The following is a 72,089-nucleotide window of genomic DNA, read 5'->3' as shown; positions in this document are numbered from 1 at the left end:
CTCGGAGGAGCAAATTCGCCGCACCCTGAGTAACTGTCCGACCGGGACGGCCCTAATGGTGGCTGGGTAGTGAGCAGAAGTAGCATGCAGTAAGGAGTTAACAGCGGTTGTTTTTTTAATAGTTTATAAAATCTTGGGGTGAAACAATCAGGACCTGTGCTTTTGCCCATCTTAAGTCCCTTAATCACTTCCAGGATCTCCTCTCTAAATTCATCTTCCAATTCTTGGGACTAGGAGTCAGTTAGGGGTGGGGGAGCAAAGGAGAGCAAGCACTCTATAATATTTTTATTTTCTATAGATATATTTTCTCCCTTTAAATGATAAAGAGACGCATAATATGATCTAAATTCTTGCATGATATCCGAATGGGCTTGAACCAACCCTTTAATCTGGGAATTAATGGATCTGATATGTGAGGAGAAGACTCTGGGTGAAGTGCCCGATACAGCCACTTTCCACATTTATTACCATATTCAAAATATCATTTGTGAATGTTGTCCCTAATGCTTAAGGTTTTACGGTCTAATATATGGAGAATTTGTTTCTGGGTATTAGATATCTCAGCCTTTGTATCATCAGAGGGTTTGGATTTGTTTAGATTCCCCAATGAAGCTAAGGAAGGATGAAAGGAGTTTTTTCAAGGTCTCTGCCTTTTCGTTTTTGATTCTAGAACCATTGGCTATGCTAATACCTCTTAGCATGCATTCCAAGGTTTCCCATTTTATGGTAGGACTAGTACTATCATTTTTGTGGGTTTCTACAAATGTGGTTATGGTTTCTTCAATAGCTTTGGAACAAAGATGGTCATGTGATAAGTGATCATTAAGTCTCCATGATAAATTTTTAGTAGGTTGTAATATTAGATCCAAGGATCCCAGGACTTGGGCGTGATTAGACCACAAAAAAAGATCCAATGGAACAGGTAGGAGAGGCATCTAAGAGGGATTGCAATATGAATATATATTCTATACGGCTATATGTGTTGTGTATGGAGGAGTGATGGCTGTAGTCTTTTTGGCCTGGGTGGAGTACACGCCATAAATCTACCAGGTGAAGAAGAGGAATCAATTGAAGGGTCCATAGGGATGTTGAGATTCCCGCGCAAAATGATACAGAACCCTGCAGTGAACCAATCCAGAGTCTGCAGTGTCTTCATACCAAATAAGCCCTGATCAGAGTAAGGAAAGTAAGTGTTAGTAATGACAAAGATCTTACTGGCTATAGAGATCTTTAAAAATATGTATCTGCCTTCTATGTCAATCTTTGAGTCTATAACTTGGGTATGTAGAGATTTATGAAAGGGAATAGAGACTCCTTCAGTTTTATTGGATGGGTTAGTGGAATACTGTGTAATATTTGTTGTTGTATTTTAGGGGTTGAAGATTTAAAATGTGTTTCTTGATTCATGGCTATGGCGATTATCTTTTTATGTAAATTATATAAAATCTGGTTTCGTTTTGTGGGACTGTTAAATCCTCTGACAATGAAGGAGACAAAGCTCAATTTAGCCATTCAATTGTATTATTATATGGGAGGGGGGGGAGACACAGACAAATAACAAAGTGCAGGGAAGACTAACAATTGTGTATGAATCAGTAGGACAAACCTCCAAATACAGTTCTAAATTACCCTGTCCTATCTGGACAGTGTGAGTCCTGTTAGATAAGTCCAAATACCTAAGTGGGAAAAAGGAAGCCATGACAGGAAGAGACATCCTTTTGTGACATGTGTTACTCTTTAAATCATAGTGTGTGCAAAACTGTAAAGCGCTTCGGAATATGTTATCGCGATATAAAAATAAAGATTATTATTATTATTATTATTATTAAATCATGGAATCATTATACCTGACAGCCAGGAATGTAGAGGAAGGATGATAAGAGAAGATAAGGTACAGGAGAGGAAGATAAAGGAGAAGGAGGGGAGAGAAGAGAGAGAGCGGATGAATGTGTCACGCTCACGCCCTGACTGGTGGGCGTGAGCACAGGGGGTTTGTGGCCCCACTGTACCACAAACCAGACTACCCTGGAAGGGGCATGACTATGACAGCTGCCTGGGTTTTCACTGGAGCCTCTGATGGTGAGGTCAGGCTTGTGCAGCAGGCAGCTGCCAGGTGCTACTCCAGGGTGGTGTCTGGCTGTGGCTGCTGATCCCACTTGGGAGACAGGAACACCAGGATTGGTGCGGGCATCAGGCAGGACTGGCAGAAGAGCACAGCTGAAACTCAGACGAGTAGGCTGGCACGGCTGAGACACAAGGTTGGCAGAGACACGGCAGGGAACACAGGGCTGGCAGAGACAAGGCAGAGAAGACAGGGCTGGCAGAGACAAGGCAGAGAACACAGGGCTGGCAGAGACACGGCAGGAACACTGGACTGATAGGAACGGCAGGAACACTGGACTGATAGGAACGGCAGGAACACTGGACTGATAGGAACGGCAGGAACACTGGACTGATAGGAATGGCAGGAAGACTGGACTGATAGGAACGGCAGGAACACTGGACTGATAGGAACGGCAGGAACACTGGACTGATAGGAACGGCAGGAACACTGAACAAGCAGGCACGGCAGGAACACTGGACTGATAGGAACGGCAGGAACACTGGACTGATAGGAACGGCAGGAACACTGGACTGATAGGAACGGCAGGAACACTGGACTGATAGGAACGGCAGGAACACTGAACTGGCAGGCACAGCAGGAACACTGGACTGGTTGATGTGGTATATGAAGGAACTGTTCACACTGGAGGTGCAGGTACAGATATGTAGTTTGGAGAAACAGGTAGGGACCTGTTCACACTGGAGGTGCAGGTAGAGATATATAGTTTGGAGGAACAGGTAGGGACCTGTTCACACTGGAGGGGCATGAACAGATATGAAATATGAAGGAACAGGTAGGGACCTGTTCACACAGGAGGTGCAGGAAAGGAAACAAGCAGAAAGGAATGAGGTATGAAGAAACAGGTTGGGACCTGTTCACACAGGAGATGCAGGTACGGAAACAAGCCAGAAAGAAAGGAGCATGAAGGAACAGGTAGGGACCTGTTCACACAGGAAGAGGAGTGCAAGACTGCAGATAGGAGTGGAAAAGCAGCAAGAGATAGCGTAGCAACAAAAGCTGAGCAGAGCTACAAAGAATGTGGAGAGAAGCTGCAGCAAGAGATACTGCAGAAGCTAAGCAGAGTGGAACCGCAAGGATTGCAGAGAGGAACTGCAGCAAGAGGTTTCTGCAGCAACGGGAGCGGAGCAGAGTAGAACGGAGCAGAACCGCAGGAGTGCGGAGCAGCGGTAAAGCCACCAAGATACAGAGCAGGCAGAGCCGCAAGAGTGCGGAGTGTAAGCAGACTGAGAACACAAGGAAAGATACAGCAGGGAAGGAAGCCACAGACAAGGAGACCGAGATAAGACTAAGTACAGACAAGGCAATGGAACAAGACACAAGGACAAAGACACAGGGACAAAGACACAGGGACCAGGATATACTGCCTCCTGGAGGACGGACAACAAGATCAAGGCAAGGCAAGGAGAAAGGGAGGGAGTAACTCAGAGCAGGACCTGGCAAACTCAGCAGCTAAACACAAACTGAGCTAACACATTGCACAGGCCCAGTCCACAGGGTGGAGCTGCACTATATACAGGAGGCCTCTTGGTAATTGGTCAGGAACTGATTAGACAGATGCACCTGATTCCTATAAGAACCAGAGAGTTCAGGCGCCGCCCCCCTATACACACAGCCAGGAAGCATGCAGAGGGCAGAGACACAGAACATGGAGCTGGCATGAAACAGAAACCACATCATGGCCTGGAGCAGTGGGTAAGATTGTGTGAGAAATGAGAGGCCATGCCGTGATGCCAGCAGAGTTGTTACAGAAGGGGCATGGGGAGAAAGCAAATTCTATAAACAAGGAAATTCAGTTCGAGTTATAGTAGTGAATTGTTCCCCAACTCCGGTCCTCAGGAGCCACCAACAGGTCATGTTTTCAAGATTTCCTTAGTATAGCCCAGGTGATAATTGCATCACCTTCACAGACAATAATTTCATCATCTGTGAAATACTAAGGAAATCCTGAAAACATGACCTGTTGGTGGCTCCTGAGGACCGGAGTTGGAGAACACTGTAGTAGTGAAACAGAAACTATGGAACCCACAATATGGCAGTAAAATTACACTGCAATAAAGCATATAGGCAAGAGGAAAAACTTGCAATAAAAGTTCAAAGGCGGCTCAGTGACATCCCTGTTCATCCTGTGGGGAACATCAGATTCTCCGGTCGTTCCTTACAGCGAGACATGTGGTGTTAGCCTGGGGATGAAGCTGTTTCCTATTCATCCCGTGGGACCAAGGGAGGAAGCAAAGTTAATGCTGGCCAGTCCGGAATGGAAATCTGCGGCAAATTAAGTGTTACCAAAAATTTTGGGAGATCCTCCAGATTCTTGAATACTGCAGACTGTCCATCTTTCCTGGCCAATAGTTGAAATGTGAAACTCTAGCGGTATATGATCCCTTGTTCCCTGAGAGCTTGGGTGAGAGGGCGCAATGCTCTGCGGAGCTGGAGAGTGCAAAGTGCAAGATCTGGGAGAATCTGAACATCACAATCCATAAACTTAATATTTTGTTTGGCTCTTACAGCTTGTAGAATGGTCTCCTTTATTCTGAAAAAAATGCATTCTGCAGACAATGTCTCTTGGTCTTAAGACTGAGGATAATTGAGAACCTAAACCCTATGGACTCTGTCCAGCTCAATATGATGATCAGAATCTCTTCCCAATAGTTCGTAAAAGAGGGTACTCACAGTTTTCTCCAGATCTTGAGGTGAGATATCCTCGGATAAGCCATGTATGTGAAGGTTGTTCCTCCTATGACAGTTTTCTATGTCCTCAAGATGGGTTAGCATGTCTGAGATTTGTGAAGTATGTTCAGATATAACAAGGTGTTCATTGAGTCTCTGGTGTATAGAGAGTGCCCGTTTCCAAAGCTTCCACACTATTGCCAATATGAGTAACGTCCTGTTTCACTTTGTCATTGGCGCAAGCTTGTTTCTCTTCTACTCTACTGAACATCCCATGTGTGGGAATAGAATGAATATGTCCCATCCAATCCCATTGCTCTCCTTCTCTTCAAGGTAGATCTAGGTAGATCAAGGTAGGAATGTGTCAGAGCTGTGACCCTTGGCTCATGGACAGCTGCCCTCTGCCGTGAATGTTTACCTTGCTTACAGGATTCTGCAATGCTTGTAGGCGCCATATTTTCCTGTGTCACCTGCCCAGAGGGAACTAATCTGGGACACAGATATCAGGAAATACCAGAGTCTGATGGTGCAGAACTTGGGGCTGGAGCTATGGAAGGTCTCTTCTTACCCATAGACACAATGAGGCTGCTTTAGAGACTGTAAGGCTGTCAGGAAGTAGTTAAATCACCGGGTCATTCAGGAGCTCTGTGGATGTGGTCTTATCCTGCCATCAGCAAGCCATGGCCCCCAGGGCATCCTGATTTTATGAAGTTCCTCCTTTACATAATAGTTGAGTAAATAGCCTATTTTATCATAAGCGAGTTTACATATCTTTCCTTATCACATTCTGTTTCCATCCTTTCCAAATGGAATATGGCCTTCCCTTGGACTATTACCGTATCTCTTTCCAATTTGCAATAATTTCAGATAACCAACTTTCTAACAAACTTCTTTTGGCTATTAAACAGATTGTATGGAATATTGGGGTTAGTTTTCCCTTTTTGTTTTGTTGTACACCTTTCCTCACTCCTCCAGTAATGAAAAAGAAATGGTAAAAGATATAGAGGAACACTCTTAACCCCTTTACGCCCCAAGGTGATTTGCACGTTAATGACAGGCCACTTTTTCCAATTCTGACCAGTGTCACTTTATGGAGAATTTTTTTTGTGACATTGTACTTCATGATAGTGGTAAAACTTCTTTGACATAACTTGTGTTTAAAGGGAACCTGTCACCCCCCCAGGCGTTTTTAACTAAAAGAGCCACCTTGTGCAGCAGTAATGCTGCATTCTGACAAGGTGGCTCTTTTAGTTCTGGGTGCTGTAACTGCCGAAATAATCAGTTTTGTAATTTGTCCTAAATACCTTTTCTTCAGTCAAGGAGGCAGGCCTTTCCCCCCTGCTGCAAACGCCGCACAGCCGTCACTCAAATCTTCTTGGCGCCGGGCGCCACCTCCTCGCCGCTGTTTTGAAATGAGCCGGCGCCTGCGCTTTTTTGTCATGCCTTGGGCAGGAGCAGTGAGCACTGCCCGTCTGTCCTCATATGCAGTCTCACTGACTGCGCCTGTGCGGACGCCCTGCCTGTGAATCCCAGCCCCGTAGTATGAATAAATCAGAAGACACTGCGGGGCTGAGATTCACAGGCAGGGCGTCCGCACAGGCGCGGTCAGCTGGACTGCATATGAGGACAGACGGGCAGCGCTCACTGCGCCTGCCCAAGGCAGGAGAAAAGAGCGCAGGCGCCGGCTCATTTCAAAACAGCGGTGAGGAGGCGGCGCCAAGAAGATTTGAGTAACGCCTGTGTGGCGTCTGCAGCAAGGGGGAAAGGCCTGCCTCCTTGACTGAAGAAAAGGTATTTAGGACAAATTACAAAACTGATTATTTCGGCAGTTACAACACCCAGAACTAAAAGAGCCACCTTGTCAGAATGCAGCATTACTGCTGCACAAGGTGGCTCTTTTAGTTAAAAATGCCTGGGGGGGTGACAGGATCCCTTTAATTGTGAAAAAAAATGGAAACTTGGCAGAAATTTGGAAAATTTAGCAATTTTTAAACTTTGTATTTTTATGCCCTTAAATCACAGAGATACAGTGGGGCAAAAAAGTATTTAGTCAGTCAGCAATAGTGCAAGTTCCACCACTTAAAAAGATGAGAGGCGTCTGTAATTTACATCATAGGTAGACCTCAACTATGGGAGACAAACTGAGAAAAAAAAATCCAGAAAATCACATTGTCTGTTTTTTTAACATTTTATTTGCATATTATGGTGGAAAATAAGTATTTGGTCAGAAACAAAATTTCATCTCAATACTTTGTAATATATCCTTTGTTGACAATGACAGAGGTCAAACGTTTTCTGTAAGTCTTCACAAGGTTGCCACACACTGTTGTTGGTATGTTGGCCCATTCCTCCATGCAGATCTCCTCTAGAGCAGTGATGTTTTTGGCTTTTCGCTTGGCAACACGGACTTTCAACTCCCTCCAAAGGTTTTCTATAGGGTTGAGATCTGGAGACTGGCTAGGCCACTCCAGGACCTTGAAATGCTTCTTACTAAGCCACTCCTTCGTTGCCCTGGCGGTGTGCTTTGGATCATTGTCATGTTGAAAGACCCAGCCACGTTTCATCTTCAATGCCCTTGCTGATGGAAGGAGGTTTGCACTCAAAATCTCACGATACATGGCCCCATTCATTCTTTCATGTACCCGGATCAGTCGTCCTGGCCCCTTTGCAGAGAAACAGCCCCAAAGCATGATGTTTCCACCACCATGCTTTACAGTAGGTATGGTGTTTGATGGATGCAACTCAGTATTCTTTTTCCTCCAAACACGACAAGTTGTGTTTCTACCAAACAGTTCCAGTTTGGTTTCATCAGACCATAGGACATTCTCCCAAAACTCATCTGGATCATCCAAATGCTCTCTAGCAAACTTCAGACGGGCCCGGACATGTACTGGCTTAAGCAGTGGGACACGTCTGGCACTGCAGGATCTGAGTCCATGGTGGCGTAGTGTGTTACTTATGGTAGGCCTTGTTACATTGGTCCCAGCTCTCTGCAGTTCATTCACTAGGTCCCCCCGCGTGGTTCTTGGATTTTTGCTCACCGTTCTTGTGATCATTCTGACCCCACGGGGTGGGATTTTGCGTGGAGCCCCAGATCGAGGGAGATTATCAGTGGTCTTGTATGTCTTCCATTTTCTAATTATTGCTCCCACTGCTGATTTCTTCACTCCAAGCTGGTTGGCTATTGCAGATTCAGTCTTCCCAGCCTGGTGCAGGGCTACAATTTTGTTTCTGGTGTCCTTTGACAGCTCTTTGGTCTTCACCATAGTGGAGTTTGGAGTCAGACTGTTTGAGGGTGTGCACAGGTGTCTTTTTATACTGATAACAAGTTTAAACAGGTGCCATTACTACAGGTAATGAGTGGAGGAAAGAGGAGACTCCTAAAGAAGAAGTTACAGGTCTGTGAGAGCCAGAAATCTTGATTGTTTGTTTCTGACCAAATACTTATTTTCCACCATAATATGCAAATAAAATGTTAAAAAAACAGACAATGTGATTTTCTGGATTTTTTTTTCTCAGTTTGTCTCCCATAGTTGAGGTCTACCTATGATGTAAATTACAGACGCCTCTCATCTTTTTAAGTGGTGGAACTTGCACTATTGCTGACTGACTAAATACTTTTTTGCCCCACTGTACGTCACACAAAATAGTAAATAAGTAACATTTCCACATGTCTACTTTACATTAGCACAATTTTTGAAACTATTTTTTTTTTGTTAGGAAGTTATAAGGGTTCAAAGTTGATCAGCAATTTCTCTTTTTTCCAAAAGAATTTACAAAACCATTTTTTTAGGGACCACCTCACATTTGAAGTGACTTTGAGGGGTCTATGTGATAAAAAAGTGACACGATTCTAAAAACTGCACCTCTCAAGGTACACAAAACTACATTTAAGAAGTTTATTAACCTTTCAGGTGCTTCACAAGAATTTTTGGAATGTGAAAAAAACTAAACATTTAACTTTTTTTCACAATAAATTTACTTTAGACCCAATTTTATTTATTTTCATAAGGGTAGCAGGAAAAAAGGACCCCAAATTTGTTGTGCAATGTCTCCTGAGCATGCCAATACCCCACGTGGAGAAAATTACTATTTGGGCACACAGGAGAGCTCGGAAGAGAAGGAGCGCCATTTCACTTTTTGAATGCAACATTTACTGGAACAGTTAGCGGGCGCCATGTCGCGTTTGGAGAGCCCCTGATGTGCCTAAACAGTGAAAATCCCCCACAAGTTACAACATTTTGTAAACTAGACCCCTCAGGGAACTGATCTAGATGTGTGGTGTGCACTCTGAACCCCTAGGTGCTATAGAGAAGTTTATAACGTTGAGCCGTGAAAATAAAAAAAATCACATTTTCCCACAAAAACGTTATTTTAGCCCCAAATTTTGCATTTTCATAAGGGTAACAGGATAAATTGCACCATACAATTTGTTGTGAAATTTCTCCTGAGTACGCCGATATCTCATATGTGGGAGAAAACTAATGCTTGGGTGCACAGACATGTCAGCCGAGATGTCGGTCCCAGCGTCTGGCTCAAGCTGATACTGTGCGGCTGGTTACTACAGTCTTTCCAGGCTCAGCCATTGTAACCAGTACTGATCAGCGCCGAGCAGGCATCCCTGGGACTAAGTCCTGCTTTTCTTCTTCTTTTGAGCATGCCCAAGGGACGACCTCTCATTGGAGGTTGGGGGTCACATGCTCAGGTCCTGTAGCAGCTCCTATTGGACCACTAGGAAGGTTCTGGAGAGCTTCCACTATAAAAGGTTTGCATGGCCGCACGCCCATGTGCTAGTATAGACTTATTATTGTGTGTGTGGATGTATGCCTGTTGATGGATGAAAGTTCCGTCTCGGTTCTGGAGAGAGTTTTGTCGTATTCTCAGCATCAAGCTGAATCTCTCTTCAGCATACCATCCCGAGACTAATGGATTGGTAGAGAGGGCCAACCAGACCCTGGTCACATACCTGCGACATTTTGTCTCAGTCAGGCAGGATGACTGGGCATCCTTGCTACCATGGGCGGAGTTTGCACTGAACAACGCCGTAGCCGACTCCACTGGGCAGACCCCATTCCTCTTTAATTACGGCCAGCATCCGCGGGTTACTATACCCATGCCCATGTCTTCCGCCGACTCCAGGGTGGCAGACTGGGCTGTGGAGGCACGTGACATTTGGGACCGCGCACAGGATGCTATCTGGGCCTCCAAGGAGAGAATGATGGTCTCCGCCGATGCACATCGGCACCCCGCTCTGACCTTTGCTCCTGGTAATTTAATGTGGCTCTCCGCCCGTAACATCAGGCTGCAAGTTGAGTCCACTAAGTTTGCGCCTCGCTACCTAGGTCCCTTCAAGGTCCTGGAACAGGTTAATCCTGTGGTCTACCATCTGGCCCTTCCTCCACGCCTAGGCATCACCGACACCTTTCATGTGTCCCTCCTAAAGCCTGTCCGCATGTCCTGGTTTTCCAAGTCATCTGCCGGGACATCGGGCTCATCCACGGACGAATATGAGGTGAATGCCATCATGGGGTGTAAGGTGGTACGTGGCAAAAAATTCTATTTGGTGGACAGGTCCTGGGAGCCTGTTGAGCACATTCAGGCTCCACAGCTCATTTCTGCCTTCGAGCGTAGCGAGGCCCAAGGAGTGGGGGTTCCTAGGAGGGGGGTAATGTTAGGTGTCGAGTTCCCACCGCTGCACAGGGGGAATCTAGAACCATCTCCGCTGCGGTCTACCATTCCTCTTCAGCCGCAGTGGAGCCTGCTCAGCAGAGACATCGGTCCCAGCGTCTGGCTCAAGCTGATACTGTGTGGCTGGTCACTACTGTCCTTCCAGGCTCAGCCTTTGTAACCAGCACTGATCAGCGACGAGCAGGCGTCCCTGGGACTAAGTCCTGCTTTTCTTCTTCTGAGCATGCCCAAGGGACGACCTCTCGTTGGAGGTCGGGGGTCACATGCTCAGGTCCTGTAGCAGCTCCTATTGGACCACTAGGAAGGTTCTGGAGAGCTTCAGCTATAAAAAGGATCGCATGGCTGCACGGCCATATGCTAGTATAAACTTATTATTGTGTGTGTGGATGTATGCCTGTCGATGGGTGAAAGCTCTGAATCATTCTCATCCCTAGTGTTGTTGACTGTTTGCGAATAGTGGAAGCTACCTAGCACCTGACAGTGCTATCCCGCACAGCTAGCACACGATACAGTGTCTGATAGCAGTGACCGCCAGAGCAGCGCCGTGCGCTAATAGAGCGCCTTCCTGACCCAAGTCTGGGTGGTTAGTGGCATCCGCCAGAGCGGCACTGCACGCACTCATGTGCAGTAGTATATTAGTTCTGTTACTCTCTGACACCCCAGTAGCGGTGTCGAGCGCAAGAGGTCTAGAGGAACTCTTTCCCTGAGTCTTGGGACAGAGTTCTGTGACTCTTTGCTTGCGCTCTTTGTGCGGTACCGCGGCTTTGTGATGCAACAGGGTTCGCTTCCTTCATACTGGGTGAAGCTAACCCGTGTGTGTATCCACATTATACCGCCATATAGTCTGTCATTACTCAGCAGCAGGTTCCATCTCTGCACGGTGGACCCCGGGCTGCGAATCCACCTTATACCATCCTTATAATTATTTGGTGCGTTCCGCTAGCCCTAACAGATGGCACCTCATTTCTACATGTCACTTCATTATTACATGGCACCTCATTATTACATGTCACTCCATTATTACATGTCACTCCATTATTACATGTCACTCCATTATTACATGGCACCTCATTATCACTTGTCACTTTATTACTACATCACTTCATTATTACATGGCACCTCATTATTACATCATTTCATTATTACATCACTTAATTATTACATGGCACTCTCGTAATTATCTCATGTCACTTCATTATTACATGTCACTTCATTATTACATGGCACCTCATTACTACATGTCACTTCATTATTACATGGCACCTCATTATTACATGTCATTTAATTATTACATGGCACCTCATTATCACTTGTCACTTCATTACTACATGTCACTTCATTATTATATGGCACTTCTTACATGGCACCTCATTATCACTTGTCACTTCATTACTACATGTCACTTCATTATTACATGGCACCTCATTATTACATGTCACTCCATTATTACATGTCACTCCATTATTACATGGCACCTCATTATCACTTGTCACTTTATTACTACATCACTTCATTATTACATGGCACCTCATTATTACATCATTTCATTATTACATCACTTAATTATTACATGGCACTCTCGTAATTATCTCATGTCACTTCATTATTGGGCAGCACGGTGGCGCAGTGGTTAGCACAACAGCCTTGCAGCGCTGGGGTCCTGGGTTCTAATCCCACGCAGGACAACATCTGCAAAGAGTTTGTATGTTCTCTCCGTGTTTGCGTGGGTTTCCTCCGGGCACTCCGGTTTCCTCCCACATTCCAAAGACATACTGATAGGAATTCTAGATTGTGAGCCCCATCGGGGACAGTGATGATAATGTGTGCAACCTGTAAAGCGCTGCGGAATATGTTAGCGCTATATAAAAATAAAGATTATTATTATTATTATTATTACATGTCACTTCATTATTACATGGCACCTCATTACTACATGTCACTTCATTATTACATGGCACCTCATTATTACATGTCATTTAATTATTACATGGCACCTCATTATCACTTGTCATTTCATTACTACATGTCACTTCATTATTATATGGCACTTCTTACATGGCACCTCATTATCACTTGTCACTTCATTACTACATGTCACTTCATTATTACATGGCACCTCATTATTACATCACTTCATTATTACATGGCACCTCATTATCACATGTCACTTAATTATTACATGTTACTTCATTATTACATGGCACTTCATTATTACATGTCACTTCATTATTACATGTCACTTCATTATCTCATGTCACTTCATTATGTCACTTCATTATTACATGGCACCTCATTATTACATGTCATTTAATTATTACATGGCACCTCATTATCACTTGTCACTTCATTACTACATGTCACTTCATTATTATATGGCACTTCTTACATGGCACCTCATTATCACATGTCACTTCATTACTACATGTCTGTTATGACCTGGTGGTCAGGACAATAATGGACCTTGTGGTTAAGAGCACACGGAATGACCAGATAGTTACTGATAATATAGGACGAGCTCTGGGACGTGGGAACTCTGCTGACCGCAATCCCTAATCCTATCAACCACACTAGAAATAGCCGTGGATTGCGCCTAACGCTCCCTATGCAACTCGGCACAGCCTAAGGAACTAGCTAGCCCTGAAGATAGAAAAATAAAGCCTACCTTGCCTCAGAGAAATTCCCCAAAGGAAAAGGCAGCCCCCCACATATAATGACTGTGAGTAAAGATGAAAATACAAACACAGAGATGAAATAGATTTAGCAAAGTGAGGCCCGACTTACTGAACAGACTGAGGATAGGAAAGGTAGCTTTGCGGACAGCACAAAAACCTACAAAAAAACCACGCAGAGGGCGCAAAAAGACCCTCCGCACCGACTCACGGTGCGGAGGCGCTCCCTCTGCGTCCCAGAGCTTCCAGCAAGCAAGACAACAATCAGAATAGCAAGCTGGACAGAAAAATAGCAAACCAGAGAAAAACAAGCAGTCACTTAGCTTCTGCTGGGAAGACAGGTCACAAGAACGATCCAGGAGTGAACTAGACCAATACTGGAACATTGCCAGGTGGCATGGAGCAAAGATCTAAGTGGAGTTAAATAGAGCAGCAGCTAACGAATTACCCTCGTCACCTGTGGAAGGAAACTCAGAAACACCCACAGCCACCAGAGAAAGTCCATGGACAGAACCAGCCGAAGTACCATTCATGACCACAGGAGGGAGCCCGACAACAGAATTCACAACACGTCACTTCATTATTACATGGCACCTCATTACTACATGTCACTTCATTATTACATGGCACCTCATTATTACATGTCATTTAATTATTACATGGCACCTCATTATCACTTGTCATTTCATTACTACATGTCACTTCATTATTATATGGCACTTCTTACATGGCACCTCATTATCACTTGTCACTTCATTACTACATGTCACTTCATTATTACATGGCACCTCATTATTACATCACTTCATTATTACATGGCACCTCATTATCACATGTCACTTAATTATTACATGTTACTTCATTATTACATGTCACTTCATTATTACATGTCACTTCATTATCTCATGTCACTTCATTATGTCACTTCATTATTACATGGCACCTCATTATTACATGTCATTTAATTATTACATGGCACCTCATTATCACTTGTCACTTCATTACTACATGTCACTTCATTATTATATGGCACTTCTTACATGGCACCTCATTATCACTTGTCACTTCATTACTACATGTCTGTTATGACCTGGTGGTCAGGACAATAATGGACCTGGTGGTTAAGAGCACACGGAATGACCAGATAGTTACTGATAATATAGGACGAGCTCTGGGACGTGGGAACTCTGCTGACCGCAATCCCTAATCCTATCAACCACACTAGAAATAGCCGTGGATTGCGCCTAACGCTCCCTATGCAACTCGGCACAGCCTAAGGAACTAGCTAGCCCTGAAGATAGAAAAATAAAGCCTACCTTGCCTCAGAGAAATTCCCCAAAGGAAAAGGCAGCCCCCCACATATAATGACTGTGAGTAAAGATGAAAATACAAACACAGAGATGAAATAGATTTAGCAAAGTGAGGCCCGACTTACTGAACAGACTGAGGATAGGAAAGGTAGCTTTGCGGACAGCACAAAAACCTACAAAAAAACCACGCAGAGGGCGCAAAAAGACCCTCCGCACCGACTCACGGTGCGGAGGCGCTCCCTCTGCGTCCCAGAGCTTCCAGCAAGCAAGACAACAATCAGAATAGCAAGCTGGACAGAAAAATAGCAAACCAGAGAAAAACAAGCAGTCACTTAGCTTCTGCTGGGAAGACAGGTCACAAGAACGATCCAGGAGTGAACTAGACCAATACTGGAACATTGCCAGGTGGCATGGAGCAAAGATCTAAGTGGAGTTAAATAGAGCAGCAGCTAACGAATTACCCTCGTCACCTGTGGAAGGAAACTCAGAAACACCCACAGCCACCAGAGAAAGTCCATGGACAGAACCAGCCGAAGTACCATTCATGACCACAGGAGGGAGCCCGACAACAGAATTCACAACACATGTCACTTCATTATTACATGGCACCTCATTATTACATCACTTCATTATTACATGGCACCTCATTATCACATGTCACTTAATTATTACATGTTACTTCATTATTACATGGCACTTCATTATTACATGTCACTTCATTATTACATGTCACTTCATTATCTCATGTCACTTCATTATGTCACTTCATTATTACACGGCACCTCATTATTACATGTCACTTCATTATTACATGGCACCTCATTATAACATGTCACTTCATTATTACATGGCACCTCATTATCACTTGTCAATTCATTACCACATGTCACTTCATTATTACATGGTACTTCATTATTACATGGCACCACATTATTACATCACTTCATTATTACATGGCACCCCATTATTACATGGCACTTCATTACTACATGGCACCTCATTATTACATGGCACTTCATTATTATGTCACTTCACTATTACATGACACCTCATTATTAAATGGCACCTCATTGTTACATGGCACTTCATTATTACATGTCACTTCATTATTACATGGCACTTCATTATTACATGTCACTTCATTATCACGTCACTTACCTATTACATGTCACTTCATTATTACATGCCACTTCATTATTACATAGCACCTCATTATTACACGTCACTTCATTATTACATGGCACCTCATGATCTCATGTCACTTCATTATTATATGGCACCTCATTACTACATGTAATTTCATTATTACATGGCACCTCATTATTACATGTCACTTCATTATTACATGGCACCTCATTATCACTTGTCACTTCATTGCTACATGTCACTTCATTATTACATGGCACTTCATTGTTACATGGCACCTCATTATTACATGTCACTTCATTACTACATGTCACTTCATTATTACATGGCACCTCATTATTACATGTCTCTTCATTATTACATGGCATCTCATGATCTCATGTCACTTCATTATTACATGTCATTTCATTATTACATTTCAAAAACCTGACCTGCACATCCAAACATAGACTGAGTGTGAACAGGTGCTGAACCCAGAGTCGCCAACTCGTATATAGTTAAATAAATAGGGCAGCACACTGCAGCGCCAAAACATGCAAACTTGAAAAAACGAAATTTGAACTGCATTACTGCACTAGAAATATGAAAAATGAGAGCTTTTAGCGCACAAAAATGGCCAATTTTATGTGTACCTCGTAGCCACGTTAAGGCATCTCTCTTATACGAGGTCCTACGTTTGACCTACCTCACTGAGAATAAACGTCTCCATCTGAACGGGTACATGTGAAACCTCTTCTTGGACTCAAATTCTCTCTCTCTGTGGAGGGGTATTAGACCTACTATAATTAAAACACCTGAAGCTAGGAGGCGGGGAGTGCACGATCAGAAGGCTAGAGAATACATTTCAAAAACCTGACCTGCACATCCAAACATAGACTGAGTGTGAACAGGTGCTGAACCCAGAGTCGCCAACTCGTATATAGTTAAATAAATAGGGCAGCACACTGCAGCGCCAAAACATGCAAACTTGAAAAAACGAAATTTGAACTGCATTACTGCACTAGAAATATGAAAAATGAGAGCTTTTAGCGCACAAAAATGGCCAATTTTATGTGTACCTCGTAGCCACGTTAAGGCATCTCTCTTATACGAGGTCCTACGTTTGACCTACCTCACTGAGAATAAACGTCTCCATCTGAACGGGTACATGTGAAACCTCTTCTTGGACTCAAATTCTCTCTCTCTGTGGAGGGGTATTAGACCTACTATAATTAAAACACCTGAAGCTAGGAGGCGGGGAGTGCACGATCAGAAGGCTAGAGAATACATTTCAAAAACCTGACCTGCACATCCAAACATAGACTGAGTGTGAACAGGTGCTGAACCCAGAGTCGCCAACTCGTATATAGTTAAATAAATAGGGCAGCACACTGCAGCGCCAAAACATGCAAACTTGAAAAAACGAAATTTGAACTGCATTACTGCACTAGAAATACGAAAAATGAGAGCTTTTAGCGCACAAAAATGGCCAATTTTATGTGTACCTCGTAGCCACGTTAAGGCATCTCTCTTATACGAGGTCCTACGTTTGACCTACCTCACTGAGAATAAACGTCTCCATCTGAACGGGTACATGTGAAACCTCTTCTTGGACTCAAATTCTCTCTCTCTGTGGAGGGGTATTAGACCTGTTTTGGCGCTGCAGTGTGCTGCCCTATTTATTTAACTATATACGAGTTGGCGACTCTGGGTTCAGCACCTGTTCACACTCAGTCTATGTTTGGATGTGCAGGTCAGGTTTTTGAAATGTATTCTCTAGCCTTCTGATCGTGCACTCCCCGCCTCCTAGCTTCAGGTGTTTTAATTATAGTAGGTCTAATACCCCTCCACAGAGAGAGAGAGAATTTGAGTCCAAGAAGAGGTTTCACATGTACCCGTTCAGATGGAGACGTTTATTCTCAGTGAGGTAGGTCAAACGTAGGACCTCGTATAAGAGAGATGCCTTAACGTGGCTACGAGGTACACATAAAATTGGCCATTTTTGTGCGCTAAAAGCTCTCATTTTTCATATTTCTAGTGCAGTAATGCAGTTCAAATTTCGTTTTTTCAAGTTTGCATGTTTTGGCGCTGCAGTGTGCTGCCCTATTTATTTAATTTCATTATTACATGGCTCCTCATTATTACATGTCACTTCATTATTACATGACACCTCATCACTTGTCACTTCATTGCTACATGTCACTTCATTATTACATGGCACTTCATTATTACATGGCACCTCATTATTACATGTCACTTCATTACTACATGTCACTTCATTATTACATGGCACCTCATTATTACATGTCACTTCATTATTATATGGCATCTCATGATCTCATGTCACCTCATTATTACATGTCACTTCATTATTACATGGCTCCTCATTATTACATGTCACTTCATTATTACATGGCACCTCATCACTTGTCACTTCATTGCTACATGTCACTTCATTATTACATGGCACTTCTTTATCTCATGTCACTTCACATTATTACATGTCACTTCATTATTACATGGCACCTCATTATTACATGTCACTTCATTATTACATGGCACCTCATTATCACTTGTCACTTCATTATTACATGGCACCTCATTATTACATGGCACTTCATTATTACATGGCACTTCTTTATCTCATGTCACTTCATTATTACATGTCACTTCATTATTACATGGCACCTCATTGCTACGTCACTTCATTATTACATGGCACCTCATTATTACATGTCACTTAATAATTACATGGCACCTCATTATCACTTGCATTTCATTACATGTCACTTCATTATTTCATGGCACCTCATTATTACATCACTTCATTATTACATGGTGTTAGGGCTAGCGGAACGCACCGGGTAATAAGTAGCTAGCTACTAGGTGCGTTCGCCGTGCAGAAATATCTGCTGCTAAGTAAAGGCGGTTGAACTCTGAGCTCACACGTGGGTTAGGCTTCACCCCGTGTGAACTGGTAGCGAACTCTGTTGCCTCACAGAGTCGCGCTGTACACAGAGCTAATGCCCTAACTAGGCTAATTGCCCCCACTGACGCTAGCTGCCTGCCTGAGTGTGCAGTCCCAATGTTACAGCTTCACACCACATTGAACTAAGTGGTATAGTATCCACTGGCATAAGCCACAAGACATATGATATTAGCGCATGGCCGTGCGGCCATGCGAGCCTTAAATAGCTGCAGCACGTACAGGACCCTTCAAAGAAGGACCAATGGAATTGCTGCAGTACCTGGGCATGTGACCCTAGATCTCCACTGAGAGATCTTGCCCTGGGCATGCTCAGAGCAAAGCAGAACTTAGTCCTAACAGCTGCAGGACTTTCCGTGAGAAAGACCAATGGAAGTCGCTGCAGTACCTGAGCATGTGACCCTAGATCTCCACTGAGAGATCTTGCCCTGGGCATGCTCAGTGTGTGCAAAGCAGGACTTAGATTCAGAAAAGCCTGCTTGCTGCAGATCAGTGCAGGGTACCATAGCAGAGCCTGGAGAGGCAGCAGTAACCCTATGCACAGTATCAGTCCCAGTGAGACGCTGCGAGCGACAACTCCGCTGAGCAGGCTGCACTGCGGCCGATGCAGAATGGGAGACCGCAGCAGACACGGATCGAGATTCCCCCTGTGCAGCAGAGGAAACTCAACTCCTAACACATGGCACCTCATTATCACATGTTACTTCATTATTACATGGCACTTCATTATCTCGTCACTTCATTATTACATGGCACCACATTACATGTCACTTCATTATTACATGTCACCTCATTATTACATGTCACTTCATTATTACATGGCACCTCATTATCACTTGTCACTTCATTACTACATGTCGCTTCATTATTACATGGCACCTCATTATTACATGGCACTTCATTAGTACATGGCACCTCATTATTACATGGCACCTCATTATTACATGGCACTTCATTATTACATGGCACCTCATTATTACATGTCACTTCATTATTGCATGGCACCTCATTATCACTTGTCACTTCATTACTACATGTCGCTTCATTATTACATGGCAGCTCATTATTACATGACGCCTCATTATTACATGGCACCTCATTATTACATGACACCTCATTATTACATGGCACTTCATTACTACATGGCACCTCATTATTACATGGCACCTCATTATTACATGTCACTTCATTATTACATGGCACCTCATTATCACTTGTCACTTCATTGCTACATGTCACTTCATTATTACATGGCACTTCATTATTACATGGCACCTCATTATTACATGTCACTTCATTACTACATGTCACTTCATTATTACATGGCACCTCATTATTACATGTCACTTCATTATTACATGGCATCTCATGATCTCATGTCACTTCATTATTACATGTCACTTCATTATTACATGGCACCTCATTACTACATGTCACTTCATATGGCACCTCATTATTACATGTCACTTCATTATTACATGGCACCTCATCACTTGTCACTTCATTGCCACATGTCACTTCATTATTACATGGCACTTCATTATTACATGTCACTTAATTACATGTCACTTCATTATTACATGGCACTTCTTTATCTCATGTCACTTCATTATTTTTTTTTTAATTCGTTTATTAGTAACAAAATCAATTATGTTACATACAATGTACAGTTAGATTGAGAAACACAGTATGTAGCATATAAAGTGTACATATTAAACACGTAATAAAAGGTACTTCAACCCACAGTCCGTGTTATCTTGTATTTGTTGCGAATAACAACTTCATAGTAACACATGTATTACATAGCTAAGAAAAACAAAAAAAAACCTAAGACTCTTAAATTAAGTCTATGCCTACTCTAGTTGCTAACTAATACGCCGCATAACCTCGTGCCTATCCCTCCATGCAGTGTCCCCGGCCACCACCAAAGAAGATGCCAACCTGATATCTCTAAGGCTGTGTTCACACGTTGCGTTTTTTTTCGCGGTTTTTCCCGATAAAAACGCTATAAAACCGCAAAAAAAACGCATACAATAAGCATCCCATCATTTAGAATGAATTCCGCATGTTTTGTGCACATGATGCGTTTTTTTCCGCGAAAAAACACAGCATGTTCATTAATTTTCCGTTTTTTTTGCGGATTTCCCACTCCAAAATGCATTGGGAAGTGTCCGGAAAAAACCGCGGCAAAAACGCATCAAAACCGCGGCAAAAATGCGTCAAAACCGCAGCAAAATCGCGGCAAAATGCATGCGGTTTTCTTGCGGATTTCTTGCAGAAAATGTCCGGAATTCTCAGGAATTTTCTGCAAGAAATCCTGAACGTGTGCACATAGCCTAAAGGGTAAGATGGGAAGAGTTCCATCGACCCCATATCTTGTCAAATTTTCCCGGACAGCCTCTGTTCTGATATAGCGTGCGTTCATACGGGATGACGGAGTTAACCAAGTCAATCCAGGCTCTTCTAGATGGACAGGAGCTTCCCATTCATCTCAGCGCTAACACCTTGCGCGCCATAAAGAGTGCCTCTCGCAAAAATATACCAGTGTAGTGATCCCAAGTCTCCTCCTCCCACACTCCAAATATGCAAATTAACGGGTCAAGGGGAACAGGTATCAGCAGCAATGATGTTAATAGTAATGTCACTTCCTTCCAATATTGAAGAATTATAGGACATCCCCATATCATATGTACAAAGTCTGCATCTGACGAGTGACACAGCACACATTCTGATGTTTGGAATCGACCCATTTTAAAAAGACGTATCGGGGTTAGGTATGCTTGATATATTATATACAGTTGAGTCATCCTATTATTAACTGACGGGGATACTTTAACCGGAGATTCAAGAATATCCTCCCAATCCTCCTCTTGCATATTGGACAGCAGTACCCCCCATTTCTCTCTAATGGAGTTGACAGTGGCTGCGGCTCCCGAAGATAGCACATAGGTGTATAAGGAAGAGATAAGACCCTGGGGGCCCTGCGACTTAAGGATTCCTATCAAGGGTAAAGAAGATATAGCCCGACCTGTACCCACGTACCTCATATGTGTTTGAACGGCTGACCTCAGCTGTAAGTACCGAAAAAATTGGGATCTCGGTATATCATATTTAGTTTGCAATTGTTCAAAAGACACAAAGACCCCTCCATCATAAAAATCACCTATTGAGAAGACCCCATACCTCATCCAGAAATCTGTAGATGGATGACTTAGTAGAGTGGAGAAATAACTATTGTTCCATAGGGGCATCTCTGCTATAATATCTACATATCCCGTAATTTTTTAAATTTGTCTCCAAACTAAACGCGCCAGCCGAAGCAGGGGTAGCAGTCGGGGAGCACTGATTTTCTCCGCCTCCAAAAAGTTTAATGGGCAATCAAATTGAACCGAGTGAATTAAATGGTTTTCGGAATTGGGGAGGCAATTATTGGGCATCCACGGGTAGAGAGCTTTTGCCTGACCGGCCAGGTAATATAAATAAAAATCCGGGAGCGCCGCTCCTCCTCCCTGTTTTGGCCTCTGTAGTGTAGACAGTTTGAGTTTAGGTCTAGATTTCCCCCATATGAAGGTGGTAAGTTGAGAGTTTAGTGTCGCGAAAAAGGACCTAGGCACCGGCGTGGCACTATGTTCGAGGCAGTAACTGAGTTTGGGAAGCAGAATCATTTTAATTAAATTAATACGACCAGCTATGGATAAAGGGTGTTTGCTCCAGGCCGCAAACTTAGATTTGACTAATTCTAACAGTGGAAATACATTGAGTTGGAAGTCAGTTCTACCATGCTGAGATATGTATATACCCAAATATTTAAAACTAGACACAACAGGAAGGGGGGACAAAGTATCTAAATCGGGCATTGGAGAGTGGGAAAGGGGCATCAACGCGGATTTGTCCCAGTTTATATATAAACCTGAATATCTACTGAAGTTATCTATAGTGGCTATTACTCGCGGTAGCGTTTCCTCCACCTGATCCATGAATATTACCATGTCATCAGCATACAGGCCAATGGTATCTACCCGATCAGCTATGTGTATTCCTTTAATGGCAGAAGAGGATCTTATTTGTATCGCCAATGCTTCCAATGCCAGGGCGAAGAGAGCCGGGGAAAGAGGGCATCCCTGTCGCGTCCCCCTATGTAGAGGAATGGGTTTAGAGATGGAACCATTTATAATAATCCGGGCCCTAGGCTTCATATACAGCAGTCCCACCCATTTAAGAAATTTGTCACCAAAGCCGTATTTTTTCAAACAAGCTAATAAAAAGGGCCACTCAAGGGAGTCAAAGGCCTTGGCCGTGTCCAGCGACGCCAATGCCCAAGAGTTATCCAACACCAGTGAGCTATATTGGACTACCGATTGGACCCGTCTAATGTTAATGGAAGTATTTTTACCGGGCATGAAGCCTGTTTGGTCTGGGTGAATGAGGTTTAGTATAATCGAGTTTAGCCTGGTGGCCAGGATTTTAGTGAAGATCTTATAATCTACATTGACCAGTGATATAGGCCGGTAAGATCCACAGTCTAGTGGGTCCTTCCCCTCCTTTTTGAGTATAATGATATTCGCCTCATAGAAGGTGTCCGGCATAGAGTCTCCCCCCTGCATCCCCTGGTACACCCTCAGCAGGAGTGGTGCTAAAATATCATGATATTTCCTATATAATTCAACGGGAAAACCATCCGGACCAGGAGCTTTCCCAGAGGCCATATCCGCCAAAGCCTGCTCGACCTCCTCCAGAGTGAACTCAGCGTCCATAAAGGCGCGTTGAGCTGAGTCTAATTCAGGGAATGTCACATCTGATAAATAATCTAAGTTTCCCAGGACATCAAAGTCACACTTAGATGTGTATAACGACTCGTAATAGTCTTGAAAACAATGAAGAATTTCCTCTGTTGAGGATACTAATGAGCCATCTCGTGTTCGAATTTGCAATATAGTGTTAGATACATTATGTTGTCGTACCAAGAAGGCTAAAAATTTGCTAGCTTGATTTCCCATCTCAAAGAAGGACTGGCGAGCAAAAAATAGTTTACGTTTAGATTTCGTGTGTATGTGTTGGTCATATAGCCTCTGGGAAGTTTGCCACGCAAGTCTGTTACTATTAGTTGGATTAGATACAAATATCGACTCCGAGTCCTTCAGCTGTCGCTCCATCTCATCGTCCTCTCTCGAGGTCACTCTCTTTATGTACGATATCGTAGAAGATAGACACCCTCTTAAATATGCCTTAAGGGCATCCCAAAATATATTAGTGTTCTGGGGTCCAGAGTGAGATGAGAGGAAGCATTTTAACTGTCCCACGGTCCTATCACTCGAGTCAATTAATTTAAGCCAGAATGGGTTTAATTTCCAAGTCATATTGTCTCTGAATTGCCCAAATTTGAGTTTGAGAATGACCGGGCTATGATCAGATATTCCCCTGTTACCATGCTCAACATTGTCCACCCATGCTGCCAACTCTCTTGATCCAAATATATAATCCAGACGGGAAAGAGTACGTCTGGTAGATGAATGACAGGTATAACCTTTTACCCCAGGATGACGTATCCTCCATAAATCTAACCATCCACTCCCTTCCATAAACAGAGCCAGCTGGGATGATGCCTGAGAGGGTCGTTCCTTTACCAACTCTCCACCCAATCTCAATCGGTCAAGGTGATTATCCATAATTAGATTGAAATCTCCCATACATATAACATTCGCATCTGGAAAACTCAGGGCAAAACTCATTGCTTTTCTAAGAATAGATACATTAGCTGGCGGGGGATTATAAATACATAATATGACATATTCTCGAGAATTAATTGACGCGTGGACAAAGACGAATCGGCCTTCAGAATCCCTCCTAGCCTCCCTCACCTCCCATCTGACATCCCTATGAATCAGTAGTGAGACCCCTCTGGAGTAACTGGTGTGAAACGCATGTATGGACCATTGTACCCATGGTTTTTGTGTATACCGAGCCGTATCTCTAGTTAAGTGTGTCTCTACCAGCGCCACTATGTGAGGATGGTGACGTTTAATCAGCGAAAATACTTTGATCTTTTTCTGAGGAGACTTAATACCACGCACATTCCAGGTCATGCATATCAGTTCAGACCCCATACTCACTCATCAAGGTATAATAAACACACAGGAGAAGAGCTGCTGTCCGGGTAAGACCTAGGAACAACACATGGAGGGCAAGAGAACCATTGGCGGCGATTTCTACCTATAGAACAAAATAAACCAACATTGAAAACATGTGAGAAAGAACAGAACAAAAACCCAACAGTGTAGGAGCATAATCCAGCGCTCCTATTGATAAGTAAGATTGGGGATACCCTCGCTAAACTCAGCGTCCGGTATTGTTGTTAAGTTGACATCCACAAAAAGAGCTCTATTACGCGTTTGCCAGTATAAATGCATTAGGGTTTCTTTGTATTAGGGGTTTTGTGGACCCGAAGCCACTCAGCCGCCTCCTCCGGATTAGTGAAAAAAATAGATGAGCCCTCATAAACAACCCGCAGGCGAGCTGGATAAATCATGGAGTATATGATATTCTGGTCTCTCAGTTGTTTTTTGACCTCTATGAATCTCGCTCGCTGCTTCTGAAGCTCCATTGAAAAATCCGGAAAGATTGATATTGTGGCATTGTGGAGTTTAATGGGACTTTTTTGTCGTGCCAGTCGTAAAATGGTGTCCCTGTCTTTGCAGTTGAGAAGACGCGCCAGGAACGGTCTTGGCGGAGCTCCGGGAGGGAGGGGTCTTGTGGGGACCCTATGAGCCCTCTCCACAGCGAATGTTGAGGAGAATTCACCTCCTAAAGAAGTTTTAAGCCAATCTTCCAGAAATTCCTCCGGTTGTTGTCCCTCCGTTCGTTCCGGTAGACCAATGATTCGAATGTTGTTTCGCCGCAGTCTATTCTCTAAATCATCTGCTTTCTGTTTCCAAGCATTGATTGAGCCAGCCACTTTTGTCAATTTAGCTTCCATAGGCTCGATGGTATCCTCTATTTGTGACACTCTCGTTTCCACTTCTGTGATGCGTCCTCCCATAGTTTGCATGTCCTGTCTAAGACGGCCCACTTCAGTGTGCACATCTTCTATTTTTTCAGTGAGAGAAGATCTGGTTAGAGAAATAGCCTGCATTAGTTGTTCAGAGGCTTGCTTAAGGGTTAACTCATCTTGTTCCCCCTCCTCATTACTATCAGAGGGACGGCCTTTGCGTTGTATCTGTGAGGAGCTACCCCGAAGAGTCCGCACGCCCTCCGAGGAGTCCTCTCTGGCAAATTTTTTAAGTCTGTCAGCGGCTCCTGATCCCTTGGCGTGCTGCATAGTTGACATGAATAAGAGGGGCAGGAGAACGGCCCGATGTATATTGTGGAGTGGTGCAGAAATAAAGGCAACAGGGCCCGCAGGGAGCTGTATATGCTTAAAAGCGTTATTAGGCAGTCTCAAGAGCACTAAATGTATCCAATATGTCCGGAGAGGGGAGAAATCCCACAGTGCCGACAGATGGGGCAATAGGAGGGGGGCCAGACCCTCCAAATTACAAGCACCAGTGGGGACAGATGTCTCTCAAACAGGGGAACGCAGGGCCCAATCTTCCAGGGCGCTCACTGCTTGTCCCCTCAAGAAAAAGTTCAGGATATGTGCTCACCTCCCCAGTAGTGCTGCAGATCCGGACTTCTGCGTCGCTTCTCCACCGTCAGAGAGCGCGCTTATAGATAAGTTGCCTCCACCGCCCTGTAGGTCTCTCCGTCCAGGATTTCAAAGGCTGCCTCCTGCGGCATGCACACTGGAGCTCCCAGATCACCGGGGGGGAGACTCCAGCGCTGATGAGGCCGGCGCCGCTCTGCGTATCAGGGCGCGCGCCTGCAAGATGGCCGCCACCTCAATCCAGTTCCCGCGCTCCCGCGGGCTCCACTGACCTCCGCTCTCCGGTAATATGTACACCGGGAATCCCCAGAGCACCGGGGGGAGTCTCCGGTGTTGATGGAGGTTCGGCGCCGCTCTGTGTGTCAGAGCACGCGCCTGCAAGATGGCCGCCGCCTCACTCCGGCCGTGTTCCCGCGGGTCTCACCGACCTCCGCTCCCGTCCACACTCTCTCCGCTCTCCCACCGCCGCCAGGTGCCTTTCCGGGTCCAGAGGGACCATAAATCAGTCCAGAAATCTGGGCAGAATGGGGTCTAAATGGCAGGATTTCTGCAGGATAATGGGAGCTCTCCCTGGGTACGTCTGCCTCCTTCAGCTACATAGCCACGCCCCATGTCACTTCATTATTACATGCAGAAAAGCCGCAGAGACACCATCACGTGTTTCTCAACGCAAGCAATAAATAGCCAGGTCTTTCACCAGGAAGGAATAACCACGGGAAGGGCAGCATCCAAATGGAAAACCACCTATGCCAAAACATGGTATCCATCCACAGACAGCTGTTTCGGGGTATTTGCCCCTCATCAGTGTGGAGTAGGAAACTGGCTATTAGGAGCAGTGCCTGGTAAAAGGACTATAAACATAAGGATGAATGACCTCGGGGAGATCAAAACATCCAACACCGCGGAGACACCATCACGTGTTTCTCAACGCAGTGATCCAGAACACTGCCCCCATCCCTTATGGGAAATATGCAAATGCATGCAGAAAAGCCGCGGAGACACCATCACGTGTTTCTCAACGCAAGCAATAAATAGCCAGGTCTTTCACCAGGAAGGAACAACCTCGGGAAGGGCAGCATCCAAAAGGAAAACCACCTATACCACCTTTCTTTTGCATTTGCAAAACATCCAACACCGCGGAGACACCATCACGTGTTGAGAAACACGTGATGGTGTCTCCGCGGTGTTGGATGTTTTGATCTCCCCGAGGTCATTCATCCTTATGTTTATGTTAATTATTACATGTCACTTCATTATTACATGGCACCTCATTATTATATGTCACTTCATTATTACATGGCACCTTATTATCACTTGTCACTTCATTATTACATGGCACCTCATTATTACATGGCACTTCATTATTACATGGCACTTCATTATTACATGGCACTTCTTTATCTCATGTCACTTCATTATTACATGTTACTTCATTATTACATGGCACCTCATTGCTATATGTCACTTCATTATTACATGGCACCTCATTATCACTTGCCATTTCATTACTACATGTCACTTCATTATTACATGTCACTTCATTATTTCATGGCACCTCATTATTACATCACTTCATTATCACATGTCACTTAGTTATTACATGTTACTTCATTATTACATGGCACTTCATCTCATGTCACTTCATTATTACAAAGCACTTCATTTTTACATGGCACTTCATTATCTCGTCACTTCATTATTACATGGCACCACATTACATGTCACTTCATTATTACATGGCACCTCATTATTACGTCACTCCATTATTACATGGCACCTCATTATCACTTGTCACTTCATTACTACAGGCCGCTTCATTATTACATGGCAGCTCAATATTACATGGCACCTCATTATTACATGGCACTTCATTAGTACATGGCACCTCATTATTAAATGGCACTTCATTATTACATGGCACCTCATTATTACATGTCACTTCATTATTGCATGGCACCTCATTATCACTTGTCACTTCATTACTACATGTCGCTTCATTTTTACATGGCAGCTCATTACTACATGGCACCTCATTATTACATGGCACTTCAATATTACATGGCACTTCATTATTACATGGCACTTCTTTATCTCATGTCACTTCATTATTACATGTTACTTCATTATTACATGGCACCTCATTGCTATATGTCACTTCATGATTACATGGCACCTCATTATCACTTGCCATTTCATTACTACATGTCACTTCACTATTACATGTCACTTCATTATTTCATGGCACCTCATTATTACATCACTTCATTATTACACACCTCATTATCACGTCACTTAGTTATTACATGTTACTTCATTATTACATGGCACTTCATCTCGTCACTTCATTATTACATGGCACTTCATTATCTCGTCACTTCATTATTACATGGCACCACATTACTACATGTCACTTCATTATTACATGGCACCTCATTATTATGTCACTCCATTATTACATGGCACCTCATTATCACTTGTCACTTCATTACTACATGTCGCTTCATTATTACATGGCAGTTCAATATTACATGGCACCTCATTATTACATGGCACTTCATTAGTACATGGCACCTCATTATTACATGGCACTTCATTATTACATGGCACCTCATTATTACATGTCACTTATTACATGGCACCTCATTATTATGTCACTCCATTATTACATGGCACCTCATTATCACTTGTCACTTCAGTACTACATGTCGCTTCATTTTTACATGGCAGCTCATTACTACATGGCACCTCATTATTACATGGCACTTCATTAGTACATGGCACTTCATTATTACATGGCACCTAATTATTATACGTCACATTAGATTTGTACAATGCAGGATCCAACAGAAGGGGACAAAAAGGTCAATGAAGGATAATTTATCTTTACTAAATAAATACAAGCAGTAATAGCACACACTGAGCCCTCAGGGAGGTAGAGAGGCACTGTAGGACTTTTTATTCGACCCCTGAAATAACCATGTGACCTCATCTGACAACAGTCTGACACCGCCCACACATGAGTGATCACATGGTCATTACATCATCGCCAAGCAGTTACGGCCAATGGGGTATAGATCAGGCAGGGCGTCTTCATGTGATTGGTTGCCCCGTGCTTGTGTATCAGGGCGGCCGTAATAACCTCACTGACGGGCTCCAGCTACGCTTCACATGACCGCAGTAACCGCACTGGAATAAGCGGAAGTGACTAGAGCGCCACCAATCACTACTCAGCTTCTGGGCGTGGTTTTACATATTCACCAATCAGAGAGCGGCGGCTGGCGAAGCCGTGCTCACTGCTCCAATAGGTCACAGGTTAGTTGTTTCCGTGAATGCTCCGGTTAGTGAGCTCACTGCCTGTTCTGTCAGAGTGTCTGCTGCAGAATTATAGGGGCGAGAACCGTGTGTGTCCGCAAAGTAGCAGCAGTAATGCAGGAGCCGGAGCTCATGGCAGCCGTGTGCTTGTTATAGCTGGGGAGGAAGAAGAAGTCATATTATGGGAGTGATAGCCATATAGCACAATCACTAGCCACTGCCCTATGTATAGTCACATCCAGTGCTGGTGCCAACCACCATTTCCTCTTCTTAGCTGGGGAGGGGTCCGATTTCTAAAAACATTGAAAATTGTAGGGATTGCTTTAAAATATTCTATTATGAGCAGGGACGTACATAGAATGAAAGGGGCCCTATAGCAGAAGTCCTTATTGGCCTCCCTTCCAAAAAATAATATTTGTCGGGGTCACAGAAGAACATATTCCACAACTTTGCAGCCCTTATAATTGTAATTGTGCCCCTATTGAAGCCCCTTACTGTTCTCACACACCAACATAATGGTCTTCATAAAGTGTGATGCCAACAAATGTGGACCTCAAACACAGTAAGATGTTCCTCCACCGTACCCTCCACACACAATGTGATGACCCTACAGTACCCTTCACAAATAGCCCTCCACATAGTCTGATGGCCCCCACAAATAGTCCTCCACATAGTATGATGGCCCCCACTAATAGCCCTCCACATAGTATGATGGCCCCCCCACAAATAGCCCTCCACGTAGTAAGATGGTCTCCACATAGTCTGATGGCCCCCACAAATAGTACTCCACATAGAATGATGGCCCCCACTAATAGCCCTCCACATAGTATGATGATCCCCCACTAATAGCCCTCCGCATAGTAAGATGGCCCCCCACTAATAGCCCTCCGCATAGTATGATGCCCCATGGCAGCCTTGTGGTCTGGTGCTATTAGCTGAACGCCACTGATTATAGGGTATACTCTAACTGTTCCAATACAGGATGGCTTGTCGTTGCCCCCCAGATCATATGCTAATATGAATATAATATATTCGGAGTGCACACACTTTCCTTGAGGTGTGAGGCAGAAGTGGGATCCCAGTATATCTAGAAAGAAATGTCCACTGCACACTGGATTAGTGAAGCATATATGGTGAAGCTTTATTGATGAGGTACAGTAAGTGCATTGATGCAGGAGAAGAGCGCTGTAGTATTGTCTTTAGTAGGAAATGACTCCACCACAATACTACTGTATACCAACATTTTCAATAATTTGATGAAGGTCCGTGTAGGACCAAAATGCCATTAGCTGCTTCTCTCTGGTGCTGTCATGGGTACGTAATTATCCTTTTATTCTCTGATCCATAGACTTGCATAGCCGATTTTGATCTGACACGTCAGATTGATATTGGACATGTTTCCGCGATTTTAAACAGATCACTCCGTCCGAGGAAAACATTGCACATGTGAACAGCCCCATAGACTATCATAGTTATGAGTGCTTTCTGTGAGGTAAAAAAAATGGATAGCACTCATACATGAAAACCTGATGTGTGAATGATCCTCCATTCTGACGGAGTTATCCTTTAAAAGAAGTGCTTACCATTGCTCTATGTAAGGCCTGGGGACCCTAGACAGCCGCGGGGATGCAAACATATTTTTTGAGCACGCCAAAGACACTCGGTTACCACACATGCCTGCTCTGATAACACCTTATCCGAGCACGTTCGCTCATCACTAATCATAACCTTTGCTCTAATTAAGCTTTCCGGAACAATTAACCACAGCACTATGAATTATAAATGGAAAATTGACCTGACCTCCTGTTTCTACGTAGAGCTTAGAAGGACTCAGTCAGTTTAATCACGGGATATCATAGAACTGAAAAAGTGAAGAATCAGCTGGGTAGAAAGGTAAAATGAGCAATTGCAAGTGCACAGTGCTATATAATCTGATGATTATAGTAAGAGGATACAAACTTTAATGGGAGGAGTAATGCGCACAGTGTGTGCCTGTGTATTTTGGTTCCGGTGCCAGCCACTCCCTAACGCCAGAGGGAGATAACTTACTCTTCAAATTTAAAAACCACGAACAACAGGCTGTAAGGGGCTTCATAACAATTCTCCTGGAGCCCATCGTGTTTTTGCAGCAACAATAGTTCACTTTTGTATATTTTGCAGGACAATGTGTGAGGTAGAACTGAGTACACGTGTGTATGTGAAAATGATTCTACATGCAGCCCGCTACCCACACAGCACAGTGAGCGGGGCTCTTGTGGGGCGCAGGACACCCGGCTGCCTGACATTGTGTGATTGTGTGCCGATCGGTCACCAGCTGCCACTTGCGCTCAGCCTAGAGGTGGCTCTGACACAGGTACCTGGGCTTTCTTATTGATGTCGTTTCTGTCATTGCTGTATATTGTGAAATATCGAATATTGCACAGGCCTTATACGCCCGACATATTGTGGATCCTTGTTATAGGATATGTAATACCTATAATACCATCATAACAGGCAGGAGGTTTTTCCTTATTATTCATAAGGTTTAATGCTTTGAAGTGCTAAATTATTCCCTATATTTTATGTCATTGTTATTGCTTGTATTATTATTATTATTATTATTATTATTATACATTTTTATAGCGCCATTTATTCCATGGCGCTTTACATGTGAATACGGGGCAAATATAGACAAATACATTAAACATGAGCAGATAACAAGGCACACGAGTACATAAGGAGGGAGGACCCTGCCCGCGAGGGCTCACAGTCTGCAGGGGGTGGGTGAGGATACACTAGGAGAGGGTAGGGCAGGTTGCGCGGCTGTTCAGTAGGTTGAGGATCACTGCAGGCTGTAGGCTTGTCGGAAGAGGTGGGTCTTCAGGTTATTTTTGAAGGATTCTATGTTAGGCGAGAGTCTGATGTGTTGGGGTAGAGAGTTCCAGAGTATGGGGGAAGCACGGGAGAAGTCTTGGATGCGGTTATGGGAAGAAGAGATGAGAGGGGAGTAGAGAAGGAGGTCTTGGGAGGATCGGAGGTCGCGTGTAGGTAGGTACCGGGAGACCATGTCACAGATGTATGGAGGAGACAGGTTGTGGATGGCTTTGTATGTCAGTGTGAGGGTTTTGAACTGGAGTCTCTGGGCGATAGGAAGCCAGTGAAGGGCTTGACACAGGGGAGAGGCTGGGGAATAGCGGGGGGACAGGTGGATTAGTCGGGCAGCAGAGTGTAGGATGGATTGGAGTGGTGCCAGAGTGCTAGAGGGGAGTCCAGAGAGTAGGAGGTTGCAGTAGTCGAGGCGGGAGATGATAAGGGCATGCACTAGCGTTTTTGCAGTGTTGCGGTCAAGGAACACCTGCTTGTATCCTACCGTCTCTCTGTGTTCATGCCACTGTGCGCTATTGTCTCTGGATTTCATCCTCTTTGTTTTTTGCTTTTTATGTTGTTCTGACTTCCCACAGATAGACTCCTGGAGCGCTCTTCAAGGACTAGTTATCGCAGGGTTCTACCAAGCAAATGCCATCCTCAGAGATACTAGGTGAACAGCTCTATTTAACGTCACCATTGTCATGTCCTATATTTAATACGAAAATGGAAATGAACAAACCTTTTACGTATGCCGTATGAGTCTAAGCTTAAAGGGAATGTGTCAGCTGGATTTTACCTCAAATTATTTATATTCACACTTAACGCTTCCAAAGCCAAGTTCAGCAATGCCTTTACATGGCCAGTCCTTCCCCCCCGTTATTGTGAAATCAGTGTTTGAAATGATATATAAATGAGACTGCACAGCTGAAACCTCTGTCACTCCAGCTCTATTGCCTGCCCAGCATTACCTGCTGCTTAACTGACAGCCTCTGTGCTGTGTGACTTCAGGCCAAGGAGCTAGATCAGGCGGTGCTCCAAAGCGTGCGCTGCCAATCATCATGCAGGAGTGCAGAGTACTGAAATTGAGGGGATGGGACGGTGCAATAAAGCCCTTTCATTTATATATTTTATAAAACTATTTTTTCTGTAAAAACACATATACTAAATCTACAGTGCTAGACGTTGCATCTAGCGACCATCATTAGTCATTTAATTGCTTGCTTACACAAGCTGACCACACTCCCAATGCACAGTAACAGATAGTTCAGTGCCCATTGTTCTTGGCAGCACGTGTCCAGTTAATCTTTCAGTGTAAATTGACTTTTATTGAGAATGGGCGTTTTTAAGAACACTCCCGTCACAATATTTGTGCAATCTAAACAGTCTGCCGATCACCCCAATCATTGAGTAAAATGATTTTTTTGTGCTGCACAAATGAACATCGTTCGCTGCAGAACATCATCCTGTGTAAACAGGGCTCGTGCTGCCGAGAACAATGGCAGCCTGTGCACACTGAACAATCTATTACAGATCATTCAGTGCTCATTGTGTATCGCAGTCTGCCCGTGTAAATGGGCGAATAAATGGCCACAGTAGGCAAATATTTTCAGATTGGCAGTTGTTTAGTATCACCGATCCACCCGTGAATGGCCGAGAACGATGATCTTTTGCGCAAACAACCCGATGAGCGTTTTGCTCGTTCTTCAGTTGGTTTACACTGCCAGATTGTCGTGAAACGAGCGTTTCTAGGACCACTCGTTCACAGTAATCTTGTAAATGCCCCTTTAGTCATCAGGGGTAGGTGTTCTATTTCATGAAGTGTACAAATGATGTTATTAGATACCAATTCCAGATACCATATTTATATAAAATTATTGTCCAATTCTCTGTGAATAAACTGTAGATAAATAAAACCTTCGCACATTTATTCCTATGAGTGTTGTCTTTCAGTATCAACTCTGCTACCCTTCGCTCAGCCTCACTGATCGCTGAATACCAAGAGGATGCAGTGCTAATATTGGTAAGATAATGCGCTTAGATAACCGCTTGGCAAAGAAATCCTTTGTTTCTCTTCGTGTATTTTTCTCTACGTAGATGGATAATGAGCGTCTGTCGCCCTGTCCTGGGGTCCCTCCTCTCACAGTTCTACATCAAAACGGCTACAAGCAGTGGATTCCCAAAGACAAAACTCTGTAAGCACTTTGAACTTGTATGCATGATATAACAGAAAGCCACATTAATCTCCACAATGGTTCAAAAAAAACAAGTACTAATAACAGGGAGACAAAAGGAGCAACAGCAACTGTCTGAGGGATTTTAAGAAGTTTTCAATAGAGGCTGAAGCCCATATTTTAATGATTGCAGGAATTAGTAGCATACTGTATTACTGCAATTCTTGTTGGGGATCCAAGGGGTATTGTTTCTCCTTGCGGAAAGTGACATGTCAAGCATGCCGAGATGAGGAGATTTTTAAGTCGCCATGCTCCTTTGGGAAGCGGTACCTCTTGCATCCCGGTCACACAGCCAAACCAGATCTCACACTTTGCACTAATGAGGGGCGATGCCCCAAAACACAGTGTCTGCAAGTTGAGATTCTGGTTTGGGCTTTTATCCCAAGTCATGTGGCAAGGCTCGTTAAAGGGAACCTGTCAGCAGGATTGTGCACAGTAACCCACGCACAGTGTCAGGTCGGTGCCGTTATACTGATTAAAATGATACATTGGTTGATGAAATCTGTCTTGTGGTTATTGTGTAATCTTTATTTTCAGTTTTGAGTTAATGATATGTCGGTGTTCTGGGGCGGCCTGTGGGGGTCTTCATGTGGTGCTCTGATTAGGTATTCATAATAGCTATTGATCAGTATGGCTTCTGACTGATCACTGCTCCCTCACTGACCTGCCCCCTAGTTTACATAATGAATACCTGTACATACCGAAGAAAAGAAAAACCCTTCTGCAGGCAGGTGCTGGCCGTGGCCACTGCGCTGCAGCATGATCGTATGTTTCATGTGCAGCTAAAAACTGTGCTTGATGTTTTCCTGAGGAGTACACAATAAAATTTGTTTTAAAATGGCGCCCACCGCGATCAGATAGCTGCTACTGAACAGGCACGGGCGGAGCCATGTTGCTAGAGAAGAAAAAATAAAATTTCCTCCTCCAAGTTGGCGCCGCCCGAGTCTATTGCATGTGGCGGGCGCCCTTTTAAAATGGATATTTTTTATACTTCTCAGGAAAACATGAAGCACAGTTATTAACTGCACATGAAAAATGCAATTATGCTGCAGCGCAGGAGCCACGGTTCGCGCCTGCCTGCAGAAGGGTTGTTGTGTTTTTGGTTTTAACTTGTATGTACATATATTCATTATGCAAATTAGGGGGCAGGTCACTGGGGGACCAGTGACCTGTCAGCGGGCTGTATTATGAAAGCTAATCATAGCACATGAAGACCCCTACCCCCCCCCCCCCCAGAGGACCGCCCCAAAGCACGAGCATATCATAAACTGAAAATACAGATTAAACAACAACCACAAGATGGATTTTATCAACCAAGGTATCATTTTAACCCCTTTGCGACATTGGGCGTAATGGTGTGTCGGACACCCTCCCTTTGATGTGGTCTCCGGCACTGAGCCCACATCTTTTCCGGCACATGTCAGCTGTCTTTAACAGCTGACAAGTGCCTCTAACAGCTGCGGGTGGAATCACGATCCACCCATGGCTGTTAACTAGTTATATGCCACTGTCAATCTCTGACAGCGGCATTTAATGCGCTCTTCCGGCAAGTGCGCAGGAATTCCTGCCCATCGGAGACCCGGTCACTTGATCGCAGGTCACTGATGGGTCAGCATGACAACCAGAGGTCTCCTGCAGACCTCTGACGTTGACACTGCTGGATTGCTATGATCGCCACCCGGTGGTCGGCGCTCCTAGCAAGTCAGCCTGTATGTAGCAGAGCCGATCGGGTTATGGCATCCTCTAGTCTCCCATGCAGACTATTTGAAGCATGCCAAAAGTATAAAAAAAAAAAAAAAAATGTTTTTAAAATTATTTTTTTTAAAAAAGTTCAAATCGCACCCCTTTTGCCCCATTCAAACTAAAACAATAATTAAAAAAAAAATATCATACACATATTCGGTATCTCCGTGTTCAGAATTGCCCAGTCTATCAATATGAAGAAAAAATTAACCCGATCGCTAAACGGCATAATGAGAAAAAAAAATAAAAACGCCAGAATTGGGGTATGTGCGGATCCACAGCAGTTTTCCATGTGGTGTACAGTACCATATAAACCAATGGAAATCCAAATCCGCAGTGCACATGCTGCGGAAAATTCCACGCGGAAACGCTGCAGTTTATTTTCTGCAGCATGTCAATTCTTTGTGCGGATTCTGAAGCGTTTTACACCTGTTCCATAATAATAATCTGCAGGTGAAATCCGCACAAAATGCACAGTGAATCCGCAGGTAAAAAGCCCTGCGTTTCTGCAGAATAAGCGCGGAAAAATCCGCAATGGAATCCGCAAAGTGTGCACATAACCTTAAGGTTTTTTTGGTTGCCACAACATTGCATTAAAGTGCAATAAGGGGCTATCAAAAGAACGTATCTGCACCAAAATGGTATCAGTAAAAACGCCAGCTCAGCCCGCAAAAATTAAGCCCTTACCCAACCCGAGATCACGAAAAATGGAGACGCTACGGGTATTGGAAAATAGCGCAATTTTTTTAGCTTTAACAAACTTTGGATTTTTTTTTCACCACTTAAATAAGAAAGAACCTAGACATATTTGTTGTCTATGAACTTGTAATGACCGGGAGAATCAAAATGGCAGGTCAGTTTTAGCATTTAGTGAGTATGGTAAAAAAAAAAATTCCCCCAAAACAACTGTAGGGTTGCATTTTTTTTTTTTATTTTATTTATTTATTTTTTTGTAATTTCACTGCACTTGGAATTTTTTTCCTGTTTTTCGAGTACACGACATGGTAAAACCAGTTTTGTTGTTCAAAACTACAACTCGCCCCGCATAAAACAAGCCCTCACACGGCCATTTTTTAACCAAAAAATAAAAAAGTTATGGCTCTGGGAAGAAATGGAGCAAAAAATAGAAATCTAAAAATACCTCTGGTCATTAAGGGGTTAATCAGTATAATGGCGCCAACATGACGCTGTCTGTAAGTTACTGTGCACAATCCTGCTGACAGGTTCCCTTTTAAAGGGTCGACTTTGACTTCTTGGATTGCTACTTCCTATAGGTGGCACTAGAGTTCTAGTCCTCTTCCTCTCTGAAGAGACAATTTGCAATTCTTGTTAAGTTATCCAATTTGGAAAATAGAATACCTTTTGTAGGCAATCCATAATTCAAAGACGAGGCCCCTGTTTAGCTCTGGAAGACCTCTTCTGTCCTGCATTACACGGGCAACCAAATTTGATTGTGTTCTACCTATTGCTTCATGTTTCTTTAGTGCAACCATTAGGACATTGGACACCTACTTTCTCCTTCGCCTCATTGGGGAACACAGGACTGTGGGTGTATGCTTCTGCCGCCACGAGGCTGACACTAAGTAAACGTGAAAAAAAGTTAGCTCCTCCTCCGTAGTATACACCCTGACACTGGCTACCGGAGAATCCAGTTTATGCTTAGTGTCTCAAGGAGGCACATCTCTGTGTCCTGGATCCTTTGGACCCTATTTTCAACTTCTATGGATTGAGGGGGCGACGGGCCCTTTTGAGGGTCCGATGTCCCCAAAACCATCAACGGGCAAGTACGTGCGATCTCTCCACGTATCCGTTCCCGCTACGTGGGATCCTTCTCCGGACTTGGCCCTGACCACCCTGAGGTAGTTAGACTCCAGGCTGTATAGGTGCCCTTAGATCTCCGTGTGTTCCCCCCTGATTCCTACACCCCTGCTCTGCTGCGGTGATAGCTGGGGTGGTGGGCGGTCCCTCTCCTTATCCTGGGCAGATAATGGAGATAGGGTTCCTGCACCGTCATTTGATTCCCCCTCGCTGGAGGGGCAAGGGGGGCTCCTGGCACACAATGCATCTTTTTGGCTGATTTACCTGCCCTCCGGGAGTGCGGTGCCGCCGGTTCTATCGGCAGTCCGGTGCCGTTTTTCTCTGCTCTGCGGCAGTGCGGTGCCGCCGGCGCCGTTTCTGTCTCAGCGGCCGGCGCTGCGGTGGTATGGTGCGGCCGGCGCCGCTATCTTCCAGAGGCTTCAGGCTCTGCCTGGCCTCCTGCAGGCGTGGGACAAACTTCCTGGATAGACCAGGGCCCGAACTTCCGCCCCGCAGACCGCGCTGTGAGGCCCCGCCCCCTCCGGCGTGTCACTTCCGGTTCCGCCTTTCCTCTCTCAGGACCAAGATGAGAGGGGAAAAATTGAGGCCCCGGCTTCGGGCCTACTGCAGGCCGCATTGCTTCATGGTGGTCCCTCCCCCGGAGGCCGGCTGGGGATAAAAGGTAGCTCATTTGGCTCCGCATCGTGCGTTCGGATCCATCGCTGTAATCTTGGGGACACAGGACTGGGGTAAGTGCTTCTCCCTCCTGCTGACAGAAGCATTAATTTTTTCCCCAGTCTCAGGCCCTGGGTATAGCATTTACTGATCACTATGTCTAGAAGGATTAAAACTCACATGGTCCTATTTACCGGTTGTGTAGCTTGTCGTGCCCCATTCCCGCACACCCAGAGTAATCGCCGCTGCGAGGCCTGTGACTCTGAACGCGCCCAGGAGCCCCCCCCCCCACCCTCCCCCGCCAGCTCCCCAGCAATCTCTCCGACTCCTGCCCCTCAAGCAGAGGCTGGTTCAGTTCCGCCGGAATGGGTTACGTCCTTGTCGCAATCCATGGCGTCCCTTACTGAAGCAATCAAATCCCTTCAGATCCCTGCGGTCAGGGCCAGCAGTCCTTCTGTCTCGGAGAGGGCCTCGGGGTCTCAAGAACCTTCGGCCTGCAGGGGCCGCGCTCGAAGTAGACAGACGTGTGGAAAACGGATTCGCACAGCGTCGCCCAGGCCCTCAGGTGCTTCTGCATCCTGGAGTTCCGTATCACGTTCTCCTTCTAAGGCAGAAAACGGGGAAGTTGAGACTGACTATGAGGCTGCCGTCACACTAGCACTAGCAGTATTTGGTCAGTATTTTACGTCAGTATTTGTAAGCCAAAACCAGGAGTGGAACAATTGCAGGAAAAGTATAATAAAAACATATGCATCTGTTCTGTATTTATCACCCACTCCAGGTTTTGGCTTACAAATACTGATGTAAAATACTGACCAAATACTGCTAGTTTGACGGCAGCCTGAGTCAGAAGGGTCCCTTAATTTTGAGAATCCTGGGTTTCAGGAGTCGGTAGATAGACTGATTGAGGCTGTCAATCAGTCTATGGGGATAGAGGACGAGCTCGCCTCATCCTCAGATCATAAGGTCTCATTTAAGCGGGCCAAATGGGCCCATAGGGTGGTTTCCTCTCACCCTGAGTTTGAGGACCAGATTCGGCGTAACCGGGAGCACCCGGACAAGCGTTTTTCAGGGCAAAGGGCCCTGAAGGCTAGGTATCCCTTTGCTGCTGAACTTTGTAGTAAATAGGCAGAAAATCCTTCTGTGGATCCTCCAGTGTCCCATTTAGCCTCTAACACGTTGCTATCTCTCCCTAATGGCTTGTCAATTAAGGACCATACGGATCGTCTTATAGAGAGTTTGGCTCGTTCCGTTTTTGAGGCCTCAAGTTCGGCACTTTTTCCTTCTTTTGCGGCAACGTGGTTGCCAAATCTATGATGTCTTGGTCAGAGTCTTTAACAAAGGCTCTCCAAGAAGGCGATTTGGCAGCGGAATTGGCAGAAATGTCATCTCAGATAGCACTTGCTGGTAGCTATCTGATTAAGGCATCCCTTGATGCTGCAGATTGTGCCTCTTCGGCTGCGGCTAACGCTATCGCTATTAGAAGGGCTCTCTGGTTAAGAACATGGCGGGCTGACTCTACCTCTAAAAAATCGCTTACAACCCTACCCTATCAGGGAGGTTGTTTGTTCAGAGAGAAGCTGGATCAGCTTATCTCTGATTCCACAGGAGGGAAGAGTAAAGGTACCTTCACACATAACGATAGTGTTAACGATATCGTTGCATTTTGTGACGTAGCAACGATATCGTTGATGAAATCGTTATGTGTGACAGCGACCAACGATCAGGCCCCTGCTGGGAGATCGTTGGTCGCTGAAGAAAGTCCAGAACTTTATTTCGTCGCTGGATCTCCCGCGGACATCGCTGGATCGGCGTGTGTGACACCGATCCAGCGATGTCTTCACTGGTAACCAGGGTAAACATCGGGTAACTAAGCGCAGGGCCGCGCTTAGTAACCCGATGTTTACCCTGGTTACCATCCTAAAAGTAAAAAAACAAACACTACATACTTACCTACCGCTGTCTGTCCCCGGCGCTCTGCTCTGCACTCCTCCTGCACTGGCTGTGAGCGTCGGTCAGCCGGAAAACAGAGTGGTGACGTCACCGCTCTGCTTTCCGGCCGCTGTGCTCACACAGACAGTACAGGAGGAGTGCAGAGAAGCAGAGCGCCGGGGACAGACAGCGGTAGGTAAGTATGTAGTGTTTGTTTTTTTACTTTTAGGAAGGTAACCAGGGTAAACATCGGGTTACTAAGCACGGCCCTGCGCTTAGTTACCCGATGTTTACCCTGGTTACCGGCATCGTTGGTCGCTGGAGAGCGGTCTGTGTGACAGCTCTCCAGCGACCAAACAGCGACGCTGCAGCAATCCGGATCGTTGTCGGTATCGCTGCAGCGTCGCTTAATGTGAAGGGGCCTTAAGTTTCTTCCTCAGCAGAGGATTAGACAGCCTTTTCATCGCCAATTCCAGGCCCGTTTTAGAACCTTTCGCAATGCTATATGGGCCCCAGCATCGGGCTCTGCTGCGCAGGGTCGACCCAATCAGGACCGAGACGTTCGGATCTCTTATACGGCCAACCAGGGGGGAAGAATGCATTCCCAGTCAACTAGATCCAGAGGTTTTCGGCTAAGTGACTGGAGGCCTCCTCGGAGTGCCTCCAACAGAGTAGGCGGACGTCTTCCTTTGTTTCGCCAAGTCTGGCTTCAGGTAATCCACGACCGGTGGGTGGGAGAGCTCGTATCGTCAGGTTACAAAATAGAGCTGGTACGGCTGCCCCCTCCCCGGTTCTTTCCATCCCGTCTTCCCAGGTCCGAGTCCCTCCGACAAGACCTGTACAATTCCATAGAGTCCCTTCGTCTCAGCGGAGTCATTTCTCCGGTTCCAAGGGAGGAAAGGTTTCAAGGGTTTTATTCCAATCTTTTTGTAGTACCCAAAAAACACGGTACAGTAAGGCCTATTCTAGATCTAAAACTCTTAAACAGGTTTGTCCGCGTTCGTCACTTTCGGATGGAATCACTCCGGTCAGTCATCGCCTCACTGGAAAAGGGAGAGTTCTTGGCCTCAATAGACATTCAGGATGCCTACCTACATATTCCCATTTTTCCGCCTCATCAAAGATTTCTCCGGTTTGCCTTAAACAATCTACACTTCCAGTTCACGGCTTTACCCTTCGGGCTGGCCTCCGCTCCCAGGGTGTTCACAAAAGTCATGTCAACTGTGGTGTCCATTCTGCACTCCCGGGGCATAGTTGTCTTACCATACCCAGACGATCTGCTGATCAAGGGACCGACTTTTCAATCTTACAGGGAAAATGTCGGCATCGCTCTGGACACCCTTTCTCGTCTAGGTTGGCTAGTAAATTTAAGGAAGTCATCCCTACAACCATCTCGGAGGATCTCATTTCTAGGCATGATCTTCGACACCTCTCAAGCCCTATTAATCCTTCCCCAGGACAAGGTCCTAGCCCTTTGGCGGGAGGTGAGGAATCTTCAGCAACCGTACTCTAATACGATCCGGTCCTGCATGAGGGTATTAGGAAAGATGGTTGCAACTATAGAGGCAGTTCCATTTGCACAGCTACATCTTCGGCCTCTCCAACAGGCAATCCTAGCAGTATGGAACAGAAATCCACTCTCCCTCAACCGCAGATTTCGGTTGTCTCTCCAGGTCAGGCAGACCCTCTCTTGGTGGTTAAACAGCTCACCCCTACTCAGGGGGAAGCCCTTTCCCCCAACCAATTGGCTAGTTGTTACAACAGATGCCAGTCTCCTGGGTTGGCGAGCGGTGTTCTTTCACCACACAGCTCAGGGGCGCTGGTCTCCTTGGGAATCAGATCTCCCTTTCAATCTCTTAGAGATTCGAGCAGTTCAGCTAGCCTTGCAACATTTCTACCATCTTCTGGCGGGTCGCCCTGTCCGAATTCAATCGGACAACGCCACAGCAGTGGCCAACATAAATCACCAGGGGGGCACCCGCAGCAAGGCAGCCATGCAGGAAGTAAAACCAATACTGCTCTGGGCAGAGAGAAATCACTCAGTGATATCAGCAGTCCACATTCCGGGCGAAGAAAACTGAACGGCAGATTTCCTAAGCCATCAGGGTCTAGCGTCCGGGGAATGGTCTCTCCATCCCGAGGTATTTCGGCAGATATGTCATCTTTGGGGGACTCCGGACGTGGATCTAATGGCGTCCAAGGAGAATGCCAAGGTACCCAGATTTGTCTCTCGGTACCGAGACCCACAGGCAATCGCCGTGGATGCGCTAGTACTGTCTTGGAACCAATTTCATCTCTCTTACCTGTTCCCTCCTCTGGCGCAGCTCCCGAGGGTAATCAAGAAGATCAAATCAGAGAGAGTACCTGCTATTCTGATCTCCCCGGATTGGCCGCGACGGACCTGGTATGCAGACCTAGTTCAGCTTCTCGCCGGGGTTCCATGACGGCTCCCCGATCGGCCGGATCTTCTATCTCAAGGGCCGATCTACTACCAGAGCCCAGGGGTCCTTCGTTTGACGGCCTGGCCGTTGAATCTTGGGTTTTAACTCAGGCAGGGTTCTCCCAAGAGGTAGCAAATACCATGATCAGGGCACGTAAAACTTTCGGCCAGAATTTATTATCACACTTGGAAAGTTTTCCTTTCTTGGTGTAGAGAGCGCGGGCTGCCTCCTCTGCGTTTTTCCGTCCCAAACATTCTAGCTTTCCTTCAAGCAGGCCTGGATTCTGGGCTTGCTCCAAGTACCCTTAAAAGGCAGATTTCGGCTTTATCAGTCCTTTTTCAGCGCAGGATTGCTACTAACCGTCAGGTCAGGACTTTTTTTCAGGGAGTCGCTCATAAGGTCCCTCTTTATAAAACTCCCTTGGAAGCTTGGGACCTTAATTTGGTATTAAAGGCATTGCAGGAAGCTCCTTTTGAGCCTCTTCAAGATATTTCCTTGACGTTCCTTTCTTGGAAAGTCGTATTTTTAGTGGCCATAACTTCCATAAGGCGGGTATCAGAGCTGGCAGCCCTTTCCTGTCGTACCCCCTTTCTACGTTTTCATCAGGACAAGGTAGTGCTCAGACCAGCACCGTCCTTTTTGCCAAAGGTTGTTTTCTCTTTCCACATCAGTGAGGATATTGTTCTGCCCTCTTTTTGTCCGGCGCCTATGCACCGTGTAGAAAAAGCTCTCCATACGTTGGACCTGGTGAGAGCGCTGAGGAGGTACATTTCCCGAACGGCCCCTTTTCGCCAAACAGAACAGATTCTCTGTTTGTCCTTCCGGAGGGCCGCAGGAAGGGATGCGCGGCCTCAAAATCTACCCTGGCCAGGTGGATGCGGGCTACCATTCAGGAGGCCTATCGCACCAGGGGCGTGATGGTTCCGGCTGGAATCAAGGCTCACTCCACTAGAGCAGTGGGGGCTTCCTGGGCGATTCGGCATCAGGCCTCAGCAGAACAGGTTGGCAAAGCTGCGACCTGGTCTAGTCTTCATACGTTTGTCAAACATTATAATGTCCACTCCCAGATCTCTGCAGATGCAAATCTGGGTAGAAGGATTCTTCAAGCGGCAGTAGCGCATTTATAGACAACCGTTTATCTGGATGATTATTACTGGTGAGTTAATTTCCCACCCAGGGACTGCTTTAGGACATCCCACAGTCCTGTGTCCCCCAATGAGGCGAAGGAGAAATAGGGATTTTTGTGTTACTCACCGTAAAATCCTTTTCTCCGAGACGCTCATTGGGGGACACAGCTCCCTCCCTGGTAGCCTATGGCTGCTTTGGCTATATCTGATTTCATTAGTCAGTAGGATCTTTTCTAGACATAAGTTTTCTGTATTTATGCTGTTATATTAATTCTTGTGTTTTGTTCTCCTACTGCTTTTGCACCAAACTGGATTCTCCGGTAGCCAGTGTCGGGGTGTATACTACGAACGAGGAGCTAACTTTTTTTCACGTTTACTTAGTGTCAGCCTCCTGGCGGCAGAAGCATACACCCACAGTCCTGTGTCCCCCAATGAGCGTCTCGGAGAAAAGGATTTTACGGTGAGTAACACAAAAATGCCTATTTTAGACTTTTCCACAATTTTCAGCCGATAAATGTGAGTCTTTGGGTGGAGGGGTGAGCACTTTTGAACCGAACACTTCTAACAAAAAAAACCCAAAAGATTTGTCCAAAATGGCCGACCCCTTTTTAGAAGGTATTAAAAATGTACCATGCCTGTGGGAAGAATTCATCAAGACTGGCATTTCATACACCAGTCTTAATCAAAATCTTGTGTTGAGTTTTTTAAAGTTGCTTGAGTTCTGTGTTTTATATGCCAGGAAGGTAGCACAAATGTTTAGATGAATTGCCCCCTAAATGTATTGCAGCATACCCCCTGTAGTATTTACTGTACTTTATCCTATTATCTTTATAGAGTTATGTTGGGTCATTGGGAAGAAACTCAGCGTATCACAAGGCACCTTCTTCATGCTAAAGCTTACCAGCGACTTGTTGACTTTGACACTCACCTTGAAGATCTTAGATCTGACTGGACCAATGAAGAGCTGAATGTGGAAATAACCCATCTAGCTTCTGTAGCAAATGGAAACACATGAACTCTGAAAGTAACTGTTGAAGAATAAGGACTATGCTATACTCAATATTATACAAAATATTATAGTTGTAACTAAGTATGTTCCTATATACATTGTATGAACAAAAGTATTGGGATGCCTAGAAGAGCATTTATGACACTTCATTATAAAACCATAGGCACTCATATGGAGTTGGTTCCCCCATTGCAGCTATAACAGCTCCCACTCTTCTGTGAAGACTTCGTACAAGATTTTGGAGAGTGTCTGAGGGAATCTGTGCCTTTTCAGCCAGAAGAACATTTTTGAGGTCAGACACTAATGTAGGATGAGAGGACCTGGCTCACAATATCCTTTCTACTTCATCCCAAATGTGTTCAATGAGGTTTAGGTCCGAGTTTTGTGTGGCCAGTGAAGTTCTTCCACCCCAAATTCTCCCACCCATACCTTTATGGACCTTGAATTGTAAACTGGTGCTTGGTCTTGCTGGAACATTAAAGGGCCTTCTCCAAACTGTTCCCACAAAATTGGAAGCATACAATTGTCCAGTATTCTGAAATATTAAGATTTTACCCTTCGCCACGACAGCACCCACTTTGAGAGAGGGACCCGCCCATAGGAACAGGAAACCTACAGAGACAAAAGGGCGGCCCCCCTCTCCTCCTCAGTTGGTTTCCTGTTCCTATCGGAAATCCCGGGATTCCTACAGAGGAGGTGGTTTGGAGCACCTCCGGATTACCTGATGCCTGGCACCCGCCTGTGTGCTCCTGTGGAGACAGCAGGGGCTGCAGCGGCGGGGGAGCCACTGCACGCATCCTCCCCCCCTCGTCTGTTGCGATCCGGCAGGTTCCGGGCGATGGAGCCCAGCCTATGGAGGACCCAGGTGTGGGGTGTTCGTCGGCCGCCAGCGACATCCGCGCATTACAAATACAGGCCGGGGACGCTGAGCAAATCGCTCACCATGCTGTCCCCGGCACATGAGGAGCTCCGACCAGCGGTCGAGGATAGCGCCGGAAAAAGCAGCGCTAGATCATCTACAAAAAAAGAGTGGTCGTTCCATGGCAGGATCTGACACTCACTCCAGGAGCAAGACGAAGAGTAGAGATACAGATCTACTCACACCCCACACAGCGGCTTCACCTCCAAGACCGGTATGATGATAGCTTCACTGGGTGAGTGTCTATAATCCTCTACCTATAAGCTGATCCCCTCCTTCTCTACCTCTCCCCCTAGGCTAAGAAGACCAGTAAATCTAGGCATAAGCAGTGTGCCCTGTGTATGCAACCCCTGCCCGACACGTATCCCAAAAGGTTGTGTCAGAGCTGTATTAAACAGACTTTTCAGGATGAGGTGGCTGTTACTGCCACAAACATCCGATCCATGATAAGACAGGAGATCCAGTCTCTCGGATCAAAATCTCTTAAAAAACATGGAAGTAAGCACCTCTCGCCCGTCTCCAGTTCAGAGTCTGAAGAGGGCCTAATCCGATCCTCCAATACCTCAGGGTCATCCCCCAGCTCTTCTGAGGATGAAGGCGGAGCATGTTTTCCTGTCAACAGCATAGACAACCTCGTAAAAATCCGTTAGGAACACTATGGGGTGTCCGGATACTAAGGAGGTCAGGTCGGTTCAGGATATAATGTTTGCTGGACTAGGCCAACAAAAACGCTGTGTGTTGTGAATTCTGTGGCTGAGTTCACTTCTGTGGTCACAAGTGGTATTGCAGTCTCTGGGCTTCCTCCCTCAGGTGTTTTGGTGAGCTCGTTGGCTGCCTTGCTATTTAGCTCCACCTGAGTCTGTCTTCCTTGCTCCTTGTCAATGTTCCAGTGTTGGATCTGAGCTACTGCATCTTTCCTTGGGCCTGCTGCTCTGCTAGATAAGTGCTTCTAGTTTGTTTTCTGTTTTTTCTGTCCAGCTTGCTATTAACTTTTGCTGGAAGCTCTGAGAAGCAAAGGGGTGCACCGCCGTGCTGTTAGTTCGGCACGGTGGGTCTTTTTGCCCCTTTGCGTGGTTTTCGTTTTAGGGTTTTTTGTAGACTGCATAGTTCTCTTTGCTATCCTCGCTCTGTCTAGAATATCGGGCCTCACTTTGCTGAATCTATTTCATTCCTACGTTTGTCTTTTCATCTTGCTAACAGTCATTATATGTGGGGGGCTGCCTATTCCTTTGGGGTATTTCTCTGAGGTAAGTCAGGCTTGTATTTCTATCTTCAGGCTAGTCAGCTCCTCAGGCAGTGCCGAGTTGCATAGGTAGTTGATAGGCGCAATCCACTGCTGCTTATAGTTGTGTGAGGATAGATCAGGTACTGCAGTCTACAGAGATTCCACGTCTCAGAGCTCGTCCTATTGTTTTTGGTTATTGCCAGATCTCTGTATGTGCGCTGATTACTGCACGCTGTGTTGCCTGATTGCCAGCCATAACAGCTGTGCCTTTCCGGTCAATACCACTATTAAGGATCTTGTTAGGAAGGAATGGGACAAACAAGGGAAACGGTTTCTCCCATCATCTTCTAAAAGGCGTTACCCCTTTAGTGATGAGGATTTGGTGGTATGGTCCAAAGTCCCTAAAGTGGATGCGGCAGTGGCGTCAACCTGAAAACAATCTTCCCTTCCGGTAGAAGATGCAGGAGTTTTACTAGATCCACTAGATCGTTAAACAGAAGCTCTCCTCAAAAGATCTTGGGAGACAAACACAGGAGCCTTTAAGCCAGCAATATCAGGCATGTGCACAGCTGGGTAGACCAGCTGGAGCAGCAAGTAAAGGGCAAGGTGGCGAGAGAAAAAATTCTCCAAACTGTGCCTCTAATCAGGAGTGCTGCAGCATTTCTAGCCGACTCTTCAGCGGACTCCCTCCAGTTGGCAGCGAGGTCAGCAGGTCTGGTCAACGCGGCTCGTCGAGCCCTCTGGTTAAAAGGATGGAAGGGAGATGCACAATTAAAATCCAGATTATGTTCAATCCCGTGCCAGGGTGGGTGAGTTACTGTTTGGGAAGGTCCTGGATGACCTACTGAATAAAGCAGGAGAGAGAAGGAAGGTCTTTCCTAAACAGTTTCTTCCTTCTTATAGGAGAGTGTTTAGGAGACGGCCATTTAACAGGAGGCCGTACGAGCAACAGAAAGACCGTTGGGAATCAAAACCGAAAGGTGCCTTATACAGTAACCCTGAGACATCTAGACGTGGTAGATACCATCAGTAGAGAGATCCCAGTTGGTGGGAGACTGAAATATTTTTAGCACCAATGGGAAAACATAACCTCAAATCAATGGATCCTCCGTCTAATAAAATCTGGACTAAGATTAGATTTCTTTAAATTGCCACGAGATAAATTTATCATAACATCACTGAAAGCGCCGGATCAACAAGAAGCGCTTCAGTTAGAAATTCTGAGCCTTTTGGCTAAGAATGTTCTCATCGAAGTACCAAAAAATCAGGAAGGTCGGGGATTTTATTCCCCTTTATTTCTGGTTTCAAAACCTGATGGTACTTTTCGTACTATAATAAATCTGAAGAAACTAAATTCCTTTTTGTATGAAAACACCTTTAAAATGGAATCAATAAGATCTACTATTAAACTTTTGTTTCCTAGGTGCTTTATGACGGGTCTGGATTTAAAGAATGCATATTACCATCTTCCAATTCATGCAGACCACCAAAAATATCTGAGTGGCAGTAAACCTACAAGGCCGGATCCGTCACTTCCAGTTTATGGCCATGCCATTCGGCCTTTCTATGGCCCCTCGAGTTTTCACGAAAGTCATGCTAGAGGTGATGGCCTATCTACATCATCAGGACACGCTAATTGTGCCCTATTTAGATGATTTCCTAATAATTGGTAATTCAGCATCTCAGTGTGAAGAACGCTTGTCTAATACCATTTCATCATTACAGGCTCTAGGTTGGATTGTAAACTTCAAAAAATCAAGGCTGCATCCAGAAACTCTTCAGTCCTTCCTAGGACTAGTCTTGGACTCTGTAAGTCAAAAATGTCTCTTACCAGAATCCAAAAAATCTACCATAATTTCAAAAGTCACTATGGCAAGATCTAGTCCTCACACGTCTCTTAGAGATGCCATGTCTCTCTTAGGATCACTCTCCTCCTGTATTCCTGCGGTGCAATGGGCCCAATACCATACTAGGGCTTTACAACACCAGATACTTCATGCTCAAACACATTGCCTGGGTCATCTAAATACAAAGATCACTTTATCTGATGACGTGCTTCAATCTGTTCTTTGGTGGTTAAATAAAGACCATTTGTCCAGAGGAGTCTCATGGACAATTAGGTCCTCTAAAATACTCACTACCGACACAGGTCCAGAAGGGTGGGGGGGCCCATCTAGACCAAAATATAGCCCAAGGTCGCTGGAGTTCTTTAGAAATTCGGCACTCCTCAAATTGGAAGGAACTAAATGCAGTTTATTATGCCTTGAATTTTTTCCTTCCTCAGCTCCGAGGGCCTCATGTCAAAATCCTGTCGGACAATACAACAGTCGTCGCATATTTAAATCGGCAAGGCGGAACGCGATCAGGAAGTCTGATGTGTTCAGCGGCAGACATCTTCGATGTAGCAGAACCGAATTTACTTTCACTCACGGCTCTACACATCAGAGGAGTAGAAAATTTAAAAGCCGACTTCCTAAGTCGCCACACGCTTCGCCAGGGAGAATGGACTCTCAATCCTTGGATATTCAGGAAGATAGTGGACATATGGGGCCTTCCGCAGATAGATTTATTTGCGACCAGGAACAACAGGCAGGTACCGATGTTTGCTTCCCTGAATGTGTCCGATCATCCAGATATAGTAGACTCTCTCCAGTATTCATGGAAATACGATCTGGCCTACGCTTTCCCACCAATGATGCTACTTCCATTGGTAATCAAGAAAATAAGGGAAGAAAAAGCAAAAGTAATATTAATAGCTCCGTTTTGGCCAAAGAGACCCTGGTTCTCCTGTCTTCGAGCGATATCAGTTTGCGATCCCTGGATTCTGCCAATGACACCAGACCTCTTGTCTCAGGGTCCATTCTACCATCCACGAGTAAAGGGCCTCCACCTTACGGCGTGGAACTTGAGGCAGATTCTAACATTAAGAGGGTTCTCACAAGAATTGATTAATACCTTACTGTTAAGTAGAAAAAGATCCACGACTCTTTTATATATAGCAGAGTATGGAGGAAATTTCTCAACTTTTATACGGAACCCTTCTCTAACAAGGTTCCTATTAGAGCCATCCTTGAATTTTTACAAAAAGGTCATGAGCTGGGATTATCGGTTAATACCTTGAGAGTTCAAGTGTCTGCCTTAGGAGCCCTCTATAGTGCTAACATAGCGGGTAATAGATAGATAGCAAGATTTGTTAGAGCATGTGAACATAGTAACATAGTAACATAGTTAGTAAGGCCGAAAAAAGACATTTGTCCATCCAGTTCAGCCTATATTCCATCATAATAAATCCCCAGATCTACGTCCTTCTACAGAACCTAATAATTGTATGATACAATATTGTTCTGCTCCAGGAAGACATCCAGGCCTCTCTTGAACCCCTCGACTGAGTTCGCCATCACCACCTCCTCAGGCAAGCAATTCCAGATTCTCACTGCCCTAACAGTAAAGAATCCTCTTCTATGTTGGTGGAAAAACCTTCTCTCCTCCAGACGCAAAGAATGCCCCCTTGTGCCTGTCACCTTCCTTGGTATAAACAGATCCTCAGCGAGATATTTGTATTGTCCCCTTATATACTTATACATGGTTATTAGATCGCCCCTCAGTCGTCTTTTTTCTAGACTAAATAATCCTAATTTCGCTAATCTATCTGGGTATTGTAGTTCTCCCATCCCCTTTATTAATTTTGTTGCCCTCCTTTGTACTCTCTCTAGTTCCATTATATCCTTCCTGAGCACCGGTGCCCAAAACTGGACACAGTACTCCATGTGCGGTCTAACTAGGGATTTGTACAGAGGCAGTATAATGCTCTCATCATGTGTATCCAGACCTCTTTTAATGCACCCCATGATCCTGTTTGCCTTGGCAGCTGCTGCCTGGCACTGGCTGCTCCAGGTAAGTTTATCATTAACTAGGATCCCCAAGTCCTTCTCCCTGTCAGATTTACCCAGTGGTTTCCCGTTCAGTGTGTAATGGTGATATTGATTCCCTCTTCCCATGTGTATAACCTTACATTTATCATTGTTAAACCTCATCTGCCACCTTTCAGCCCAAGTTTCCAACTTATCCAGATCCATCTGTAGCAGAATACTATCTTCTCTTGTATTAACTGCTTTACATAGTTTTGTATCATCTGCAAATATCGATATTTTACTGTGTAAACCTTCTACCAGATCATTAATGAATATGTTGAAGAGAACAGGTCCCAATACTGACCCCTGCGGTACCCCACTGGTCACAGCGACCCAGTTAGAGACTATACCATTTATAACCACCCTCTGCTTTCTATCACTAAGCCAGTTACTAACCCATTTACACACATTTTCCCCCAGACCAAGCATTCTCATTTTGTGTACCAACCTCTTGTGCGGCACGGTATCAAACGCTTTGGAAAAATCGAGATATACCACGTCCAATGACTCACCGTGGTCCAGTCTATAGCTTACCTCTTCATAAAAACTGATTAGATTGGTTTGACAGGAGCGATTTCTCATAAACCCATGCTGATATGGAGTTAAACAGTTATTCTCATTGAGATAATCCAGAATAACATCCCTCAGAAACCCTTCAAATATTTTACCAACAATAGAGGTTAGACTTACTGGCCTATAATTTCCAGGTTCACTTTTAGAGCCCTTTTTGAATATTGGCACCACATTTGCTATGCGCCAGTCCTGCGGAACAGACCCTGTCGCTATAGAGTCACTAAAAATAAGAAATAATGGTTTATCTATTACATTACTTAGTTCTCTTAGTACTCGTGGGTGTATGCCATCCGGACCCGGAGATTTATCTATTTTAATCTTATTTAGCCGGTTTCGCACCTCTTCTTGGGTTAGATTGGTGACTCTTAATATAGGGTTTTCATTGTTTCTTGGGATTTCACCTAGCATTTCATTTTCCACCGTGAATACCGTGGAGAAGAAGGTGTTTAATATGTTAGCTTTTTCCTCGTCATCTACAACCATTCTTTCCTCACTATTTTTTAAGGGGCCTACATTTTCAGTTTTTATTCTTTTACTATTGATATAGTTGAAGAACAGTTTGGGATTAGTTTTACTCTCCTTAGCAATGTGCTTCTCTGTTTCCTTTTTGGCAGCTTTAATTAGTTTTTTAGATAAAGTATTTTTCTCCCTATAGTTTTTTAGAGCTTCAATGGTGCCATCCTGCTTTAGTAGTGCAAATGCTTTCTTTTTACTGTTAATTGCCTGTCTTACTTCTTTGTTTAGCCACATTGGGTTTTTCCTATTTCTAGTCCTTTTATTCCCACAAGGTATAAACCGCTTACACTGCCTATTTAGGATGTTCTTAAACATTTCCCATTTATTATCTGTATTCTCATTTCTGAGGATATTGTCCCAGTCTACCAGATTAAGGGCATCTCTAAGCTGTTCAAACTTTGCCTTCCTAAAGTTCAATGTTTTTGTGACTCCCTGACAAGTCCCCCTAGTGAAAGACAGGTGAAACTGCACAATATTGTGGTCGCTATTTCCTAAATGCCCAACCACCTGCAGATTTGTTATTCTGTCAGGTCTATTAGATAGTATTAGGTCTAAAAGTGCTGCTCCTCTGGTTGGATTCTGCACCAATTGTGAAAGATAATTTTTCTTGGTTATTAGCAGAAACCTGTTGCCTTTATGGGTTTCACAGGTTTCTGTTTCCCAGTTAATATCCGGGTAGTTAAAGTCCCCCATAACCAGGACCTCATTATGGGTTGCAGCTTCATCTATCTGCTTTAGAAGTAGACTTTCCATGCTTTCTGTTATATTTGGGGGTTTGTAACAGACCCCAATGAGAATTTTGTTACCATTTTTCCCTCCATGAATTTCAACCCATATGGACTCGACATCCTCATTCCCTTCGCTAATATCCTCCCTTAAAGTGGACTTTAGACAAGACTTTACATAGAGACAAACCCCTCCTCCTCTCCGATTTTTACGATCCTTTCTAAACAGACTGTAACCCTGTAAGTTAACTGCCCAGTCATAGCTTTCATCTAACCATGTCTCGGTTATTCCCACTATGTCAAAGTTACCTGTAGATATTTCTGCTTCTAGTTCTTCCATCTTGTTTGTCAGGCTTCTGGCGTTTGCGAGCATGCAGTTTAGTGGATTTTGTTTTGTTCCAATCTCCTCACTGTGGATTGTTTTAGAAATGTTCTTACCTCCCTTCTGAGTATGTTTTCCTGGGTCATCTTTGTTCGAGTCTAATGTTTTTCTTCCCGTCCCCTCTTCTTCTAGTTTAACGCCCTCCTGATGAGTGTAGCGAGTCTTCTGGCGAATGTGTGTTTCCCAGGTTTGTTGAGGTGTAGTCCGTCTCTGGCGAGGAGTCCATCATACCAGTAATTCACACCGTGGTCCAGGAATCCAAATCCTTGTTGTCTGCACCATCGTCTTAGCCAGTTGTTTGCATCAAGGATCCTGTTCCATCTCCTGGTGCCATGCCCATCTACTGGAAGGATAGAAGAAAAAACTACCTGTGCATCCAGTTCCTTTACTTTCTTCCCCAACTCTTCAAAGTCCTTGAAGAACAACATCTGCCATGTTGCTCCTAGATCCTGCTGACTTGCTGTGTGTTTTCCTTCTTGTGTAATCTACTCAGCCAAGCTCTCTTGCAATAATGTCCTACGGCGCGCGGTTTGGTGATGCTTTCGAAGCAGCTGGTCCCGGCTGTACCCAACGATCTTCTAGCTTAGGGAGACTTCGCTTCTCCCAGAAGGCACCTGGAATATGCAAATTTGCCTCCTGAAGCTTGAATCCCTGGTTTGGTGATGCTTTCGAAGCAGCTGGTCCCGGCTGTACCCAACGATCTTCTAGCTTAGGGAGACTTCGCTTCTCCCAGAAGGCACCTGGAATATGCAAATTTGCCTCCTGAAGCTTGAATCCCTGGTTTGGTGATGCTTTCGAAGCAGCTGGTCCCGGCTGTACCCAACGATCTTCTAGCTTAGGGAGACTTCGCTTCTCCCAGAAGGCACCTGGAATATGCAAATTTGCCTCCTGAAGCTTGAATCCCTGGTTTGGTGATGCTTTCGAAGCAGCTGGTCCCGGCTGTACCCAACGATCTTCTAGCTTAGGGAGACTTCGCTTCTCCCAGAAGGCACCTGGAATATGCAAATTTGCCTCCTGAAGCTTGAATCCCTGGTTTGGTGATGCTTTCGAAGCAGCTGGTCCCGGCTGTACCCAACGATCTTCTAGCTTAGGGAGACTTCGCTTCTCCCAGAAGGCACCTGGAATATGCAAATTTGCCTCCTGAAGCTTGAATCCCTGGTTTGGTGATGCTTTCGAAGCAGCTGGTCCCGGCTGTACCCAACGATCTTCTAGCTTAGGGAGACTTCGCTTCTCCCAGAAGGCACCTGGAATATGCAAATTTGCCTCCTGAAGCTTGAATCCCTGGTTTGGTGATGCTTTCGAAGCAGCTGGTCCCGGCTGTACCCAACGATCTTCTAGCTTAGGGAGACTTCGCTTCTCCCAGAAGGCACCTGGAATATGCAAATTTGCCTCCTGAAGCTTGAATCCCTGGTTTGGTGATGCTTTCGAAGCAGCTGGTCCCGGCTGTACCCAACGATCTTCTAGCTTAGGGAGACTTCGCTTCTCCCAGAAGGCACCTGGAATATGCAAATTTGCCTCCTGAAGCTTGAATCCCTGGTTTGGTGATGCTTTCGAAGCAGCTGGTCCCGGCTGTACCCAACGATCTTCTAGCTTAGGGAGACTTCGCTTCTCCCAGAAGGCACCTGGAATATGCAAATTTGCCTCCTGAAGCTTGAATCCCTGGTTTGGTGATGCTTTCGAAGCAGCTGGTCCCGGCTGTACCCAACGATCTTCTAGCTTAGGGAGACTTCGCTTCTCCCAGAAGGCACCTGGAATATGCAAATTTGCCTCCTGAAGCTTGAATCCCTGGTTTGGTGATGCTTTCGAAGCAGCTGGTCCCGGCTGTACCCAACGATCTTCTAGCTTAGGGAGACTTCGCTTCTCCCAGAAGGCACCTGGAATATGCAAATTTGCCTCCTGAAGCTTGAATCCCTGGTTTGGTGATGCTTTCGAAGCAGCTGGTCCCGGCTGTACCCAACGATCTTCTAGCTTAGGGAGACTTCGCTTCTCCCAGAAGGCACCTGGAATATGCAAATTAGCCTCCTGAAGCTTGAATCCCTGGTTTGGTGATGCTTTCGAAGCAGCTGGTCCCGGCTGTACCCAACGATCTTCTAGCTTAGGGAGACTTCGCTTTTCCCAGAAGGCACCTGGAATATGCAAATTAGCCTCCTGAAGCTTGAATCCCTGGTTTGGTGATGCTTTCGAAGCAGCTGGTCCCGGCTGTACCCAACGATCTTCTAGCTTAGGGAGACTTCGCTTCTCCCAGAAGGCACCTGGAATATGCAAATTTGCCTCCTGAAGCTTGAATCCCTGGTTTGGTGATGCTTTCGAAGCAGCTGGTCCCGGCTGTACCCAACGATCTTCTAGCTTAGGGAGACTTCGCTTCTCCCAGAAGGCACCTGGAATATGCAAATTTGCCTCCTGAAGCTTGAATCCCTGGTTTGGTGATGCTTTCGAAGCAGCTGGTCCCGGCTGTACCCAACGATCTTCTAGCTTAGGGAGACTTCGCTTCTCCCAGAAGGCACCTGGAATATGCAAATTTGCCTCCTGAAGCTTGAATCCCTGGTTTGGTGATGCTTTCGAAGCAGCTGGTCCCGGCTGTACCCAACGATCTTCTAGCTTAGGGAGACTTCGCTTCTCCCAGAAGGCACCTGGAATATGCAAATTTGCCTCCTGAAGCTTGAATCCCTGGTTTGGTGATGCTTTCGAAGCAGCTGGTCCCGGCTGTACCCAACGATCTTCTAGCTTAGGGAGACTTCGCTTCTCCCAGAAGGCACCTGGAATATGCAAATTTGCCTCCTGAAGCTTGAATCCCTGGTTTGGTGATGCTTTCGAAGCAGCTGGTCCCGGCTGTACCCAACGATCTTCTAGCTTAGGGAGACTTCGCTTCTCCCAGAAGGCACCTGGAATATGCAAATTTGCCTCCTGAAGCTTGAATCCCTGGTTTGGTGATGCTTTCGAAGCAGCTGGTCCCGGCTGTACCCAACGATCTTCTAGCTTAGGGAGACTTCGCTTCTCCCAGAAGGCACCTGGAATATGCAAATTTGCCTCCTGAAGCTTGAATCCCTGGTTTGGTGATGCTTTCGAAGCAGCTGGTCCCGGCTGTACCCAACGATCTTCTAGCTTAGGGAGACTTCGCTTCTCCCAGAAGGCACCTGGAATATGCAAATTTGCCTCCTGAAGCTTGAATCCCTGGTTTGGTGATGCTTTCGAAGCAGCTGGTCCCGGCTGTACCCAACGATCTTCTAGCTTAGGGAGACTTCGCTTCTCCCAGAAGGCACCTGGAATATGCAAATTAGCCTCCTGAAGCTTGAATCCCTGGTTTGGTGATGCTTTCGAAGCAGCTGGTCCCGGCTGTACCCAACGATCTTCTAGCTTAGGGAGACTTCGCTTCTCCCAGAAGGCACCTGGAATATGCAAATTTGCCTCCTGAAGCTTGAATCCCTGGTTTGGTGATGCTTTCGAAGCAGCTGGTCCCGGCTGTACCCAACGATCTTCTAGCTTAGGGAGACTTCGCTTCTCCCAGAAGGCACCTGGAATATGCAAATTTGCCTCCTGAAGCTTGAATCCCTGGTTTGGTGATGCTTTCGAAGCAGCTGGTCCCGGCTGTACCCAACGATCTTCTAGCTTAGGGAGACTTCGCTTCTCCCAGAAGGCACCTGGAATATGCAAATTTGCCTCCTGAAGCTTGAATCCCTGGTTTGGTGATGCTTTCGAAGCAGCTGGTCCCGGCTGTACCCAACGATCTTCTAGCTTAGGGAGACTTCGCTTCTCCCAGAAGGCACCTGGAATATGCAAATTTGCCTCCTGAAGCTTGAATCCCTGGTTTGGTGATGCTTTCGAAGCAGCTGGTCCCGGCTGTACCCAACGATCTTCTAGCTTAGGGAGACTTCGCTTCTCCCAGAAGGCACCTGGAATATGCAAATTTGCCTCCTGAAGCTTGAATCCCTGGTTTGGTGATGCTTTCGAAGCAGCTGGTCCCGGCTGTACCCAACGATCTTCTAGCTTAGGGAGACTTCGCTTCTCCCAGAAGGCACCTGGAATATGCAAATTTGCCTCCTGAAGCTTGAATCCCTGGTTTGGTGATGCTTTCGAAGCAGCTGGTCCCGGCTGTACCCAACGATCTTCTAGCTTAGGGAGACTTCGCTTCTCCCAGAAGGCACCTGGAATATGCAAATTTGCCTCCTGAAGCTTGAATCCCTGGTTTGGTGATGCTTTCGAAGCAGCTGGTCCCGGCTGTACCCAACGATCTTCTAGCTTAGGGAGACTTCGCTTCTCCCAGAAGGCACCTGGAATATGCAAATTAGCCTCCTGAAGCTTGAATCCCTGGTTTGGTGATGCTTTCGAAGCAGCTGGTCCCGGCTGTACCCAACGATCTTCTAGCTTAGGGAGACTTCGCTTCTCCCAGAAGGCACCTGGAATATGCAAATTTGCCTCCTGAAGCTTGAATCCCTGGTTTGGTGATGCTTTCGAAGCAGCTGGTCCCGGCTGTACCCAACGATCTTCTAGCTTAGGGAGACTTCGCTTCTCCCAGAAGGCACCTGGAATATGCAAATTTGCCTCCTGAAGCTTGAATCCCTGGTTTGGTGATGCTTTCGAAGCAGCTGGTCCCGGCTGTACCCAACGATCTTCTAGCTTAGGGAGACTTCGCTTCTCCCAGAAGGCACCTGGAATATGCAAATTTGCCTCCTGAAGCTTGAATCCCTGGTTTGGTGATGCTTTCGAAGCAGCTGGTCCCGGCTGTACCCAACGATCTTCTAGCTTAGGGGAGACTTCGCTTCTCCCAGAAGGCACCTGGAATATGCAAATTAGCCTCCTGAAGCTTGAATCCCTGGTTTGGTGATGCTTTCGAAGCAGCTGGTCCCGGCTGTACCCAACGATCTTCTAGCTTAGGGAGACTTCGCTTCTCCCAGAAGGCACCTGGAATATGCAAATTTGCCTCCTGAAGCTTGAATCCCTGGTTTGGTGATGCTTTCGAAGCAGCTGGTCCCGGCTGTACCCAACGATCTTCTAGCTTAGGGAGACTTCGCTTCTCCCAGAAGGCACCTGGAATATGCAAATTTGCCTCCTGAAGCTTGAATCCCTGGTTTGGTGATGCTTTCGAAGCAGCTGGTCCCGGCTGTACCCAACGATCTTCTAGCTTAGGGAGACTTCGCTTCTCCCAGAAGGCACCTGGAATATGCAAATTTGCCTCCTGAAGCTTGAATCCCTGGTTTGGTGATGCTTTCGAAGCAGCTGGTCCCGGCTGTACCCAACGATCTTCTAGCTTAGGGAGACTTCGCTTCTCCCAGAAGGCACCTGGAATATGCAAATTTGCCTCCTGAAGCTTGAATCCCTGGTTTGGTGATGCTTTCGAAGCAGCTGGTCCCGGCTGTACCCAACGATCTTCTAGCTTAGGGAGACTTCGCTTCTCCCAGAAGGCACCTGGAATATGCAAATTTGCCTCCTGAAGCTTGAATCCCTGGTTTGGTGATGCTTTCGAAGCAGCTGGTCCCGGCTGTACCCAACGATCTTCTAGCTTAGGGAGACTTCGCTTCTCCCAGAAGGCACCTGGAATATGCAAATTTGCCTCCTGAAGCTTGAATCCCTGGTTTGGTGATGCTTTCGAAGCAGCTGGTCCCGGCTGTACCCAACGATCTTCTAGCTTAGGGAGACTTCGCTTCTCCCAGAAGGCACCTGGAATATGCAAATTTGCCTCCTGAAGCTTGAATCCCTGGTTTGGTGATGCTTTCGAAGCAGCTGGTCCCGGCTGTACCCAACGATCTTCTAGCTTAGGGAGACTTCGCTTCTCCCAGAAGGCACCTGGAATATGCAAATTTGCCTCCTGAAGCTTGAATCCCTGGTTTGGTGATGCTTCGAAGCAGCTGGTCCCGGCTGTACCCAACGATCTTCTAGCTTAGGGAGACTTCGCTTCTCCCAGAAGGCACCTGGAATATGCAAATTTGCCTCCTGAAGCTTGAATCCCTGGTTTGGTGATGCTTTCGAAGCAGCTGGTCCCGGCTGTACCCAACGATCTTCTAGCTTAGGGAGACTTCGCTTCTCCCAGAAGGCACCTGGAATATGCAAATTAGCCTCCTGAAGCTTGAATCCCTGGTTTGGTGATGCTTTCGAAGCAGCTGGTCCCGGCTGTACCCAACGATCTTCTAGCTTAGGGAGACTTCGCTTCTCCCAGAAGGCACCTGGAATATGCAAATTTGCCTCCTGAAGCTTGAATCCCTGGTTTGGTGATGCTTTCGAAGCAGCTGGTCCCGGCTGTACCCAACGATCTTCTAGCTTAGGGAGACTTCGCTTCTCCCAGAAGGCACCTGGAATATGCAAATTTGCCTCCTGAAGCTTGAATCCCTGGTTTGGTGATGCTTTCGAAGCAGCTGGTCCCGGCTGTACCCAACGATCTTCTAGCTTAGGGAGACTTCGCTTCTCCCAGAAGGCACCTGGAATATGCAAATTTGCCTCCTGAAGCTTGAATCCCTGGTTTGGTGATGCTTTCGAAGCAGCTGGTCCCGGCTGTACCCAACGATCTTCTAGCTTAGGGAGACTTCGCTTCTCCCAGAAGGCACCTGGAATATGCAAATTAGCCTCCTGAAGCTTGAATCCCTGGTTTGGTGATGCTTTCGAAGCAGCTGGTCCCGGCTGTACCCAACGATCTTCTAGCTTAGGGAGACTTCGCTTCTCCCAGAAGGCACCTGGAATATGCAAATTTGCCTCCTGAAGCTTGAATCCCTGGTTTGGTGATGCTTTCGAAGCAGCTGGTCCCGGCTGTACCCAACGATCTTCTAGCTTAGGGAGACTTCGCTTCTCCCAGAAGGCACCTGGAATATGCAAATTTGCCTCCTGAAGCTTGAATCCCTGGTTTGGTGATGCTTTCGAAGCAGCTGGTCCCGGCTGTACCCAACGATCTTCTAGCTTAGGGAGACTTCGCTTCTCCCAGAAGGCACCTGGAATATGCAAATTTGCCTCCTGAAGCTTGAATCCCTGGTTTGGTGATGCTTTCGAAGCAGCTGGTCCCGGCTGTACCCAACGATCTTCTAGCTTAGGGAGACTTCGCTTCTCCCAGAAGGCACCTGGAATATGCAAATTTGCCTCCTGAAGCTTGAATCCCTGGTTTGGTGATGCTTTCGAAGCAGCTGGTCCCGGCTGTACCCAACGATCTTCTAGCTTAGGGAGACTTCGCTTCTCCCAGAAGGCACCTGGAATATGCAAATTTGCCTCCTGAAGCTTGAATCCCTGGTTTGGTGATGCTTTCGAAGCAGCTGGTCCCGGCTGTACCCAACGATCTTCTAGCTTAGGGAGACTTCGCTTCTCCCAGAAGGCACCTGGAATATGCAAATTTGCCTCCTGAAGCTTGAATCCCTGGTTTGGTGATGCTTTCGAAGCAGCTGGTCCCGGCTGTACCCAACGATCTTCTAGCTTAGGGAGACTTCGCTTCTCCCAGAAGGCACCTGGAATATGCAAATTTGCCTCCTGAAGCTTGAATCCCTGGTTTGGTGATGCTTTCGAAGCAGCTGGTCCCGGCTGTACCCAACGATCTTCTAGCTTAGGGAGACTTCGCTTCTCCCAGAAGGCACCTGGAATATGCAAATTAGCCTCCTGAAGCTTGAATCCCTGGTTTGGTGATGCTTTCGAAGCAGCTGGTCCCGGCTGTACCCAACGATCTTCTAGCTTAGGGAGACTTCGCTTCTCCCAGAAGGCACCTGGAATATGCAAATTTGCCTCCTGAAGCTTGAATCCCTGGTTTGGTGATGCTTTCGAAGCAGCTGGTCCCGGCTGTACCCAACGATCTTCTAGCTTAGGGAGACTTCGCTTCTCCCAGAAGGCACCTGGAATATGCAAATTTGCCTCCTGAAGCTTGAATCCCTGGTTTGGTGATGCTTTCGAAGCAGCTGGTCCCGGCTGTACCCAACGATCTTCTAGCTTAGGGAGACTTCGCTTCTCCCAGAAGGCACCTGGAATATGCAAATTAGCCTCCTGAAGCTTGAATCCCTGGTTTGGTGATGCTTTCGAAGCAGCTGGTCCCGGCTGTACCCAACGATCTTCTAGCTTAGGGAGACTTCGCTTCTCCCAGAAGGCACCTGGAATATGCAAATTTGCCTCCTGAAGCTTGAATCCCTGGTTTGGTGATGCTTTCGAAGCAGCTGGTCCCGGCTGTACCCAACGATCTTCTAGCTTAGGGAGACTTCGCTTCTCCCAGAAGGCACCTGGAATATGCAAATTTGCCTCCTGAAGCTTGAATCCCTGGTTTGGTGATGCTTTCGAAGCAGCTGGTCCCGGCTGTACCCAACGATCTTCTAGCTTAGGGAGACTTCGCTTCTCCCAGAAGGCACCTGGAATATGCAAATTTGCCTCCTGAAGCTTGAATCCCTGGTTTGGTGATGCTTTCGAAGCAGCTGGTCCCGGCTGTACCCAACGATCTTCTAGCTTAGGGAGACTTCGCTTCTCCCAGAAGGCACCTGGAATATGCAAATTAGCCTCCTGAAGCTTGAATCCCTGGTTTGGTGATGCTTTCGAAGCAGCTGGTCCCGGCTGTACCCAACGATCTTCTAGCTTAGGGAGACTTCGCTTCTCCCAGAAGGCACCTGGAATATGCAAATTAGCCTCCTGAAGCTTGAATCCCTGGTTACCGGTTCATGTCCCACGTCTAACACCCTGGGACTTGAATCTAGTCCTAGACGCCTTAACTGGACCTCCTTTTGAGCCTTTAGATTCTATCCCTCTAAAAAAATATCACATACAAGGTAGCTTTATTGATAGCCTTAACTTCGGCCAGAAGAGTAGGAGACATCCAGGCCCTCTCTATAGACCCTCCATTCTTACTGACATATCAGGACAGGGTGGTTCTCAAACCAGATCCATCATATCTCCCTAAAGTAGCAACAAAGTACCATAGACCTCAGGAAATTTTCCTACCTTCCTTTTATGATAATCCACTAAATCCAGAAGGGTAAAAAGCCGGATTACTTACCGGTAATGCCCTTTTAATGAGCCACGACAGCACCCTGTCACTTCCCACCCTAATAGATATATATAGTTATTGATACAAGATATTCTCATGGGTGAATATAGATATGATAAAATGTACTAACAATTACGGAGATATAATAATCTAACAACGGCGGTTCCTCTCGTACTCTGAAAAACAACTTAGGAGGAGAGGGGGGCCGCCCTTTTGTCTCTGTAGGTTTCCTGTTCCTATGGGCGGGTCACTCTCTCAAAGTGGGTGCTGTCGTGGCTCATTAAAAGGGCATTACCGGTAAGTAATCTGGCTTTTCCCTTCACTCGAAGGGGCCAAAGCCAATCCCTGAAAATTAACCCCCAGGTCATTATTCCCCACCAAACTTTACTGTTGGAACAATATAATCAGGTAACATTGTTATCATATTCACCAAAATCAAAAATGCATGCTTTACTGCACTTCATCCAAGACATGGCATTGTGGTTAGTAAGTTAAGGCTTGCATGCAGCTGCCCAACCATGGAAACACACATCAGGAAGCTACCCGCGCAGTTTTTTGTTCTCATATTACCAGTGGTGGCTTGGAAATTTAGAGATTAATGACTCGACCGAGTTTGGTCAAATTTTAGGTCATACTTGCCTCAGCAGTAGTTGACCCTACTCTGTAACTGTACGTGGTCTGTCAGTTTGTTGCTGAGATTCTGTAGTTCCTAAACACTTTCATTTTTCAGTAATATCACTCACAATTGATTGAGGAAGAACCTTCTCAAACCGACTTTTTGAAATGACATCCTATTATAGGACCACGTTCAAATTCAGTCGTCTCTTCCGATCAACACATTCTTTCACAAATGTCGAAGTTAGATGACATGGCTAGAGGCTGGATTTTATTCTCCTATGGCAATTGAACCGAATGAAAAACCTGAATTGTCGTGTGTCTCAAAACTTGTTCATAACAATATATTCACTGCTGTGCAAAGGTTTCAAGCGGCTGTGGAAAAAAAAAAACTGCAAAGTAAAAAGGCTTTAAAAACGAGAATTGTTAATAGTTTATTTTTATCAATTAACCCCTTCACTCCCAAGGTGGTTTACACGTTAATGACCAGGCCAATTTTTACAATTCTGACCACTGTCACTTTATCTACTATATAATTGTCTAAGGGGCACTTCTGTCTGTCTTTCTGTCTGTCTTTCTGTCTGTCTTTCTGTCTGTCTTTTCTGTCTGTCTTTCTGTCTGTCTTTCTGTCACGGATATTCATTGGTCGCGGCCTCTGTCTGTCATGGAAATCCAAGTCGCTGATTGGTCGTGGCAAAATGCCCACGACCATTGCCACGACCAATCAGCAACTGGCACAGTCCGGCGGCAACATGGCCGCTCCTTCCTCCCCGCAGTCAGTGCCCGCTCCATACTCCCTTCCAGTCAGCGCTCACACAGGGTTAATGGCAGCGTTAATGGACCGCGTTATGCCGCGGTGTAACGCACTCCATTAACGCTGCTATTAACCCTATGTGACCAAGTTTTTACTATTGATGCTGCCTATGCAGCATCAATAGTAAAAAGATCTAATGTTAAAAATAATAAAAACAGACATTTAAATCTAGTCTGTAATGTATAGACAACGTATGGACTGAAGACTAGGTAACAGCTCTGCAAATCTGCTTGATGGAAGCGCTGGCTTTTTCAGCCTAGGAGACCAATACCAGTGTAACAGGCCAGATTAACCCCCCCCACCCAGAATATACCCGGGGGCTAAAGTGGCCTAGGCCAGATTATACCCCGGGTATATTCTGGCCTAGCCCAAACTATACCCCGGGGTATAAATTGGAATAGTCCAGTTTATACCCCTCCAGGTCAGAATATACCCCAGCTGCTGTAGATCAGATTTTTCAGCCTTTTGAGAACTATTGAGTGATATAATCAATAACGGAGCCCCAGGCAGCGCAAAGGGCCTAAGGCAGCGCACAAGGCCCCAGGCACACACAGGCACCCCATGCAGAGTACAGGGCCCCAGGCAGCACATAGGGGCCCTAGGGAGCGCATAGCGCCCCAGGCAGTGCATGAGGCCCCAGGCAGCAACAGGGGCCCCAGACAGCACACAGGGGCCCCAGGCAGTGCATGGAACCCCAAACAGCGCACGGTGCCCCAGGCAGCCCACAGGGCTCTAGGCAGCGCACAGGGGTCTCAGGCAGTGCACGGGGCCCCAGGCAGCCCACAAGGCCTCAGGCAGCGCACATGGGCCTCAGGCAGCGCACAGGGGCCACTGGCAGAACACAGGGCCCCTGGAAGAGCACAGGGGCCCCAAACAGCGTACGGGGCCCCAGGCAGCGCACAGGACCCCAGGCAGTGCACAGGGCCCAGGTAGCGCACAGGACCCCAGGCAGCCCACAGGGCCCCAGGTAGCGCACACAGGGCCCCAGGTAGCGCACACAGGGCCCCAGGTAGCGCACAGGGCCCCAGGCAGCGCACAGGGGCCCCAGGCAGCGCACAGGACCCCAGGCAGCGCACAGGACCCCAGGCAGCACTGAGAGGCCCCAGGCAGTGCACGGGGCCCCAGGCAGAGCACAGGGGCCACAGGAAGTGCACGGGGCCCCAGGCAGCCCACAGGGACCCCAGGCAGCACACAGGGCTCCAGGCAGCCCGCAGGAGCCCCAGGCAGCCCACAGGACCCAGGCAGCCCACAAGGGGTCCCAGGGGGGCAGAGACAGTGAGCAAGGGGGTAAGAGATAGAGCGCATGTCCCCTGTGCGCTGTCTGGGACCCCCTGTGCGATGTCTGGGGCCCTTGTCTTGAGTATATCACTCAATCCTAGTTTCACATTTGCGTACAGCCGTGTGCATGCGTACGGTCTCAGTGAAGCATTGACCACTGCTGAGCCCCACCGGTTAAGCTCCGCCCACGTTCTTTTGACGGTGCTGCAACCCGCGGCGAAGGCAACAAGTTGGATTTTCTTGCGTTCACCGAATCGTCAAAACAACGCAGGCGGACGCAAACATCCGCAGGGCCTGCATAAAAATAGGGTACGCAGGCCGCATGCGGCCACATGCGTACCTGGGCGGAGCTTAACTGGTGGGCGCGGCAGAGGGCGGGGATTCACTGAGAGCGTACACAGCCGTGCGCAAATGTGAAACTAGCCTAAGATGTCTGTGGCCTCTGTGCGATGTTTGGGGCCCCGTTTTTGAGTACATCACTCAATGGTTCTCATAAGCATGAAAAATCTGATCTAATCTACAGCAGCAGGGGAATATTCTGGCCCGGAGGAGGATAATCTGGCCTAGGTATAATATACCCATGGTCTATACTCCTCTAGGGCAGAATATTAGTGTGTTTTTGCTGAGGGAGTGCTACAGTTTATATAGATGCACATACACAAACCATATACCATTTCATGCGGCTTTTGTCAGATTTTCATACAGACTGCAGCAGATTTCCCTCTTCCACGTGACACGGAGAAATCTGCTGTGCTTCTGCACAAAAAAATCCACATAGTTGGAATGCGGATTTTGACTGCTGATTTTTTCCCTGTTGAAAATCCGCAGCAAATCTAGTGCAAGGGAATGGGTGGACTAGACTTTTATAGCATGTGTTGGAGGCATTACATTGAACTGATAGTAGATGGTGCAGTTCCATCAGTGCATAGTTAATGTTATGTGTTGTAACTTGTTATGTATGTTTCTCCCTGCTCTCTATGATATGCACCTTAAGTTCTCAAGTGTGAGTTCCTATTCTATCCTGATAAGGTATGTAAAGTAAACTTGTAACACCTCCAACAAAAAAAAAAAAAGTTTTCCAATTTTAACAACAATGGAAGACCAACTATATGATCAGCTTTTGAGATTCTACACTGCAACAGAACAAAAGTACCCCTAGTGGATCTACAATCTACCTCCAGAGAAACGTTCAAATGCCAAGTCCCAGTTTAGACAAACATCTAAGCCATATCGAGCAGAGAAAGGGATAATTTACTATGGAAAAAAGGAGGTTCTCACTAAAAGCTGACTGCCGAATATCCTGAAGGCCTGTCACGACAACCCAACTTCTGGTGGCCATTTTGGCAGAGATAAAACATTTGCCAAAATTTCTGACCGTTATTACTGGAAGGGAATGAAGAATGATGTTTACCAACATGTCAAAGCCTGTCAAAAATGTTTTGTTACATGTCCCAAAATCAGCAAAGAAGCTCCACCACTCAACAGTATAACCAGTGCCTGGAAAAGTATGGAGCTTAGTTGGGATTGATATGATCGGTCCTCTTCAGGAAACATCAAACGGCAACAAATATATAGTTGCTGTCACTGATCATTTCTTGAAGTGGACTGAAGCAACAGATGTTCCAGACAAGAGAGCCATGTCAGTGGCAAAATTTTTGTACACCATTATTTGCCGCTTAGGCTGTATGGACACTCTGATTAGCAACCAGGGAAGAGAGTTTGTGAACTCGATCATCGACAACCAGATGGATCATTTTAAAACAGATCACCGCATTTCATCTGTCTACCACCCACAAACAAATGGCCAGCGGGAGCGTGACAATCGAACACTCAAAGAATCTCTTTGCAAGCTTGTCAATGACCAAGGAACCAACTGGAACCAGTTCATCCCTGGTGTTTTGTTTGCCTATCACACATCTGTGCATGCTTCAACCAAGTGCACTCCATTTCATGTCATGTATGGACAAAAGGCTAAGCTTCCTGTTGACCTCAATCCATCAGCAAATGACACTGTGGATGTCATGTCTCTTTCAGATGATGCCAACCCTTATGTGCTAAATACACTCACAACCATTCATAACAGGATAATAAGACTGATAAGATACTAAGCAATACCTACCATGTCAGCAACCTGAAGATTTACCAGGATGAAGAGACTTCTCTACCACCCCAGTCCCCTGATGACTGTCCCAGTGACTGCCACACAGAAACACCAGCAAACCAAGACTTTCAACCCACTACCAAGTTCAGGAAGGAAGTATCTTACCACCACTCTTGACCTTAAGTTTAATAGGGTTGTGTACTTTGGAGGCACAAGAGATCTTGGACAACCACGGCGTACATATAAAACCAAAGGTTATGGGAACTGCTATTTTCGGGCCATCAGCTATTTCCTGACAGGAACAGAGGACAACTACTCCCTTCTCAGAGCTAAAGTCATCCACCACATGAAAACTGACTTGTCCAAAAAACTGCAGGGCTACTGTAATCAAGATGTGAATGAATATGTGAACACCTCTGGCATCTCTCGTGATGGAGTCTGGGCAACTGATGCTGAAATCATGGCCACAGCAAATCTGTTGAGTTGTGACATCGTCATCCACACCAAAGTTGGTGACACCATGGATTGGTTGTTGGTTGACCTATCCCGCAAGCTTCAATCTGCAGTCAACAACAGAGCATGCACTTTATCTTGAAAACAATCATGATCATTTTAATGTTGTTATCAGTGATTACCTTTGAACGTTTATATTGTAGTGTCCTGTCACCAGCCATGTGTACGATTATCAGCTGAAAGCCTTTCTGGAACGAATAATCGCCCCATGTAAAAGTACCTTTATAAGTTGAAGTTTCAGAATGTTATAACTTTTATTATATCCTGAACAGTTTTTTTATGAACAGTCAAGGTTTTCAGGTTGAAGTAAAAAAAAAAAGTCTGTGTGTTTAGAGTTTTAAACAATAAAATGTTGAAAAATTTTGTAATTCTTGAGTATATCACTCAATGGTGCTCATAAACGTGAAAAATCTGATCTTTAGTATGCTTTAATCTTTAATATACTCAAGAACGTGGCCACAGTCATCACACAGGGGGTCCCAAACAGTGCACATGGGATCCCAGACAGCGCACAGGGGGCAGAGACAGTGCACAGGGGCCCTGCGCGCTGTCTCTTCCCCCCTTGCACACTGTCACTTCCCCCTCCCTTGTGCACTGTCTCTGCCCCCCTGTGCGCTGCCTGGGGCCCTGTGTGCTGCCTGGGTCCCCGTTCACTGTCTCTTCCCCCCTTGCACGCTGTCTCTTCCCCCTCCTTTGTGCACTGCCTCTGCCACTCCGTGTGCTGCCTGGGGTCTCGTGTGCTGCCAGGGACCCTTGCGTGTTGCCTGGCGCCCTGTGTGCTGCCTGGGGTCTCATTCGCTGTCTCTGCCCCGTGTGCTGCCTGGGGCCCCATGTGCTGCCTGGGGCCCCTGTGCGCTGCCTGGGGTCCCGTGTGCTGCCTGGGGCCCTGGGTGCTGCCTGGGGCCCTGGGTGCTGCCTGGGGCCCCGTTTTTAAGAATGTCAGTCAATGGTTCTCAAAAGCCTGAAAAATCTGATCTATAGTAGCTGGGGTATATTCTGACCTGGAGGGGTATAAACTGGACTAGTCCAACTTATACCCCGGGATATAGTTTGGGCTAGGCCAGAATATACCCGGGGTATAATCTGGCCCAGAGGGGTATAAACTGGACTAGTCCAATTTATACCCCGGGGTATAGTTTGGGCTAGGCCAGAATATACCCGGGGTATAATCTGGCCTAGGTCACTTTAACCCCGGGTATATTCTGGGCGGGGGGTTAATCTGGCCTGTTACAACGGTCTAGTAGAGTGAGCCGTGAGCTTATCCGGAGGCAGAAGGCCCTGGATCTGGTATACCTCAGCAATCTCTCTTGATCCAATTGGCGATTGTGGGTTTGGAAGTTTTCTTCACTTTTATTCTGGCCCTGAAGTTGGATAAACAGATTCTAGTCATTTTTATACTTCTTGGTTTCCTGGAGATAGTGAAGGACTATTCTCTGTATATCCAGAGTGTGGAATTCCTTTTGTTTCTCATGTTGGATCGTGACAAAAGGAGGGAAGGGTTATCTGTTGACACCTGTGAAATTCCGAGACCACCTTAGGTAGAAAGGATGAGTCTAACCAAAGGATAAGTCGGTCTTCCAGGACCCTCAGGAATGGCTCCGTTAAGGCTATGTACACAAATTGCGGATTTTGATGCGTTTCCCCAGCGTTTTTGGACGCGCGGAATAATTGCATCAAATCTGCAGTCTAGTGCACAAGCAATGTTAGTCAATGGGAAATTGAGAATTGGTGTGCACATGCTGTGGAAAAAAAGCACGGATTTGCAGCTTTTTATTTTCTGCAGCATGTACATTTTTTTTGCGGATCTGCAGTGTTTCTGCACCCGTTGACTGCCATTGATTCAGTCAAATACGCAGCAAAACCGCAGGTTTAAAAAGATCTGCGGAGTTTTGTGCGAGAAACGCTGCAGATCGGGAAGGAGGAAGAGTGTGTGGGTGGAGACTGTGTGTGTGTCTGTGTAGCCGGGCATCGTCTGATAGGACTACTGATCCCATCCAGCTATGAATGTTGTCACATATGACAGTGACAGCATTACTGATGATGGGACAGTAGTCCCATCAAACGATGCCTGTGTTCAATAGTATATATAAAAAAAAATACAGTACATACTCGCCATACACCTAGTCCCCGATGCCCTCGTTCACCTGTAATAAAAAAATAATAAATCAACAGTATACTCCCTGTTCTGCCGTAATCCATTTAATAACGAGTTTCCCACGATGATCTCCCGTGTAGAACAGTGACATTGGGAGATGTCACTGTTCTACAAGGCCCTCTGGCATGCACTGAGCGGAGGTGTATCCCTCTGCCACCTGGAGATCACTTGAGTTCATGCTGTCACCGGCAACGCTAGCGTGAGAAAATTCTCACGCAGCGCTACCATAAAGTGATAGTCTGAACTCCGGTAACCTCTTCAGTGATGCACTGCAGGAGCCATTATCTCCTTTCAGTGTGTCACTGGAGGCCCTGTAGAGCAGTCACATCTCCTGATGTGACAGTTCTATAGGGGAGATCGCCATGGGACAATCGTTATTAAATGGACTACATCTGAACAGGGAGTACGGAATTTTTGGACTATAAGACACACCGGACCATAACACGCACCTAGGTTTTAGAGGAGGAAATTAGAGGAAAAAAATTGAAGCAAAAAAATGGTAAATTCTGTACTCTTAATATCCCTTATCCTGGTATATATGGTCCCCTCATCCCCATTCAGGTTCCTAATATATCATACCTGCACCATGGAGATGGACTCCCAGTGTCAGACTACTTCCTGGGACCGGAACAGCACTGGGTTCTGCAGATGCAGAGCGGGAAGAACATGGAAACTCTTTGATAATAAACGGGGCTCGTCCTACCTTGAGGTATCTTCCTTATGTGGGAGACCGGATCCAGCACTTTTTCTCTCATTAGAGGATCTCCTTCTCCTGATGTCCAGGCGTGAGCGCAAGGCGCCCACACCTCTCGGCGCCCATTAGCGGTGATTCTCCACGATGCGTTCCAGGCTGGAACGCAGGAAACCAGAAGCCAGGTTGTAATCCGCCGACCGCTATGACCTGATGCGCCGGAGGGATCCCAGAGACAGTTTCTTCTTTCTCCGAGGAGATTAGGAGGAGGAGAAGATTGGCTGGAGACCTCAGACCTTGCCTGAAGGTGCGGTTTAGAGGGAAGTCTCGAGTCCATCATGGAGACGGTAGCAGCGTTCAAGGAGGAGAGGTAAGCCTGCTCGGTTCCCTGCTGCCCGGCTATTCTTAATCTTCCTGGTTGCCTGCTGCTGGCACACCACACCCTAGGATGACCTCTTCATCCCTGATAGGGACAGGACACAATACTGGTGGGAGGGGCTATTTGACCTGTTTTGTGTTTCTTGTCCCTATTAGAAAAGGGGTTACATCCTCTGGTGTGTTGTCGTGGGAGTTTATTAGAGGAAATTCAAATTTTTCACCAAAAATTTACTTTAGACACAATTTTTTTTTCACAAGGGTAACAGGAAAATGGACCCCAAAATTTATTGAACAATTTCTCCTGAGCATGTTGATACCCTGTATGAGGGGGAAAACCACTGTTTGGGCACACGGCAGAGCTCTGAAGAAAACGAGCACCATTTGACTTTTTGAAATCAAAATTTGCTGGATCAATTAGCGAATGCCATGTCGCCTTTGGAGAGACCCTGACATGCCTAAACAGTTAAAATCCCCCACAAGTGACACAATTTTGAAAACTAGACCCCTCAGGTAACTTATCTAGATGTGTGGTGAGCACCTTGAACCCCCAGGTGCTTTAGAGAAGTTTATAACGTTGAGCTGTGAAAATAAAAAAATCACATTTTGAAAACTAAGCCCCTCTGGGAACATAACTAGATCTGTGGTGAGCACATTAAACCCCCAGGTGCTTCATAGAAGTTTATAACGTTGAGCCGTGAAAATTTAAAAAAAAAATCTAATTTTCCCCACAAAAATGTTATTTTATCTCCATATATTTTTATTTTCACAAGGGTAACAGGAGAAATTACACCATACAATTTCTCCTGAGCTCGCCAATACCCCATATGTGGGGGAATGCTGCTTTTGAGGCAAAGTGAAAAGCTCAGAAGGGAAGTATTGGAGTTTAGATTTTGCTGGAATGGTTTGAGGGTGCCATGACAGTGGCAGAGCCCGTGAGGTGCCAGAACAACAGAAACTCCTCATATGTGAAATCATTTTACAAGCTACAATCTCCAATGAATTGATCTAGGAGTGCAGTGATCATATTGACACCACATGTGC

The 72,089-nt window shown here is 45.9% G+C and overlaps 1 protein-coding gene across 3 annotated transcripts; it reads left to right on the top strand.

Annotated features, from left to right (window-relative positions):
* The first annotated feature begins 29,324 nt into the window (after nt 1-29,324).
* On the top strand, nt 29,325-45,818 carry EMC9 (ER membrane protein complex subunit 9). 3 transcript variants are annotated; one of them, XM_069761883.1, is made up of 7 exons: nt 29,393-29,521; nt 31,682-31,874; nt 32,962-33,038; nt 34,319-34,388; nt 34,463-34,560; nt 44,696-44,774; nt 45,149-45,818. In XM_069761883.1, exons 2-7 carry the CDS (start codon nt 31,686-31,688, stop codon nt 45,206-45,208), a joined length of 573 nt encoding a protein of 190 aa, XP_069617984.1. In that variant the 5' UTR covers nt 29,393-29,521; nt 31,682-31,685; the 3' UTR covers nt 45,209-45,818. The 3 variants fall into 3 exon arrangements, with proteins under 3 accessions (XP_069617979.1, XP_069617984.1, XP_069617972.1); XM_069761878.1 differs by lacking the exon at nt 44,696-44,774 and having other exon boundaries at nt 29,325-29,521; XM_069761871.1 differs by lacking the exons at nt 29,393-29,521; nt 44,696-44,774 and adding an exon at nt 31,393-31,414 and having other exon boundaries at nt 45,149-45,493.
* Nucleotides 45,819-72,089: the final 26,271 nt, after the last annotated feature.

The sequence above is a fragment of the Ranitomeya imitator genome, chromosome 1, assembly GCF_032444005.1.
Source record: "Ranitomeya imitator isolate aRanImi1 chromosome 1, aRanImi1.pri, whole genome shotgun sequence".
NCBI lineage: Eukaryota > Metazoa > Chordata > Amphibia > Anura > Dendrobatidae > Ranitomeya > Ranitomeya imitator.
This window is presented reverse-complemented; position numbering and strand designations above follow the sequence as displayed.

Bases quoted from the DNA above. Each gene is read 5' to 3' on its own strand.
- EMC9 (XM_069761878.1), top strand. From the start codon at position 31,686: ATGTGTGAGGTAGAACTGAGTACACGTGTGTATGTGAAAATGATTCTA. The intron at 31,875-32,961 runs GTACCTGGGCTT...GACTTCCCACAG, and splicing joins TAGAGGTGGCTCTGACACAG to ATAGACTCCTGGAGCGCTCT. The intron at 34,389-34,462 runs GTAAGATAATGC...TTCTCTACGTAG, and splicing joins AGGATGCAGTGCTAATATTG to ATGGATAATGAGCGTCTGTC.